This window comes from Paramormyrops kingsleyae, chromosome 2 (genome assembly GCF_048594095.1).
Source record: "Paramormyrops kingsleyae isolate MSU_618 chromosome 2, PKINGS_0.4, whole genome shotgun sequence".
Taxonomy (NCBI): domain Eukaryota; kingdom Metazoa; phylum Chordata; class Actinopteri; order Osteoglossiformes; family Mormyridae; genus Paramormyrops; species Paramormyrops kingsleyae.
The window spans coordinates 12,211,139-12,283,075 of NC_132798.1; the positions used below are offsets into that span (position 1 = coordinate 12,211,139).

General features: G+C 45.5%; 2 protein-coding genes across 5 annotated transcripts; both read left to right on the plus strand.

Moving 5' to 3' along the window:
- Positions 1–3,966: 3,966 nt before the first annotated feature.
- Positions 3,967–41,698, plus strand: LOC111851777 (leucine-rich repeat transmembrane neuronal protein 4-like). Of its 3 annotated transcripts, XM_072705738.1 has the most exons (4): positions 3,967–4,064; positions 4,314–4,579; positions 19,073–20,688; positions 39,364–41,698. In XM_072705738.1, exons 2-4 carry the CDS (start codon positions 4,576–4,578, stop codon positions 39,427–39,429), a joined length of 1,686 nt encoding a protein of 561 aa, XP_072561839.1. In that variant the 5' UTR covers positions 3,967–4,064; positions 4,314–4,575; the 3' UTR covers positions 39,430–41,698. The 3 variants fall into 3 exon arrangements, with proteins under 3 accessions (XP_072561839.1, XP_072561838.1, XP_072561836.1); XM_072705737.1 differs by lacking the exons at positions 3,967–4,064; positions 4,314–4,579 and adding an exon at positions 16,850–16,962; XM_072705735.1 differs by lacking the exons at positions 3,967–4,064; positions 4,314–4,579 and adding an exon at positions 18,602–18,656.
- Positions 41,699–60,255: 18,557 nt separating this feature from the next.
- Positions 60,256–70,615, plus strand: vsig8b (V-set and immunoglobulin domain containing 8b). Of its 2 annotated transcripts, none has more exons than XM_023826986.2 (9): positions 60,256–60,405; positions 61,182–61,244; positions 63,112–63,191; positions 64,310–64,479; positions 64,881–65,085; positions 66,051–66,203; positions 67,442–67,564; positions 68,065–68,203; positions 69,287–70,615. In XM_023826986.2, the coding sequence occupies exons 3-9, from the start codon at positions 63,134–63,136 to the stop codon at positions 69,483–69,485; spliced, it is 1,047 nt and encodes a 348-aa protein (XP_023682754.1). In that variant the 5' UTR covers positions 60,256–60,405; positions 61,182–61,244; positions 63,112–63,133; the 3' UTR covers positions 69,486–70,615. The 2 variants fall into 2 exon arrangements, with proteins under 2 accessions (XP_023682754.1, XP_023682753.1); XM_023826985.2 differs by having other exon boundaries at positions 60,265–60,405; positions 63,109–63,191.
- Positions 70,616–71,937: the final 1,322 nt, after the last annotated feature.

Sequence of the window (71,937 nt, forward strand, 5' to 3'; positions counted from 1 at the left end):
ATCATTCTGCCAAACGCAAAGCCTGAAGAGCCTGTGACAGACAGCACCTCTTCCAGCTTCCTTCATGCGCCAAGATGAACAAGAAGCTGGCCAGGAGAACTTTCATCCAAAATCACATTCTTGCACAATAGTTACTGTGAAGCCTACTACTTGACCATTAATGTGTATGTACTGAATGTATGCATGAGAATAGTATGCATGCATTTGGACACACTGTGGTAACCATCTTGCATATTACCTGACCTGAATGTTTACCAATAGGATAGCTTGACAAAATAGCATAGCCCCACAAAAGTGAAAAACTGTTTAAAACGATCAACAAAAAAAATCCTATTTTCAACTTATGTAAGTGGGTATTGTTTTCTACTGAATTTTTTACAAAGACGGCAATTCCTCCACCATTTTGATAAAAATTTGTGAGTGTGCGATGTTCATCATCTCTGCCTGCAGCTCCAGTGGTTTCGCAAATGTCAAAATCTAAACCGAGGATTTGGACATCCTGCTATGTCGCATACTATATTATGCATACTACATAGCCAATAAGTATGCAATTCTGGGGGCACCTATTGTATTACTAAATCAACGGCTTATTAACTTGAACTGTATAATCAATGTATAAGCCAGGACTCTAGGTCTTATCTGGCCCGTGATGAAGAGAAACACACATGGTCACTGCACGCCTTAATACTTAATGGAGGTTTAACAAGGCCATCTGTCTGGCTCTGATACGTGAGCGGCTGAGCGGTCTCACAGATCAGTCTGCTCCCGTCGTACTGCCCACAGATGATACCAGTCATGGGAGATCAGTACTGATGACCAGGCTGTTCCATCCCTGTTCATCCCAGCTCAAACGTTCTGTCGTGTTGTTCTGCGAAGCCCCTCAGCCACCTGAACAAGATCAGTAACAAGGACAGAGGGAAGTCAAAGAGACACTTTAATTCTACCTAGGTGTCCTTGGCTTTCCAATAATTAGCGCCTTGGACGTACACGCCAAGGTTTGCCCGTAAGGACACCATGACCATTCTGGAGCATGCCAAAACCCTCACGGATGTCCAGAGGGCTTTGGCCGAAGACTGAGGACGGGGGAAAAATATAACCCAAGACACGTCGGGAAGCCGATCAAAGGGAAGGCCGGATTCCACCTGAGCACTACCGGCTCCAGAGTAGCAGTCTGACTTCTCAGGCTTGACGTGGATCTGAAGTGAAATGCAAAATATTTCAGGGATGTTAACTTCAGAGCTCCGGCAGACAGTGGGGGGAAAAGCTGCCAGTGTTTGCTGTTCCCGCCTGACAGGAATCAGTCAGATCGCGTCCCCTCTCTGTGAAGGCTTATTTATTTATTTATTTGTTGATTTATTCATTTATTTTTAGCATAAACAAAAAAAAATGGTCTTCTGCCAAGGACAAACTCACCTCTTTATCACAGACATCCCCTGCACATCCACATTCTCTTTTTAACACCATTTTGAATCTTTGGTTAGATTTGTAGCTGTTTTTAAATGGCACCCTGGCATCTGTTATGGCTGGGGGTGAGGACTGGATCTCTAGGAGCAGACATTTCACCGCTTGATGGCAGCAGGTGGAATTAATCTTAACCTTGGTGGGATGAACCAATGGCTAAACATGCTCTGAGAAGAGTGCCCGCTCTGGGCCAGGTGAACAGAGTCATGTCCTCCAATTTTACCGACATCATTTTCTCTGCAACTTCCTCCAGTGGGTCCAGGGTCAATCCGGTGATGGAGCTGCCTTCCCTGATGAGATTCTATAGGTGTTTGGCATCGCTGGAACTTATCGTGCTTCTCCAGCAGATCACAGCACAGGGAAGTACTCTGGCCGCTGTGGTGAAATATCTCCAGCAGGTTGCTACATCAAAAGACCTGAGGTTCCTCAGTGGAGCAGGGTCTGCTCTGGCCTTTCTTGTGGACTCTCAGGTAACACTGCACCAATGAAGAACCCTGACATTACCACAGTATGTTTTTTAAGTAAAAAGATTACCTGTTTCCATAATACGTGCCACCTACATAAGGATGGAGAAACAAGTTCTGGGACTCTCCTGGGTTACGTCTCCATCTGTTTTCCATGCCCTCTTGTCCTCTGACTCTAGAGCCTATTCCAGAAGCAACAGGCACCAGGCAGGGAACAACTGAGAACAGGGTACCAACCCAGGGTTCGAATTACACAATGGGTATCGGAGGAGCCCTATTGTCCAGCGTGTGCCATGACTCCCCAAGTCACATGCACACCCATACATACAAGTGCGGCAGCACAGTCAATAACAGGGTTACTGTTAAAAAAAACATCCTACTATTACTAATGCCGGCAATTCATACCGTCAGTAACATTTCACATTGGCACAATATATTATTTTTTATTTCAGGAACCTTAATGTACACAAAATAAAATATATCCTATAACACAAAGGTGGACAGTTTTTAGACCCCCTCTAAAGGTCTCAGGGGCGGCTTTCAAGCTCCCCTGTAATTTGTACCAACCCATGCCAGGGCACCACAGAATGCTTTTGAAGAACCCAGGAGAAACTGCACAAGGATGCAGGGAGAACATTCGAACTCCACACTAACCACTGTGACACCCCACCACCCCTCCCTGCATCTTTAATGAAACAAAAATAACATCATGATACAGGCAATGATGTTACTGACTTTTTCTTTACATGAAAGACGTCACAAAACTACATGCAGACATTTTTCAATCATATACCATACATACAGACAATTCATTAACCCTTAAGCGAAGAAAAAGACAAGCGGAGATAGCTAATGAATGTCAATCCTGCCTGACTGATGCCATGTTTCTGCAGCAGAAGAATAACCCATTTCATTTTATTAATGGCAACATATCGCAAATAGCTCTACATTTCTCATCACAATTAAACTACCATGTATTTGCTTTGTGTGATTAAATTGGCGTATGGCCGGATCGCAGTGACATCGTCACGTGAACACCCACAGCAGTCATGACCTGGGTTGCGAACATCCAGCTAGAAGATCCCCCATGCCATAAAAAAGTTTCTTTAATGTCACCAACAACAGACCCAAATTTCTTCAGCTTACTGGCTTCTTCATCTCCCTCATGCCTCGAACCCAAACCCACCCATTTTAGAAATGATCTTTCCAAGTCCGGAAGTGTCCAGTCCAATCATGCTTTCAGAGTGTTTGACATAGGGGGTAGATCTGGGCATGATGCAGAACCTGCCAGCTTGCGCTCGCAAAGTTTGTCAGCAAACATGTTCCAGCTCAGAGCAAGGTAGACATTATTTCCATTTAAACCCCAAAGAGGGCAAAAAAATGGTTTTTAAAAAAGCCTTTAAAAACATATCTATGTCTTGGTTTTGGTTTGCTACCAGTCAGTATACATGGTGTCCTCTCAAGTCAATGCCTTGCTGTTGGTGGAGATATTTTTATCACATTCATAATTACCTGTCCCTCCAATAACATCAGGAGCCAATGAGCACAATTTGAAATCAGCAGCAACGAACATGGGATTTAAGATAATAATCTGCGTGTTTGGCGACTTGAACGACTGTCCGATTTCACTGAAACATGTCCAAATGAAAAAGGAGCACATAAAATTCAGTGTGCTTTAGGATTACTGCGGATGAAAAGCAGATGTAATGTGTACAGCCTCTTCACTCATTTGAGCACGTATAGAAGGCCTAGTAGTGGAAAGATTTGTTCCAAAGGCTATGTCGACCCCATAAAACAGAATAAATCATCAGCGATCGTTTTACCGTACCATAATTTTATTGATGGAGTGTCGGAGCGATTGCGATTATTAATTGGCCTGTATGATTTCATACAAGATCGTCTGCGTGTGAAATCAGATACGCTTTCGTATTAAGTTTGTCTGCGTGTGTTCCTGTGTACGTGTGCGTGTGTGATGGAGGGAGGGGGAGAGGGGTGTGAGTAAGGGAGAGAGGCAAGCCGTTCACACGGCGCTTCTGCTTCTCCGGCGAGCTGCGCTCCTGTTCCCTATCCGGCGTTCAGCGCTGCGCAGTCCATCCGCAGTCGTCTATCTGCGCTGGCCAAACCCCCGCATCATGCCGGGTCTTTATCTTTTCTTTCTCTCTCTCTCCCTTTTTTCCTCAAATCCGTTCATCAGTATCATCATAACTTAAATCCTGGATGGTTAACATTGCTTAAAGTGTCTTAGAACATTGTTTTATTTACTTGTGAAGCCATGTAGGTCAGTTTTTTCTTCTTCTGCTGAACAGCAATTAGGATGCACAGGGTTTCGTTTGCTTGTTTTCTTTTCTCTTTTTGACCTTAGTCGATTTTTGTGTCTCCGTGCCCCAGAACAGATGCAGAAATGAAGGCGTTTAAGGCACGTCCGAGGCGTGTTCCGGCAGCGGTCGTTAGGTGTGAAGCCGGCCAAGTGCGCGAGACGCGCTGCGTTGCATGTGCAGCGCATCCATAGTTTCACAATTTGTTTGCTGCGGGAGAACAAATCGCCGGGTCTGGTCCGATCCATCATTTCGGCTCGGGGATTTAAAGAGTCGCTAAATATTCAAGTTCTTCAAAGCTTTACCTCTACATAAGGATCAACAGGATTTCTGATATGGGTAAGTGTGTTTGCATAAATTCCTTACTGAAATAAATATTACGCAAAAAAATAATAAAAATCAAGCCCTACGCAACTGTGTTTACCGGGAGGGTATTGCATTTTACATTTTTCTTTACAAAATATTCAGTATTGTCTTTCGTATGAGTTATTTTAACCATAACTATTTTTAGAGTCGATGGGCATTATTTAATTGTATATTTATCACAAAAACAATCGCACCACTAATCAGTATCATTTACGTTCGCTTAATATTTTCTCGGCTTACAGCATCTAACTTATTTACATCAAACGAATCCTATATACAATACGGTGACTTTTGTGTGACAACGATTTTCCGTGTTTATGAATGTAGTATTGACTTCTGGCGACTGAGTTTTTATCCTTTAGTGAGTGGTTTATCCCCATTTTTGATGTAGCGACTCTCACATCTGCATATCAGCGAATCATTGAACATGATCGTCGTGTGCCAGGTGCAAATATTATAAAAACCAGACGTTTTATTTTGTTTTATGTTGCAAACTGGCAAATGCATGTATGTTCCTCCAGAGTCATGTATAAAGCAAATACAAAAAAATATCATGGAAATATCTGTGTGCACTAAGTTCTTTTGAAACTGTGCATCAGGGAAGTGTTTCCGCATGACAAAATTGATGTCCTCTCTAGTCCTTTTTCGCGGTATCCTATCACGCTGATATCTCCGGTGTCAAGGCGACTATTGTAATTGGGCATCTTCCGACAAGTTACTGACAAGCCGGTGTCGAGCCTTGACGGGCACCGTGTTTACATCGTGCCCAGGGGCAGGGTCTGCGTGCCTCACAGCCCGCCCCAGCTCCGGCAGCAGCGCCTTTTCTTTACCATGTTCCATATCAATGTCGCTGCTGAAAGGGGGCGTACCTTAGCCTAGATTAACTCCAGTAGTCATGTAGGGTTTATTATTTAGAACTATTTGTTGTGAGTTCAATGACATGGTCAGGTGTGAATGGAACAGTTATTCCCCATTGCTTTAGTGCCCGGAGTGGCTCTTAACTTTAAATGGGTAATGTGATTGGATGCCACATTTCAGGCGCAGAATTGGCTAAGCAGGCACCTCTGTGGTCTTAAACCTACAGCATTGTGGGCTTGATTCTCACCTCTGGCTCTTTGCTTGGGCGCTTGCATGTTTTTCCCGTGTTGGTGTGGGTCTCCTCCCACATATAAAAACATGTGGTTTAAGTGAGTTGGTAAGTGCATTGTTGCAGGGGCGTTGGAGAAGCGTGGATACCCTGGCAGGCTCCGGGGGGCGGGGGTATGGCAGGACTTGATAGGAGCCCTTGAATATGTAAAAATATGTATCACATTGGCTGGGGGGGGGATGCAAGGCAGGGTGACCAGATAATCCATGCAGCGTTGCCAACTATGGTCAGCTGGCTGGCGTGAGATTTTCAATTTCAGACAGGTCTACACACTCATTTACATGTATATGACAGTTTCATTAATTGTATATACACACGTAGCACACATATGTTGAAATGACATTGATTCCATATCAGACAAAAAGGTTGAAACAACGTTAATCTTCAATGTTTCACTTTATATCGACATTGAATCAAGGTTTTGCCACCATCAATTTTTCAATATTGAAAATATGACCAAAAATCAATTCAGTTTCAATGTTGGTAATATAACACTGACCATAATTCAACGCATTTAACTGTAATTCAACGTTGAAACAATAACATGGTGCTTTCTGGATAGTCTGTAGGGTTTGCGAACTACCGCAACGCAATTCATGTAGCTAATTTTAGGCTTATAATGTAATAATATAAATTTGCCGTAAGATTTCTTGCGTAACCATGAGAGTCAGAAAGTGCGAGTGTCACACCTGATGCTTAACAGCTGGCAGCCCCGTCCATGTCAGAGGGGACAGTATGAGCTACTTCAGGTTTTGTAAACTACCTTAAACCTGAAATGCTCCTGTGCTTCGCCAAATAGTTCAGTTCTTCTTATTCTTGGATTGGCTTGTTTATTTGATTGAATGACTCATCCAGCTGTTTCATATTAACAATAGTGACACAATAGTGATTAGTGGAGACTGACCAATCAGCACACACCAAGAATCCAGCAATTAAATGAAATCCTGGTCATTTTAACTGGAATGGTAGTTTACAAATCCTGTTGCAGCCCAAAGTGTCCTCCATGACATGGATTATCTGGTCATCCTAGGGCGAGGTGACAGTTTGTCAGGAGGGCCAGAAATTCTAGGCATTCCCCTGGCTCTGACGGTGTACCCTGCGCTGGACTGGCATCCCGTGCAGGGTACCTGCCGCCCTGTGCTTCCTGGGATGGATTACTGTGACTGTACTGAACAAGAGCTTATGGCATATGAATAGCTATCACTACACATTTCCATATCGACTCTGCACTGCATTCTGGGCTTTTCGCCTCAGCCTGTGCTATGTGGAACACTACACTGGACTGAGTTAGACTCTGCAAAACTTATCATGATGTGCATGTAACAATAAAAGTGACACTTTAAATTAGTCACTCATTACCAAAGAGAGGTGACCTGGCAGTTGGATGAAATCAAGGCCTAATGAGGATAAATGGTCTGTCTAACTGTATAAACAGCGCAGATGTATGCAAATTAATTATTATTCATGTATTTAACAACCACCACTATCCCCAGTGACATCCACAGACTGAGAAGGGGAGAAAAACAATGCACATGCCAGTTTAAGACAGCCACAAGATGCCAATTTAACAGCGTTACATTTAGAACTCAGCAAGCAGTTAGATGCACGTTAAATGTCATTAACACACTGTCATTTTCTGCTGCCTGACTGATTAAGCAGTAAAGCCGTTAAAAATGTGAACATTTGCATTTCAAGTCTTGAAAGCAGTTCATTACTGGAAGGAACTGGTGGTGAACCAGTGTAGCTGGTAGAAACAGCAAGACCACTGGAACATTGGTCCTTCAGTTGTGCCATTGAAATGTAATGCATTGTTTAGTTTTTAGCTTCTGTCAGAGGTGCAGGGCAGGCAAGGGCCAGGGGAGGGGGGCCGCCGAGGGCGGCCAATTACATAGTACATTGCAACGACAAATCTGCTTTATTTGTGTATTCTGTTTTTCGCAGAAGTGATAACAAAGGTCTTGTGCTTATTAAATTCTTTTTGTTGATGTTATTAATTTACACTTCACACTAAAATAAAGGTAATAAATTTTACCATGCCGGGGGAAGGGGAGTCGGGGGGCCCCATGGAATTTTTTGCCTAGGGCCCCCAGAGTCCATAGAATCGCCTCTGGTTTTAGTCTCAAAACGCGCCACACTCATTACCAAACATATTATATTTGCTACAGAAGATCTGAGGATCTGTAGGATGGCAGGTCAATCTGAGCTTTAGCCTCAGCAAGAGAACTCATTGTGGATTATGTTCCCCTTTAATAAACTGGCATATTACAGTGCAGTGATAAATTATGGCTTATACATAACAGGTGGTGGTTTTGAACCTAGATGTTTGATTAAAATCGGGGCGGGGGAGGGACTGAGGTAACCTTGAATGTGGCATTCGGCATCAGTTTCTACAGAAAAGCATCCAGCTTTATGAATCCATCAGCTGTACGATAGCTGTGCTGCTTTGCAAGAGTGCCTGCTTGGCACCTATTACATTGCCGTAATACACTGTCCATGGCTTATCCCTGTTTTTCTAGGGAACGATTTCAGCGTTGTAGTTAATCATGCATTTGGATTCAGGCCATGTGAGTTTCAGAAGTTCATTACTCTGACACTCCTCCCCCCCTGCATTGCATTCCAGGATAAATTAAAGTTACTAATCCTGTAGTAAAACAGAACAATTAGAAGCAGGATATACTGCAGAAAGTGCAAAACAAACAATTAGTAACGTATAGGCATTCATTTTTAGGATTTTTTTTTTTTGCTTAGATTTTATTACTAGTATATCTGGTTACTATTATATCTGGTCATGCAGGGGGATTTTTGAATTAAGTTTCAGAATTCGGCAACTGATGTGTGAATGTGAAAGTTCTGCAGGTTCTACGTGTGCATATCAGGGTGGTAATGCAAGTGTTTGGTGATCCTGGGCATTTACGGGGCCTGAGGATTTCCGGAGTAAGTTATGTAGGAAGAGTTGACTCATCTGCGGTAACTTCGGTGCCACAGAACTCTCCCAGGTACCACAATTGACTCACAGTATGGTCCCTGGGAGGGTCAACGGTTACTCTGAGCCGTTGAGGAGCTCTCTCTCTCTCTCTCGCTCTCTCTCTCAGCAAAAAAGCTGCCTGTTCATTCTTGAGAAGCAGCCCCATTGCTGTACTCTAGAAGGAAGTGCTTGACTGGAATTTCTTTAGTAAAATATCCATTGAATGGATAAATATGTTTAAAAAAAACCCCTGTAAACTCTGAGAGTCCCTTGGATGAAAGTATCTGCAACACAAATATATATTCCAGTATAACCTTTTGTATGCGACACTTTTCTTAGTACGGATGGAAGAAGAACGAATTTAAGTCACCCAGCTATCTGTAGACTCAGCTAATATTTTACAGGTGAGCAATTCTGGGTTGAGTGGCATGCAGGTGGAAGTCTATTACCTGGCTGAGACCTCGCTGAGGTCTTATAATTGTGTTTGTTCACGCATGAAACTTGGGGATTAGCCTGACCTGCAAAGCAATTTTGGACACAGTGTCTGTGGTTTTTGCTTCTGTGGTATCAGACATACATGACTGGTCTATTTGCTAATGATGTGTCAGTCACTCAAGGGACCATGAAAGACTGACCCCAGAAGAAGTTGGCTCCATACCTCCTCTGTTGCCTGGCTTTGATGTTATTGCCCTCTTGGGTTCCACTCTGTCATGAGGGATATCTGTATTTCTACTTCCCAGAGCCCTTATTGACAAAGTGCTGGAACCGCGCACTGGGAAATTACCGCCTTGGCAGTCTGTGTGGATCTAACCTTAGTCGGTGCAATACCTTCCTGAAGTTTGACATACATGATGGCAGTTTCAGTGGCAGTTCGGGCACAGGGCCCCACGCTCGGGGACGCTGTCAGGTCCTCCTTCCCAGTGGTATGATCTCGAGGGCGGCCGTCCATGTCGGCACTCCCGGTGGCCGTTTAGACACACATAGCATGAGTGCGAGGGAAGGATGAAGGGGACACAATCCTTCAGCAAAGTGAGTCACATTATTACAGGGAGGCATGACGCGGTAGCCCTTCGGGGACACTTCCCACGAGGAGCCACACCATCCACGCAAGCTTCCCGAAATTCCTGCCCCGAGCGCAGCGCCGAACAGCAACGACGGTTTGTCAGTCCGCTGACACGCGATGGACCATGCATCTGCAGAGCTGACCTGCTTTAATCATCAGATCCTCTTCAGCTCACCACTTCGATCTCTTCAGCTCAGTGTTATTGAGGTTTAATTAGCCAGATGTGTCCTTGTGACTCGAGTTTGCTACTTGTTTTCAGGTGAACTGAGTACCTGAAAATTTTAATAGATTTTTTGTTATTTTTTTTATAATAGATCCAGACTGGCATGATGATGAACTCCCTTTTTGTCTTATATTGATGCAATTAATATACCATTGCATTCATTTTAAAACCTGAATTTTATATTTGCACACCTTCAGTTGTGACTAACCGTCAATAATGTAGCATATTTGCTGCAGACAGATGGTCCTTTTGCATATTCACAGGCCTGAACCCCCTCTCAAAAAAAGCCCCCTCTCAGCCCATGCCGGTTATGTGTGAAGGACGCGTTCCCCATCGAGGGCGGCACATGGGGCTCGGCGGAGCCGTCACATCTTTTCCAGGGGTGGGGGAAACACGTTTAAGAAGCACGCATTTTGAAGGCGGACCCTTCTGTGTTGCGGAGCTAAATTTTCTGGTCTAGACTTTAAAAGCTTTTTTTTTTAGTGGAATGGATCAAATAACTGTGTTCTCAACAAGACGCCTTGTTTCCATGTTAGATTAATACGACTCCAGAGCCCCCAAAAACTAATCAGCAAACGAGATGTTTAGCACTAAATCATGACATTCATCAGCAGGATCAGCCCCCTCGCTGTTTTTGCCTAAATTTATACAGCCAGTGATGATTAGCAGAATGTACTAGAAACATGACCATTAATACCAGTCACATTAGCTGGACGTATTTTCTAGTATCACCTTGCCAAAGAGCAGCTCATGTGCTGACAGAGATGTTAATGCTTAGCATTCATAATTATACAAGGCTGGCCTTGACCTGTCCCTTTCATTTAATGGGACGTCACTGTTGGTCTGGGAAATGACATTCATCTCACCATTATTCTGAGGCCAGAGGGACTGTTTAATTTTTCCTTCATTTCTTTGCATTTAAAGAATTACACTGTGGGGAAGATGTGGGGCATTGGCTCACTGCCACAGGGTTGTGGGTTTAAATCCATCCTCCAATCTGTTTGTGTGTGTGTGGGCGACAAGGAAGTGTGGTCATGTATATATGTGATAAAAACCTGTTATTTTGACCCTGTGGGACATTTTTCTGATCCCATAAAGGAAAATTCAATTTCGTAAAATTCTGTGACTACATTAAAAAAACTCAGATAGCCAAAATATCAGATAGACAAAAAATTTTTTGGTTACTTATGCTTAAGGTTAGGACTGGGCAGAAATTAAGGCTGTCATTGTTGAGATCAGGGTTTTTACCCACAGAAATGAATGGAAGTTCCCCACAAAGATATGAATACAAATGTGTGTGTGTGTGTGTGTGTGTGTGTGTGTGTGTGTGTGTGTGTGGTTTATATGTTCTCTCCGTGTCACATGGGTTTCCTCCTGCAGTCCAAAGACAATCAGGCTAATTGTTATCTGTAAATTGCCCATTTGTGATGGACTGGCAGCCCATCCAGGATGTACTCTGTGAAGACTGGGATAGGATCCAGGCCCCGTCATGACCCTCATCAGGAGAAGTGTGTGAATGAGCACAGTCATCCCTGATTAATCTATTCATGAACAAACAATAAAAAAATACAAAATGGTACCTATAAAGGATGCTAATATTCGACACTATAATATTCAAGACATTCCTTACACTCACATAACTGTACAAAAAGTGCAAGTTTATCAGCTGCAAATGCACTGTATATATGAACTGGACCAGGCATGTGTAGAAAGGGGGTGGGGCAGTGTGGGGGCCTGATCACCTGCCTGTGTTGGTATCGATTGCCCCTTTTAAACATTTGACCACCTGCCCCTCAAGCACTCTCTGCAAAGTCCTAAACTGGATTACATGTAACCATTATCTTAGCTCCATATTCCTTTACTGTATCTTTGTTAAGCTCAACTACATTCACTGGAGAGCCAACAACTGGAGTCCAGTTCCCTATGTGTGAGCCAATAAACCTGATTCTTCTTAACAGTAATAATTGATACTTTATTGATCCCCGTGGGGAAACTCTCTTTATGCCTTTGCCCAACTTCCTCTCTGTAGGTGAGAACAGGCTGTGAAGGGCAGCCACCCATAGCAGCACACAGGGAGCTGGAGGCTAAGGGCCCTGCATGAGAACCTGCAGATTTGCCCAAGCCAGCCTCAAACTGGCCACCTTTGGATCACAGACAGAGGCTTAGCCCATTGAGCCACACGGTCATAGTGTAACTAGAACATATCCCAGGACGCATAAGGCATGAGGCATCCTGGATGCTAGCAGACGTGGAAAGTTCTGGTCCAGATATTAAAAAATCCAGATCGTGATTTTGCTTCTATCAACCAGTTGAGTACTCTGTGTTTGTAACTCTTTATACTCAACTGGTTTGCTGAAACAAAATCTAGGGCTGGATTTTTACTTTTTGGGCCTGAGATTTCCACCTCTGGATTCTAGCTGCTTTGACATGACATATACATCCTGTGGTGCCAATCAGAGGGCGTCATCTTCAAACAGAGCAGTGCAGTAAGCAGACCTTCTGTGGGGTTGCCTCGTGACTGTCTCATAAACCTCAGCGATCTCATGGGGTCATGGGACTTTACCGCCCTTGCAGTATTTGCCTTGTAAAAGTGCAACAGTAAATGCCGGTGGGTTTTGGCTTGCACTACGCTGTCTTTTTAAGTACTGATTACCACCCCTTGCTCAGCTCTCCTCCCACACGCCACTATGCAAATTGATGTGATGCCATTAAAACCCGTGAACAAAGACACAGGTGACAGGGTGATTAGCTAAATGATATGCGTGGTAGCCATTTTTGAGTCATAAATATGATCCCTGGGCAAATGCTTTTCAGTCATAACTGACGAGAATCGAAGCTTTTTAAACAGGTTGCGTACTGCATCCCTACCGTCAGAAGGCAGTTCTTAGTCAAAGGCAGGAAATTAAGCTAAAATCATTATGGCTTGAAAGGTCTGAAAAGGTACAAAATAAAATGAAGGGCTGAAAATAAAACAATTATGCCCTTAAATGCTGGCAGGGCAGCACAGCGCTCTAAGTACATGCGTGAATCAGACTTTTAGGGAAAATGCGGTTAAGTGCACCGTCCATGTTCATCTGGGAATGAATGCATCTTCTCTGCTCACGCAAATGAGTCAGCGGCGGCAATAAATAGTGGCTGGGATGCGGTGCCACTCACTCCGCCAGCAGTGGAAGCCTCCGGAAGGCAGGCAATGATGTCAGCCGGTGGCATTTTCGCGGCTGACAAAAGGCTGCCGAGCATCCGCGACAAATAAACACCAATTATCTCGCATCTCCTTCCATCAGTTTGACGGGAGACGTTCACCGTGTAGCACGATGAGTCGCGCTTTCAAGCTGCAGGCCAGATGCTCCCTGCCCTTGATCTCTCCCAAGTGTCAGCCGGCAGTGTACACTGTCGCGCATTAACCCCTTTTACCTATCCACTTAAAGCGCGCCCCTGCATTTTTTTTTGCTCGTGAACGCGCATTACGTAAGAGCTGCGATTTACATGCCTTCAGTTCAGACTTATATATGCGAAGAGTTGCTGCGCGGACAGTTATGTCTTCTGTTTTTTTCTGCGTGTAGTGGATCATTAGGTAACACAAAAGTAGAAAATGAATCCTTCACGCCCCAGGGGGAAATACACATGGCATTCAAAACACCTTGTTAACACTAATGACACGCCGACAGAGCGCTGCACCGTGTCAACCGTGCTATGGGTGTCGTGGTGGATTTGGACGAAAACGGTTGAGCGATTGAGAAATTACAATGTGCCCTCAATTACCCTGGATTACATTTAATGTCCAAAAGGACGCTGTACACAAAAATGCTTTTCTTGTATCAAAACCTTTGTGCAGCCCTTGATGAAGATGTTTGCGGACACCCGGCCGTCCGCTTGCAAGCACTCATCGCAAATATCTATTCTTTTCTGACCCCCCCTCCCCGGCCTCACATATTAAATTGCTTTTTTATAGGGCACGTTTATTTTTTGCCTTTATTTATTCGCCTTGTGAACCCTGGGAGACCTGTAACCGGAGAAATTGCCGTGCTTGCGCCCGGTGTTTGTTTTATTCAGTTCATCTTTCCCTTCCGAAACGTAATTTTGCTTATTCACAGCGGAGCGGCGGCCCGTCGCCAGGTGGCCCGTGATTGCCGCTCGGAGTGCCGCTCGCCTTAACGCGCTTTCCCGGCAGCCCGGCGGAGCGTCGCGGCGACATACCGCTCCGCCTGGCTTCTGTCGCTGTCGCCCAAGACTCCTGGCAAAGATTAATCATGCCTGTTGCAAAATGACTTTGCTAGGCATTCTCCCGGCTTTCCATTATGTTTCGGCCCGTTCATTCAGCTGGATGTTTTACTGTTACAGCCAGGGGAGTCGGGGCACGTCGCTAGTGAGTAATATGTAGGGGACCTTCCGGGCAGCTGAACCCCAAGCCTTTCGGGGCGCCAGTACGTACTACACTGTCTGTTAACTGCCACCACTAAGACATAAATATATTTTTTGCGGCTTCAATTCTTTGGCTGTGAAAGCAAAACATACTGCAATATAGATTTATTGGACCGGTACTGATATTATCAGCTGGCATAAGCCTCCCCTGCTTGTCACAGTAGAGTGTTGAGTCTGAAAGCTTCATCAAGCCGCATGATTTCTGGAACTGCGCTTAAGCGGAGAACACACCTCTTTGTAAATGGCAGCATTGTGAAGCTGATGTGCCGTGCATATGTTACATAAAACACTTATAATCCTCTTCACGTTGCTTACTCGGGTCCTTCAGTTCCAATCCCGAGGTACTAACGCACGTTGCAAGGTTATTGCTGAAGCCAGTGACTACTCCTGTATACGGAGGAACAAGTACACAAAGTATTTAAAAAAAAATCATAATCGTACAATAATTATGTTTGATTTGTGTTTCTGCAGTTCTAAGAACTACTAAGCTCACAATCGCGGCACATACGTTTGGGTAAACCTCTTAATATGATGTACATCACAGCCAATGGAAAGGGGGGCGCACTCAGATTCTTGGAGAGGGTGGTCAGCCGGTGTTCTGACGAGTTGAACTACAGTACCTATCGAGACGTACTATCGAGCCTTTTTGCGCATGTGCAATTCCACCGTTTTGGGATTAGGGTTAGGTTTTAGGGGTTTGGGTTAGGGTAAGGGTTTTAGGGGTTTGGGGGTTTAGGGTTAGGGTTCGGGTAAGAGTTAGGGTTAGGGCTATCGATTAGCACTACGGTAGGATAACTCGACAAAGTAGCTCATTTCTCACAAGAAGTAATTACGATGAGTAAACAGTACATTACATTTAAATCCCGTTTTTTACTCTTTGCTGTATTAGGAGTGGAATTTAGGCTGCAGGGAGGAGAGCCGCAAACACATAGGTTTTGCATTACGGAGCCCGAAAGTGGTCCTGGGGATGGGTATATGTCAATGCGCCAAGTCCATGCACATGTCGTGGGGAGCTTGTAAGGAACAGCGTTGCTGGGCATTGAAACAGCAAGCGCCGTTATAACGATCGGCGACTGCCGCTGGGATCGGTCCGAGGTGCGGGGGATGACGCTTCCCAGACCCGCACTTAAAAAAGCACTCAGGGAAATTGAAGTGACGTTTGAACGCCGCCATCCCCTTATACATTTTCCCCTGAGCCACAGCAATCGAGTAGGGAACACGACACAGCAGATGCATACAGCCGATTGTGTCTCATTAATGTATTAGTGTCGTTCCGATTTTCTCTACGGATTGGTCGCCGTCGTCCCCAATCCCCTCCTGGGCTCCATCTGCACGTTTAAAATGACCTCACTAATGTATACTGGGCAGTGGAATTTGTCGTTAAGCGCGTTAACCGTACCGATGGCATTATTATTAGCCAAAATGGTCTGCATAAATAGCTGTGCACGCTGCATTGGCCCCGACCTCACTTTTTGTGCTCTAAGGCACATCTTTGGAGCCTTCTAAATGTGCTTGTCCAGCAGGTAATGTGCTGAATAAGGAACGTTCGTCTTAATGGTGCCAGTTTCAATAAGCCGGGATTAAGTCGGAAAAATATGCGGAAATAATGAATACCTGGGTATATACTGATATAAAGTCCTCAGCACATATGCTGGTATAAATTGAGTTTAGTAAATATTGTATACTGTTGTTAAAGACCTCGTGTTGTCGTATATATCACTGATAGTCAGTGTCGTTATAAGACGTAATTAATTATTTAATATCATTATTATAAAATAACTCCCTCTATTTCAAGTGTACAGCACGCTAGTTAAAATATTCAGGAGATATTTAGCCATCCATCTTCCAGCTACTTATCGCAGTTCTGGTGGGACCTGGAGTCTTAGGCAGCACAGAGCATAAGACTGGGGTTACATCCTCGATAGGGTGTCAGTCCATCACAAGTTTGATACATGCACACACTCAAAATCTTAGGACAGTTTTGTGATGGCGATTAGCTTAAGCATCGCCTGCAGAATATAGGAGTAACATGCAAAGACAGAGGAGAGGTGGGATTCAAACACACAACCTGTGCTGTGAAGCAACAGTGCCGCTGTTTTTATGTGTGTGCGCGCGCGCGTGTTTTTATGTGTATATATGTATGTATTACCTGGAAAAGGTAACGATGTATCCCGAATGTTATTCTTCTTTAGCCTGTCAGAATATGACATTTCCATCAGTTTTTTTTAATTCCATGCATTTCAATCTTTCCATGTGTCATTTAAGCCCCCCCCCCCCCCCCCCCCCCCGCTTCAAAGGAAGCTTATCCCCTGTGACTTCTCTTTGCCAAAACATCGCCTCTTATGCGAAGCATTATTTTGTGCGTTGCGGTGATAGCAGTGCCCCCCCCCCCCAGTTCTCCCGGTAACCGTACCAACGCTTTGCTCGCTGTGAGGATGTGGGGACAATCTGTGTGGGAGAGGAGTGCGTCTTTTTCCACCGCAGGCACGCCGACGGGGGCGTGAACTGGGGAAGAGCTGCATGCTGCATGTGCAAGGTAAATCCTTGGGCTGGAGAGCCTCGCGCCTGCAGAGGTACGGGCTCGTAACTGAACGGAAGCTGGCTGAAGTTTACCCCCCAAAAATATCGCCCTGCCTTTGTGTCCCTTGAGCGAGGTAATTAACCTAGATGATCTCGCTGAAAGATTTAGTTGTGTGAAAGTGTTTTAAAAGGAAAACCAGTGTCTACGAAAAATCTGCCGAGCATCTGGATTAAATAAATGAATGTCTCTGCCGTAATGGCGTTTAGCTTCTGTAAGGGCTGCTTAGGGAGTAACACTGTGGCTTCACACAGCCGGGACTGTGGGTCTGTGTGTGAACAAGCTGCACACTTTCTCCACGATTGTGCACGGTTCCCCCTGGTGAAGCTTCCTTCTGCCATCTAAAAAACATAGCAGTAGTGTGGTCTTCAAATTGCTCATAGTATGTGAATATGAGCTTGTGTATCCTGCCCTGGGCAGCCATCCCATCCAGGGTGTCCCCTGCCTTTTGCCCTGCGCTTCCTGGGATGGGCTCCAGGCCCCCCCGCCACCCTACAGCAGTCACGGGCCATGGAGGATTTCCATAATGCTGAGGTGCTATTCACTGTTATCGCCACGTAACTGTGTAGCACCACTCATGTGGGACAGGAGCCTCGTTTTTGCACCAGAAGCCATTGCATACATCCGCGTTTAGATACAAGCGTTAATGTTCTTAGCGTTACTGCCTTACGTCACGTTATTTTACGGATCTGTAGCAGGACGGCTTAGAACAAGAATGCAGTTAGGAGACCCAGATCACTTGGAATGAGATTCTCTAAATTCTTATGTGTCTTCTAGAGGGATGCGTATTGCTTGCGAAATGCATGCAGTTTATGTATTATAAGACAGCACTGCAGGGCGCCAGAGCGTGAAACCGAGAAGCTGAAGGGGAGCCGCTTACGTTCCGGAAGCAGAGCAGCCAGATTATGTCATACAGTCATTGTTTGGAATTATTAGCAGTTCTTGGACTCACGTCTTACCCCCCACCCCCCCCCCGAAATCTTTTGTTTCAGGGTCAGGTATTTAGATTATTTTGGAACAAACTGTCCCAGCATGTAAACTCTGCTTTAGAGTGAAGAACAGCTGTGGAGTATGTTTGACTGTATGGGAAAGCGTAGTGCAATGTTTCTCAACCCAGTCCTTGGGGACCCCGAGACAGACCACATTTTCGCTCCCTTCCAGGCCCCGAAATACCTGTACCAGGTACAGGGTGTACTTGTTTGGTTCAGGCTTGCTGGGAGCTGGGAAGGAGCAAAAATGTGAACTGTCTGGGGTTCCCCAAGGACTGGGATGAGAAACACTGGTATAGTGAAATTAGTGTCTGACTGTCAGTTAAGCCAACAGAGGCAAATGGGGGCACTTCCATTCTCTTTCAGAATTGGATTTTCACCATGAACGGTCGGTTTTGTGTAAGATGCCGTTATGACCCAAATTAGTCAGCCGTTTCCCAGAGGCTCGTGTGTACCATTCCTGCGCCTTGATCCTGCAGCAACATTTAAAAACAACAGTGGTCTGTAAAAATGCATTTTCCTTTATGATGTTGCAGCTATATGCTTATATTTAAGTACACGGTGTCAGTTGAACATGTCACACAAGACAAAACAAAGGAACAAAATCGGGAGCTTTGAAGATGAGATGCTACGTGTGGAGGGAGCAAAAAGCCAGACATACAGGTGGATTTTAATTTGTAGAGCAAAGCACGCTGCCTTTTGCGTCAGCTACTCAACATTCGGGGAAATGGTAATTTTTTTTCGCCCTTCCCCTACACGAGTTTCACTCTGCTGTTCTTAAATTAAAGTACTTAAAACTCTTGCCTGTGCTTTGATAACATGACGCATTAAGCTCATATGCAGGCTGCACTCCAACAACAGCGACGTCCAAACCTTCATTACAGCAGTAAAACTCTAGAAAGAACAAAGACGCTTTTCCCCCGTGGGGGAGGGGGGGGGGGGGTACTTGAAAATTGTAAATGTTCTGAGAATGTAAAGCGCTTTTTTTGGGGTCAGTCGCATCATGCAGCTGGGGCCCGGAGGAAGCGTGGGTGATCTGCATTGCCGACGTAACTCGCGTATCCCGTCTTCTCCTGCAGGGTGGTCCCGTGGTGGCAGCCGGCTGGTATGTCTCCTTCTCCAAGTCTCGGTGCTGGCACTGCTTGCCGGCGCAGAAAAGATGTGCCCCCGGGGGTGTCGCTGCGAGGGGAAGATCGCTTACTGCGAGTCAGGATCCTTCCAGGACATCCCTGAGAACGTGTCCAGTGGCTGCCAGGGCTTGTCACTGCGCTACAACGGCCTGACGACCTTGCTGCCATACCAGTTTGCCCACCTCAGCCAGCTTGTCTGGCTCTACCTGGACCACAACGCCGTCGGTGTGGTGGACAGCCGGGCCTTCCAGGGCGTGCGGCGACTCAAGGAGCTGATCCTGAGCTCCAACAAGATCTCACAGCTCCACAACCAGACCTTTCATGGCGTGCCCAACCTGCGCAACCTGGACCTGTCCTACAACAAGCTGCAGGAGCTGCAGCCGGGCCAGTTCCAGGGTCTGCGCAAACTGCAGAGTCTGCACCTGCGCTCCAACGGGCTCACGGGTATCCCCATCCGCGCCTTCCTGGAGTGTCGCAGCCTGGAGTTCCTGGACCTGGGATACAACCGCCTGCGTGCTGTCACACGCACTACCTTCCTGGGGCTGCTCAAGCTCACTGAGCTGCACCTAGAGCACAACCAGTTCTCCCGGATAAACTTCTTCCTCTTCCCGCGACTCCTCAACCTGCGGGCGCTCTACCTGCAATGGAACCGCATTCGTTTCATCACCCAGGGCCTCCCCTGGACCTGGCACACTCTGCAGAAACTGGACCTCTCTGGCAACGAGATCCAAGCCCTCGACCCGGCCATATTCCAGTGCCTGCCCAACTTGCAGATACTCAACCTGGAGTCCAACAAGCTCAGCAACGTGTCACAAGAGGCAGTGGCCTCGTGGACCTCTTTGAACACCATCAGTTTGGCTGGCAACGTGTGGGACTGCGGTCCAGGCATCTGCCCCCTGGTGGCTTGGCTGAGGAACTTCAAGGGCAGCAAGGACACCACTATGATATGTAGCAGCCCCAAATCACTCCAGGGGGAGAAGGTTATAGAGGCCGTGAGGAATTACTCCGTCTGTGAGGATACGCCAACTTCGGCACCGACCTTAATGCCGACGGACCAGCTGACTATGGTCCCCGTGACGACCACTGTGAGACCTCCTCCCCCACCTACTCCTGCCCCCACCACACAAGCAGTCCCCACTTGGCTCAAACCCCAACTCCTCCCGCCTCTTGACTCTGGTCGTACTGACAGGGGGTTCTGGCCTCGTCCAAGTGGTGCCACATCCCCCGGAAACTCACCTGCCACCCCCGAGCCACCGTTTGAGCACATGTCCTTTCACAAGATCGTGGCGGGTGGTGTTGCCCTCTTCCTGTCTGTGTCGCTTATCCTTTTGGTCATCTACGTGTCATGGAAGCGGTATCCCAGAACCATGAGGCAGCTCCAGCAGCACTCGGCAGGCCGGAAGCGGAGGAAAAAGGCCCCAGAGGCCGAGCCGGAGTCTGGCCTGAGCCCCCAGCTCCAGGAGTACTACATGAGCTACAACCCAACGAGCTCGGACACCATGGACATGCTGGTTAACGGTACAGCCCCTTGCACCTGCACCATCTCCGGCTCCAGAGAATGTGAGGTATGATCCGTCAAAAGCTCCCTCAAAATGCTCTCCGCGTCTGGGAGTGAGAGGTAATTTATTTTTGTTGTTGTTGTTGTTGTTTTTTTTTTTTTTTCAACAGCAGAACATTGACTTCTGAGGGCTAAGCACCTTTGATTCTTCTGTCTGGGCCAACATGCTTTCAATTAATTTCAGGCAGCCTTAATTACAGAATTAGACCTGTTGTCATGAAAATTGTCTCCTAACAAATACAGGATTACTCAGAATTAAGAGTGCCTACCCCTGATTCAGTGTTTTTTTTTCACTAATAACACCATCATCAGTCGCTTTTACATGTGCCTCTTTTTTTGCTGTCTCGTTGTTACTCACCCTTGGCGTCATGCAGCCTCCAAGAAACAGAAATTAGACTGTATAAGTTTAAAAATTAAATGGTGTTGAAACACATTCCAGAGGTTGGCTTCTGGAAGCTTCCACATGCCGTCTTTTTACGTGGATCTAGGCTTCCCTTTGCCTTCTTTCATAGGCTGGGCCATTTCTCTGACTTGTTGATAAGAAGCTCTCCCGACCAAGTGTAAATATGGGAAGGTTCTGGACAGGGTTGGGTGGAGCACATCGTAGATGTCTCGGTGCTGCTCTGACAGACTGTTTTTAAACTGCGATGGCTAAGGTGAACCAGGGATTCAGGTTAGATTCATTTTGATAAAGCACGACACATGGAATCCCTTAAATTAGCACTTAGCATGTGGTTTGTGTGTGTGTGTGTGTGTGTGTGTGTGTGTGTGTGAGTGTGTGTACATGCTTATGAATGAGCCGTGACTGAGTAATGACTCGGGTGATCCCTCTGTTCTGTCTGCCCGCTGACCACTGATCACCGCGGGAGTTCAGTCACACAGATGGAGTTTGAAAAGCCGGCCGAAAGTGCAAAAAGGACGCGGTACGAGGCTGGGTCTTTCGTACATGTTGCCGGTGATAGAGAAGGCTGTGCTTCTTCAGGAAAACTTGGCTGGTTATTTCAGCTGCGTATGTTAGGCTACATGCCAAAAACACCATTTCACTGAAGGACAGAGATACCAGGCTCCATGTAGAGGTTGTGAAAGATACCTCTGTGCTTTAACCTAAGTGTGTTTTTCCCTCATCATAGAAACAAGATTATTTCATGCTTTAAATAGGGTGGCAGGGATATAAGGTCTTTCCTCAGAGTTAGATATTAAAGCAAAATATGGGGGTGAGAACAAGTCTAGCATAAAGGAAAACCCTGAAGTGGAAATACGTTGGCAGGAATAAGATCGCCCACCAAGGTCCATTAACCTCAGCATCGATATCCATCTCCTCAGCTAAAGAACCACCATGACACATTATAGTAATTTCCATGATGAGAGGAATATGAAATGTTGGTACACATTCACTTCTGGGTACCCCAGGTATATTACTCATCCTTTTAGCCATATAAAATGAGCACGGGTTTGTCGGGGGTGGGGGGTGGACAACGACAATTAAACACCATGCTGTTTGTGCAAACAAGACCTCGACAACTACATTGTAATGATATCTATGCCGCCGCAGATCAGTTTTACAACCTATTAGGCAGATGGCCATGTACCAGCCGCATAGCTAATTACACTGTGCCCGCTATGTGATGGCCAAGCATGGGTAGGCCTCGGGGGGTGGATGGGCACACGGAATCGCTCTCACGTGTAATGGCTGTCCTGGGGACGGCCTCTCGCTGCGGGCAGCATATGTACGCTACGGTGCGTATGCCTTATTCCCCACAGCCACGGTGGCCCTCTCTGGAATCTACGGGGGGATGTGATGTCAGTGCTCGCGGGAATATGTGAAACGAATGGATGTCGGGGAGGTAGGAAGGATCCGCACCGCCGGATATTGCTGCACGTAAACACTTCAGGTCATAAAAACACAGCCTTCATCTCCCCATCTGTCGTGCTGCAGGCGATTACTCATGACTGGTTTTTTATTAAAATATGCATATACTGTATATGCAGCATAGGCCTGTTCTGGATAAGTGGTTATGGAAGATGGATGGATGGAAGTATGTGCATATTTACATATTTATGTGCGTAGGTATGTTTTATTTTAAGCAAAGATTATGCATTTTTGCATTGACCGTCTTTGGAAAGGCATTAGTTTGTGCTGCGTCATTAGCAGGAGGCAGATTTAGCAGGCGGCTCTTTATTAACGTTGGAAATATATATATATATATATATAATTTAATATAATTTAAACAGCATGAGAGCAATGAATGAGGAGGGTCAGCTCCGATGACCCCTCCATGTTTAATGAGGTCATTAGGCCGGTCAGAGCGGCGCGGGAAATGAATAATTAATCGGGTAACAGTGTTTATAGTCGTCGCCAGCCGTAATCCCTGCCGTTTTGGATTGTTAATCGCACTCCGCGCATCAGCACGACGGCCAGCATGCGGAGGCCAGCGGAATGGCGCTCCGGCGATATCCCCGCCAGTCCACTTCCTGTTTTCCACACGCAACCTGCGTGCGGCGTTTTGGCGGCGGCGCTAATCGGAGGAGCGTCGCGGACGCCAGCTAGCAGGGGCCTGGTAAACAAGAGGATTTGCGCGCGTGCATATGCCAGCGTCACAACATCCCGCCGCCCCGACAGTCAGCGCGGAGCTTCGGAATCCACGCGCCAGGGGCTCGCGCTGGCCGCTTAAATAGAGAGGCGCGCTGGGACAATTAATGGTGGCGGGATGCAGCTTAAAATATTAAAAATTAGATAAATATTTATTCATTGCCTCACTCGTTATGATGCGAAGTAATATGACTCGTATTTCTTTGAAAATATTTTTTTTCAGGACCTTTGTTCCTAATTTAGGGGCGTTGAGAACCCTTTTTCATTACAGGTTCATATAAAGCGAGATATTTCAGTACCGTCATTTTTTATTACAGGTTCGCGTAACACGTTGTGGCCTACAGCAGAACTGTAGCCGTAACAGAATCAGTATGATTAAATGTCTTATAAACAAAGACCCCGTCCCCACCCCCGTCAGCTCGGTGGTAGGAGCAAGCAGGATGCAACACCGACAATTACGCTTTTATCCCGAAGCCCGTCCAGTAACCTATAAATAAATTGAACAAGATGAAAGGAAAATACCCAGGATGGCACTTGTGTGCATCGCCATAGTAACGCGAACTGGTTTGGCCGAAGTGCTGCGGGAAGCTTTAGGTGAGGTTTGCTTTATTTAAGTGTGTCTGTGATGTCCTTCTATGCACCGAAATAGCAATTATTCTAAATAGATTCACCTTGTCAGTTTACCTTATTGGCCAATAGCCTCAATGCTGGAGTGAACTGTAATTTAATTATCCGTGTGTACTGTTTGTGTAATTGTGGCAGAGAGCAGGACAAGGCTGTTACCGTGTGGTAACCTAGCGCTGGATTTCAGCATCAGACGCTGTAGTAACGAACGCAGAAACACTTTCCTGAGGCAGTTTGTAATCAAAACAACACGCTTGTAAGATTTGTACACGTTTTCATTTTAGGTTTGGGGAAGTAAGCAGCATAAAAACACATATATGACTGTTAATGGGGAGCTCAGTGGTAGTGATGTAGTCTTACAGCTCCAGGGATTGGGGTTCGGTGTGTGGGTGGGTGATCTAGGTATACCTTTCCTTGTATGGTATATTTTTAGGTTACTGGACCATTTTTTTTAGATTATCTCTACAAAGTTATGAATACAAACGTGTTTGTGAGTAGTTTGTGTGTTCATCTCGTGTTACCTGCATGTGTTTAAACTAGTGCTGTCAAACGATAAAATTTTTTAATCAGATTAATCACAGGGTTGCTGTGGCTTAATTTTGATTAATCACGATTAAATATAATTCATTTTTAATCTATATTAATCACATTTAATTTTGCATGAGCAAATATACTCAAGAAAAAAGGGAATATATGTGCAGTTAACATGTTTATTGAACATCTTGAACATGAGTCGGATGCATTCCATCTGCCACAGAAGTGCAATACCATGGACCCATATCAAAAAGCAAGATTTTTTGCTTAGTCGGACAACTTGTCGGATTTAAGGTACCTCAGTTTAAATGGTCTTTATCTTTGTTCGCTTACAATTAGCACAAACTACCGTAAATCCGACAAATAATTCAACTAATCATGAAGTCCAATTCTAGCCCGGTTAATTGCCATTGTTAGCAATATCAGTTGATAACACATTACGTGCCGTGCTTTACATATAAAACTCCGTAGCAACACATCCACAGATGCGACCGATTTAATGAGCCACAAATGAGAAGTAGTGCTTAAACAGTATAAAACTACAACTTTCCCTTCTGTTGATAAAGGGCGCAGCCATCTTGGATTCTGAACTCGGGATCCTCTGTGCTGCTCCGAGATATTTCTCGGATCTCCGAGAAACGGGAGCGTATGTCGTCACTTCCAGCTTCAAAACTCCGGAATATGTCTCGAAATACGAGTTCCGAGGGCAAATGGAACGCACTAAAACTGCCCGAAATGGGTTGACAGAGACATTTCAGGGATTTTGAATCATTCTGCGCTGCAGATGGGTTAATTGCGTTAAAAAATGTAATCAGACTAATCATGATGATGGATTAATCCGCGTTAACTCGTTAATTTTAACAGCCCTAGTTTAAACTGATTTTTTTTTCATGTGTTGCATCCAGGTAACTGGAATGGTCTGCCTAAAGCAGGTCCATATTCCTTTAGCGCACAAAGCCAAGGTCCACCACCCTCCCATAAAATTTTCCAGGGGGTTTCCCCCATTGGTAGATTTTACCATTGGGACAGGTGGGGGGGATTCCACTTAGGTAAATTTTGGGGCAGGGGGTTTGATTTGCGTGGTTTGGATTACATTGTGTTTCAGTCCAGATGAATACCCCTGGTTTAAAGTATGTGAGGAGGGTGTGACCCCCACCCCCCCAGGCTGTATCCTGTCCACTTAAGCTTCAGGCCCACTGTCGACATACGACATGTACTAGATAAGGCGGTGTTAATATTTTAGGCCCTTGGTTATAATGCAGATCAATATTTAGCATGGTATATTTTAACCTTGAATTATTTTATATTTTATGCGCGGCTTATAAATGTATATGACCTGTGAGCTGTGTCTACCGCATGCAAAGTCTTCTTTATCTATTAGGATTCTATGATAGACCAAAAGAAACTTAAATTTTTTTAAGCAGGTTAATCACATGAAGTACATTATATATACAGATCTCACGCAATGAGCTACATTTTCATGCAGATGTGGGGCTAAATGGAACTGAGTGGCTTGAAAACCTTAGCTGACGTCTGTCTGCCTTTTAATCTCCACGAGGCCATTTCTCTTCTCTTTTTTTAACCCAAATTGCCTTTTTTTTATCAATGCGTACCCACAAACACCTGGTGAAGTAGCAAATGGATTAGTTGCGGGAAGCAGGGCTGTCTTTCTGGAGCAAAAACATGGAGATTAAAGCCAATCTCTTGTTTTATTTAGTCGTCTCCCTCAAACCACGGACGTGCCTTTAATAATTCTGCAGCCATCCGCTCGATATTCATGCTATGAGGGCTGAAGCGGCGATTAGGATACAAACTAGCCAAAGTAGTCAGAGATAAAGCGCTAATAAAGAAAATAACACCAGTTTAACAAATAAGACAAGATGTCGGAAATGAATCATTCCTGGAATGATGTGAGGATTAGGGTTGGGTATTGAAAATCGGTACCGAATGGCTACCGTTTCAGGAATGGGCTATACCGATACTTCCAATAAGCACCTAGACAAATGGTGCCACTATGAGTATTTTTGCTGTTCATTCTAAGGGCGCTTTTCCACTGCACCAAGTGTTGTACTTTTGGTACTTAAATAATGTACCAAAAGTACTATACTTCAAGGTCTTAGTTTTCTACTGGCGTAAAAACTGGTACCGGTGCTGAATAACATCACAACACGAGACAGGGCATTTTGTACTCAATTCGAAAAAAGGCTATAGGCTATTAAATGGCTAGACGGTGTGTCATATTAATACCAACATCGCGTGTTATGCACATGCAATTCTTATGTGGCTAGTCATCCAGATTAAGATCAGCCTTTTTCTTTCTTTCAATTACGTACAGACATTATAGCGAGAGGGGTTTATTTCGTAAAAACATTTTTACTTTGTCGTAGGAAAAAAAGCTTAACAATTTTAATTATCATTCCTTTTATGGATTATCTAATGTACATATGTTTAAAAATCAGTTTAAAGTTTTTCTTCCGCTGCTTTTGTGTAAGTACTACATGCCTTCTCCGAAACAATCATAATCATTTTCATCCTCGATGTTTAAATCACTCCTATGTGGGTTTGTGAGAAATTGTGAGCAAAAACTCCTTTTTGCTTTATAAATACCCCAATATTTATTACAACCAAATAATACCATTCCACCCTAGTATATTATACAAAATGCTTTATTTCTTGTCCCTGCAATCCTGATTTTGTTGTATTTGTGCTTCCAACTAGATCACAATTAAAGCTGGGATCTCTTTATTTGTCCATGCATCCATTGTTATTTTTATTTTTTTTAGTTTATTGTTGTTCTCTGGCTTGCAACTTTTTTTTTATAGATGTCTGTTGTATTGTGTTTCAGAGGCAGGATATTTGCATAACCACTTGACAAAGAAAGTATTTCAAGTCCCACCCCAAAGTATTGAAGTACCGAAAAAGCACCCCGGTTTTGCACTTTCGGTACTGGAACTTTTGGTTCCAGTCACGTACCAGTAACGAAAGTAACGAAAGTACCGTACCATAAGACGTGTTGCAGTGACCGCGTTTTTAATTTCTTAACCATCCCCTAATGATGCTGATACTGCAGGTCAAATATTTTAGTTGCATAAGTGCATGTTTATATATTGTGCTCTCCAGTCATCATGACAGATGGGGTAAAGCGTTCAAAAATGTAGGCTCACTTTAGTAAATGTAATGCTTATGGAAGTAAATTGATGACAGAAGTCGCTGATGCAAAAAAGAACGCTGAGTTACTCTAATCGAATAAAAACACATTGCATTTAATAATGCTTGAATAAAAACAAATTCAATAATTCTTGAATATCTGGGGGCTGTAATTTAATGTGAATGTACATTTCAACATTGAATATTTCAGTAAAAAAATTTCAGTTGTAATTTAATTCGTAAAATAATCAGTGCAAAAGTGTTCATCTACCACAGTTCAGTTCCAAAATATACAGCTTATAAAGTTCAAAAGTTAATTCAGTCACCTGATTTCAGTTAATCTACTTTATTATTCTCAAAATAAATTTCAAAACGACAGATTCAGTTATAAACATTTGTTGTGTTTTAATGCCATCTTCATAATTCAAGAGGTGATATTCTGTCCTTTTGTTTTCCCTTTACAAATACACTGCCAAATTTTGAGTGGTTTAAAATACGAAATTCAGCCTTCTGTGTCTGGGACTAGCAGGATAATGAAGCAGCACTACAGAAACACAGGAAACAAACTTATTTTTGCAAAAAAGTTAAATTAAAATAACTGTTAAATCTCTTCACATCATGTCATGTCTATTTTTTGCACCACATTATGGAGATTAGTATCAATAAGAGTATCAGTACTTATCGATACCGCTACTTATCGGTATCAATATCAGTATCGATAAAACCCTAACGTTACCCATCCCTAGTGAGGATACACACGGTTTACCTGCCAGGGAACTGATGTGGGCTGGTGTCATGGTCTCCCGCTTCCTGGTGCCCCCTGATGGACGGGCACCCCATCCAGGGGGGGGCCCTGCCTGGTGCTCTGTGCCTCCTGGGACAGACTACCGACCTCCTATGATATTCTTACTCGATTATCGGTTATGGAAGATACATAAATGATGTTGTTGTAGTGTTATATTTGTGGTGTGATGGATGGTTGGCTGGATGGATGGTGACCGAGATGTGACTTTTGACAGTATGATGGTTAAATACAATCTGAATTCCTTTAGAGATAATTATCTGTATAACAGTTCACATACAAGTGAGGCAAATAGAACATGGCAAACATTTGTGCTGTCAAGGAGTCAACTAGGCATAAGAGCAGCTGGACTGAGCTTCCAATGAATGCCCAGGTACAAGTGTAAGTGGTATTGGAGCAGGAGATACATAACAACTAGACAGCAACGTGTAACAAAGTAAGAACCTGATAATCACCTGATAATTTACAGGCCAGAAGTGCAACATACGAGAATCTAAAGAACAAGGCATCAGGGAAAAGGCAAAAAAATAATTTTGGATTAGGAACGTCAGCTAGACAGCGTTGTATTTTCATCATGACTGAAAATGTTGTATTTATGTTATGTTATATTTCAGCATCGCTGCCCTTTTTGCTTTTAGCACTCCTGGGCTGATTTCCTGTTCTGCATGGCTGCCCCAGTCTCCCAAGGTGGGCAGGGCCACAGCACATCAGCCGGGCTGATCGCACGCTCATATGAGTGCAGCCTCCAGACAGTCTGGCTAAACACATTGGCTTCGAAGGCGTCGGTTTGCTAGTTACTCTTAGGCTGCAAACAGTGCCTGCTCAAGGAAGAAGGTGTTTTTTATGCTTAGTATTTGAGGAAGTCGTAAACTCGATAAAACTCAGTAAAACCCGATGTGAGGCCCACGTTTCATTCCACAGCGTGTATCGGAACCTTTGATTTGATGACTTTGATACATTCCCCATGGAAGTGTATGAATAAAAGAAAAAAGGAGGGCACACAATATCCACATACAGCGAGCGGGAATGGAACCCATAACATGGTGGCATGAGGCCATAGTGCTATCCACTTAGGCACTACGCTACCATTATAAAGTATAGTATTTATGAAATTTACTTGGTAGATGTTTTTGTTAGAGGTAGAAAATTCAGTAAATATCCAGACCAAGAATTTGTTCCAACCAACTAGATGAACCTAAAGAGTCACCATCAGTGAGTAGTCAGTTGATTGGTTGGAACAGATCTTGGCCTGGATTTTTACTTTCTGGACCTAAACTTTCCACCTCTGACTTTTGTCCAAAGCAATGTACAAGTGAGGACAGTCTGGGTTCAGATAGTAGGATCGGCAGGCGTCCCTGATGTATTTGTGATTAAGGTCCTTCCATTAGGACTAACCATAGGATTTGAACCCACGACCTTTTGGGCACAGAGGCCTAATTCAGTGAGCTATGCACTGGCCCATATTATGTTAGCACAGTGATGTCGCTTTGACATTAGGTTGTAAATCAGGGGTTCCCAACACTAGTCCTCACAGGGTAGTGAACATGCACGTTTAATTCTGCATAACCATGTGATTGAATGATTTATCTGCTGAACTCGTTCACCCTACTCTCGCACAGTCGAGGCTGCTCGTGGCTTAAAGAGAGTACTGGGCTCGCACGGACCGGCATACCCCGTGAGGTCACGGCTCCAAGACACGGTCAGAATATTTTATCCATGAAGTCAGCACCGGATTGCAGACATCTGGCTTGATGAAGAGATTAAAATCGAGTGCCGCTGGGAATCGGCCGCCATTCTGCATGTTTGTCTTTAGCAGTTTAATGATATTTAAATATTTGTTGTGGTCCACCAGCTCGGTTTGTATCCATAATAAGGCTTTGTTTAGTCCAGTGGAGCTAGAGTGAGATCTGCATCTACATCTTTCATATTGGCACTCTGGGAGGTTTCTGATCCGATCTGTCTTCTTGCGAGTTGTGTGAGAGCATTCCTCTTGGGGACAGTGATTGTTACCCTTTGGGATCCCACATGGGACTGGCATGTTTGTTTATTACATTTTCTCTATTATGAAGGGGTGTGGATATTAAAACTAATTCCAAGATGTTGTGGGAGTAAAAAAAGGAAGTATTGGAGTTCAAAATGGATTACCAGTGGTGAAATCAATCTGAGCTTGATTATATGTCAACCCCCCCCCCCCAAAAAAAAAAAAAAAAAAAGCTTTAACACTGTAAGCTTACCCTGGATTTCAGTCCCGGTAAAATCAAGGTGGATAATCTGTGGGCGGTGATGTTGTTCAACGGGTTAGGCTGGTGTGCCTCTGCATGGGTGGAGTGCCGTGGGCTCATTAACAAGGCCCTTAACCCCCCAAAATTCTCCAGGGGTGCCAGATAAATGGCTGACCCTTTTTGTGTCCTAAAACCTGTGTGTGTCTTAAAGGAGAACGAGATGGGATAAATGAAAATTCCGATGTAGTCATACAAACGACCCACTGCTTCAGCAGAAACCCCAGAATGAAGAGGGCAGTACTGAATCAATAAAAGTGAGCCTCGCACATCGTCACAGAGACCACCTCTGTCACCCGGCCTGTCCTTTCTGCTCCAATCGCTGAGCTTCTTCCGCAAGCACAACGAGGAGCTTGTTCAGTGAAAGCCTGCATCCAATTATCTCGCTCAGTTCCCGGGAAGGCCAACGACACTTACAATGTCTTCATTACCGTCCCTGCGAGGGATTTGTAGAGGGGGGGCAGGTATTAATAGACCTGGTCGCGGTGGGTTCCGGTCACTGTAGCGAAAGGGTAGGAGTGGACCGGTCTTTGCGGATTAGCCGATGGTACGAGAGAAGTGTCTGTCCAGTTTGGAGGCGGGGATCCCGGGGTCTGGGGGTGGAGGTGGGCCAAAAACTGAACAAGGCATGCTGGGTAGCCCGTTAGCCATCCAATCACGTGCGGTCACACAATCAAAGCCGTCTGTCGGGTGTATTCCGCTCACCTTTCCCCCTGGGAACCTTGCCATGCCCCCCAACACCCACACCACATTCTCAGAGCATGGTCCTCGGAGGGGGAAGGCAACAGAAGTCACGACAGCTACTCGTGTAAGGGATTCTGATCCCCCCTGGAGGTCAGGCCATTACACTTATTAGAATCCCACCCCACCCCCTCCCGTCAGCATCCCTGTGTCTAGGAGGGAAATTAAAACAGGCAGCATGGTGTTTGCACATTCCAAGCGGATTAGATGTGTCGATTGAACAGGATTGCCCTGTTGGTACTCGTGGGCCACTAATTTTTATACAGGCCCTTCTGTTCTTATTAAATAATTCAGCAACATACAAGCCACACAGCTATCAGCTTATGGGTCAATACACTCATATAGATTAAACAAGAATACCTTGGAAAAGTGTCATCAGCCTAATGCCATTTTATAAATGTTTTCAGTGCATTTGTGCATGTGCATTTCTCCCAGACGGCCATGTCAGCATTTAGCCCCACTCCATAAAAGTACCTTCAGAGAAGGTCCAGAAGGATCCCGGGGATGGGATGGACGCGCCAACCTGCAGTGTCGCTTCCCATGTCTGCCGTTCTTCTGTCCAATCAAAGCATCTAGACGGAGTGGGCCTTGACCTCACCAGCGTCTCTATGCCGGCGAACATTTGTCTCGCTGTGGGAGCGGTGCAGAGCAAACTGCAAATGAGTCGCACCTCTGTGCCCCTGCTTTCAGAAGTTGTTACATTACCGCCTCGTACTGAGTCCTAAAAGTCCGTAATCAGCCATGGTACTGGAAGGGTGGGCACCTGAAACTACCTATAAATGCTCTAATTTTATGCAGGCACTGTTGAAGAATGAGGAACTCTGTAAAGTAGCTGCCCCCCCCCCCCCATGTTTTCCAGACCTGCTTACCTAGTCTAGGATTGAGGTGGGCAAGTAGCCATTTGTAGGACGCACAAGACGCACTGTCACATTCACGCAGTGCCGAAACGCCAGGCCAGCTCAGCTCTCAGCGTGCTCTTGGATCACAGGAGGGAAGCCGTCGTAAGCATGGAGAGAGTGCCGAGCAGACCCGAATCGTACCCACAGCCCTGAGGCGTGAGGTCAGCCAAGAACTCACATCATTCTGCCTTTGCTTGTTTGTTTTGGTACAATAATAATAATATTAAAGCAAAACTCTTCTGCTGTTCCCAGATAGCCCACTACATGTACATAGCATTAAAAAATAACAAATGTTAAAGCCAAGAGAAGCTTATGGCACCATATGTGTCTGGTCATCTAAACACTGCCATACGGAAAATAAAAATCATCACTTACCAAAAATACCTATAACTATAGCAATGAGTACAATCAAAGCTTACACACGTGTATATATACACAATTCATACTTAATTTGATTGTAGTACAATACATAAACTATCGATAAATATTAAATACTATACTATTTATATCATTCCTATATATATAATACACAGAACTGAATGTTCTCAGCAAGATCTAGAACAAGATGTCGGGGACATTTTAATAAGAAAAGCACATTTGTGCAGGTAGTGCACCTCCTGTGAAGATGCGTAGTGCCCAAGGAGGAGTTGCTCAGTGGCTTCTCACAGCAAAGCTGTTACACGGGGTGTGTTCCAAAAGTTATACATGCCCCCAGCTAAGAGCTCGGGTTACCGCCAACTGTGGTAAGAGGGAATTAAAAAGCTCCCAGTGCAAACACTAACTAGAGGCTCCCTCTGAGGCTGCAGTCCGCACACACGAGGCAGGAAGGAAGTCTTTGATATTCTCCCAGAATTCACTGGGGGATAAGCAATTTAAAGTGTCCAATGTGGATGTGGCATTTACTAAGCATTGTTTTTATTTATTTAGTGCCCTGTTTTGGGTTGGCGCCCCATCCTGGGTTGTTCCTGCCTTGTGCCCATAGTCTCCAGGATAGGCTCCAGACCCCCCCCCGCTTCCCTGAATAGGATAAGCGGTGGCAGAAAATGGATGGAATTTATTTAGCACATTTTAAAACTGATGTTTTAAAAAGGATGCAAAATTGAACATGTAGTATTTCTGAATAAACTGATCAACTGTTAGCAGTTTACTGTTAAGTGTTTTAGTGGCCGGGCAGACAAATTCTTAAATTAGGTTAAAAGATATGACAGTATAAAACCCACTTGTGAGTAATCATCTTTTTTGCAGTGGTTGCACTATTTAATTTCACAGGGCATCTATCTAATCGCTTCCATTAGAGCATTGCAGAGAGTTGAGAAAAAAACAACTGCATGAATTATAGAAGAGAAGCTGTTTTAATTATATAAATTATTGTATTGGGCCTTGATACTCTAGTCCATAGCCTGCTCTGAGTAATTGCTCAGAGAATTTCACGGGAATAAAAAGATGACGTTCTTGTGTAGAGCCACCTGAATTAAAAATTAAAGTGGAACTTTATTACACAGTCTTTTAACAAAACTTGGCATGTTTAGATGCAGGTACAATTTTTCATCAGGCCACAAAGATCAGTGTATATATTTTTTTTATTCCCCCGGGGTAGTGGGTGGGGGCAAGCTGTCATTTTAAATCAATGATGTTTTTTCTTTTCATTTTAATGATTTCAGGTTGTTTTCTCTGCTATTCTCTGTTAGCCTGTTAGCCTCTCGGGTAAAGCATTGAACTGTCCCTCTGTAAGACAGAAATTACATCCAGGGGAATATGATCATGAGTTGATATCCCAGCATCCTTAGCGAGGCTCGAGCAGCTATGGACAGGGGCCGTAAATATCTGTAAAATTCAGAACACCAGCATCTTTAAAAATATATCATTATATTTTCTGTAGCTTGGGTCAGCTGTGAAACTTGGATTATTATTATTAGGTGCCATCAAGTTTGTATCACCTCCTGGTGACCGTATAGACAGCATTTCTCCTGAATGTCCTGTCTTCTGTGGAACTTATACACAGGAAATGGTAAAAAAATATTGAGCAAATTTCCAATCCAGGCGGGTTGGTCTATTACTGTGACATTCGTTCTCAGTGGCTGACAGATTCTGTGGCTTTGCGTGAAGGCATGTAATATCGGGCCTAAATCTGGCGATAGATTTTAAACGCAGAAGGAAGGGGAGAACTCCGAACGAGCGTGTGCCTTTCAGAATGGCTGCCAGGGAACATGGCGCTCTCATAGAGGGAAGTGCGGCCTTGTCGCGGCATTTGACCGCACACACTAGCAACTGAAGGAAGTGTCCGTTTTCATGGCCAGATTCTCTGCTCCGTCAGCCTTCAGTCAGAAACGTGTGTCTTTCTGAGATTCTCAGGGTTTTTTATGTTTTCATTTATTTTTTTTTTGGCTTTTTTCGGTGCCTTGATTACAATCACGAATCCCCACAGGACACAGAACCGGGTATGTCTAAATGGAGGTGTATCCATGGCAACACACAGCCGTAGATGCACGTGTTTGTTTTATGCTGCGTGTATGTGCCATGGGTGGTCCACTTTATAAAGCATGTACTGACGTTATAGTCCAACAAAGCTTTTTTCAGCTGAAACAAAATCGTTAGGGGAATTTATGCTAAAGCTTATCACTCACCTTGTATAACCATTTATCCAGTATGGGCCCAAAGTGGGCTTAAAGCCCATTCCAGGGCACCAGGCAGGGGTGCACACTGAGCAGGATGCCAGTCCACAAGGTGCAGCACACATTCTGGGCAATTTACCGTCCCCAGTTCACCTAACTGCACGTTTTGAGAGAGCCCAGAGGAATATGGGGACTCCGCACAGTCAGAGGCATGACGTCCACCCATGCAGAGTGACATGAAAACAGGCATTGAAATGGCTTTCGCATGTGATATGACTGAGAGCTGAACTAGTACACAGGTAATACCTTATTTTAGGATAAACACCCCCCCCCCCCCACTGCCAGTGTCCCCTCTGAAAGTATGAACAGGTGGTTTCCAGAACAATCTTGTCAGAGAGACAAAAACAGAGTTTTTAATTATGGATAAATCTTCAAGACCCTACAGCTGTGTAATTTTTGCATCAGTAAATGTCAAAGAAATGTAATAATGAATAAGTAAATTATTAGAATCCATGTTCACCTTTAGTCCAACTGTTAATGGCTTAAACCTGTTCGTGGGTGTTTTACTTAGACAAAATTTGGTGGGTCTAAGCTACTAGAGGCAGGAACAAGACATCTGATTGGTTGGTCCTGCCTTCTCTAGTTGCTTGGACCTACTTCATTTACAGTCTGGTTATCTCTCTGAACCAATCATTTTTCCTTCTGCTCTTTTTGTGTATGTAAACCTCCCACTAGCCATAAACCAAACAACATTGTGCAGGGATGCTGTTCTGTCCCATAATGCCCGGCACATGTCCTACTGGTGCTTCAGTAAACATAAATGGCTAAAGTGTGAAGCTGTATCACTTTTTTTTAGCTAAAAGGCTCCTTGAATTGTAACGTAATAATTCACCCTTTAGCATGAACATGCTAAACGGTCTCTTCCCCAAGGAAAGCTGGCTGTCCGTTCATGCGCCTGCCGTCTTTCTCTTTCAAGTTACTTCCTCACAAAATTTCCGTCACGTCGAAAGACTTAAATCTGGAGTCCAGCCTCCTGCCAGCGACCTCAGTTCAGGCCGCCTGCCTGTACTCTGATCATCCCTAGTCTCAAAAAAAAAAGATGAACAAATATTCAAATAAGCAACCCGGCATATGAGTGACGGCTAATCGTATGCGGATGTGGCACATCTGTGCATGACTGGATCCGCCCACTCGGTCCTGCTGTCCCATGGGTCAAAATTTTAGTCTGTGGCGGCAGGATGGTGGAAAAGGAAATGGTTTAACAGGCAGAACACGTTGTCCACCTTCAGAGTCGCCTGTCATCCTGTCTTAATCCCGGGCAACCAGCACAACATTCTGCTCAGTCCCAAGGGCCCACAGACTCTGGCTCCAATGCACGTATATATAATAATCTATAAAAAAATATATATATATATTTCCCCATGTCAGCGTGAAATTTATCCTTAAGGAATTCCCACCTGTCCTCTCGATTTCCCGCTTTCAGAAGTAATACCACAGATTCTATTTTCGCTGAAGCCTGAAAATGATTTAAATCTATTTTTTTCATGTGCACGATAGAGGCTAACCTGCCTAAAAGCACTCTGTGATGCCAGTTGAATATGACAGTTAATTAATTTTAATATAAAGTCCAGTAATTTGTCATGAATAGCTGTTAGTTGTACTTATACATCCATCTCCCAGCAAAAGGTCAAGGGTCGGGGGGGGTGGTCAAGGCAGGAGGCAGCCTGGACAGGATACAAGTCCATTGCAGGATTTGAACCCCCAAACCCAGTAGTGTGAAGCCACAATGCGGCCTTTGAGCCATCTTTGGTGTCAGCTGTACATTTGTGTGTGGTCAGTTTGACCTCCTCATGCACTCTGTGCTGTGTGTTAAACACCATGCGTGATCTTTCCATGCTGTGCGTCATCTGATTAACTCCTCCCCCCGTATTATCACCCTGCATGTGGATCATGTGACTACTGCATCTGCCTGCCTATTGGGCACTTTGGCCCAACGGCATGTAGTGTAGCTTCCCTCCCATCCTCAGATTATATTGTGTGTTAAAAAACAATCCGTGCACTATGCCAGCTCCCCTCCCTCACACAGAAAATACTCTGAGTTTGTCTGGAAGACCTTTACAGAGTCGTTAGGCAGTGTTTAGCCTATGAGCCATTGCTCTCAGAGAGACACAGTGCAATGACCTCAGCGAACTGCATTAAGATAAAAGGATCTTGTTCGCTGCACGTGTGACTGTGTGCACATACAGTATCAGCTCTGAAGTGACAGCATTAAACTCTTGATGAACAAAAATGCCAGGTGCTGTGTGCCCGCTCCCCGGCTGCCTGATCTTCACGTTATAATCATTCTGAGTGGCCAGGCATTAAAAAGGTTTTGTGTTTTTAACCTCCTGCCATCCCCCGCCACCCGCCACTTTTAATCCTCAAGCTGACTTTTGAATCTTTGCTTTTTACACTCACACACCGACACAAACGCCGGAAAAGTGTAATGGGAGAAATGAGTGTAAGCGGAGGAGTGGAAAGGGGAGAATCCATGCGGAAAGCAGGACAGTAGGGGGGGGATATCAGAGCAGTGGGTGTGCAGTTGTTCTTTCTCGATGTCAGAACAGCTGGAATGTGATACTCGGGTTCCTCAGGAAGGTGTGGGGGCACATCCCACTGGGCATGCCCGCATGTCGCTCCAGTGCAGCTTGACACTGCTGTTCAGGGCAATGCCTGCAAATTGGGCAGCTGGCCCCATCCGGCGAGAGCCGTCTGCCAGCAGAGGAAGGGCAGTGCGAATCAGTGCCGCCGTGGTGGGATGGGGGGGGCGGGCACACCTGCGTGGTCTCTTCTTCACAGCACCCAACTGACTGCCTCCTGCATTTGTTTGTTAGGGTGTGTTAATTAGCGAATCCAACAGACGTCCGTAATAAAGAGAAGATGAAATATGATGCAGTCTGTCATCTGATGAGCCTCTCCATTTGGAGAGGCTTGGGGACTTATGTTTTAATTAGTTCTATTAATTATAAATATTTATCACAGGTAAATGTCAGGTAAGCCATTCTAACTCAAAGACTCACATCCTCATTTTTACAGGATTTTAGGACAGAAATCCAAATCACGTTCATTGTTCAAAGTGAGAGCCACCCTCAGCGCCAATGTTTTGTCTGGGCGCCCAGAATTTCTAGCTGCACCCCTGAAGACAGGACTAAACTTCATTTGAAATATGCATCCTGCTGTCATAAAACACACATGTAGGGTAATATATAGACACCATTCTCCAAGCTGCATGCTTTTTGATCATAGTAGTACACCAACATACACACTCCCCTGTTGGGGGGATTCAAACCCCAACCCTGCAGGTGTGAAACAATAGTGCACCCCACTGAGCCACCATGTTCCTTTTTTAGCATTGCAAAGGAAGGCAATTTGTGTGAGAGACAGTCACAATTGTTAAAGCCTAATAATGCGCACATTTGTGTTATCAAGCCCGGATTTCCTACAGGCTGCTATGGAAAAGAGCAGCTGAGGCCAGATTTGCGTGTAGTTTGCCAAGCGTTACACAATTTTGAATATTTTAGATATGTAATTTTCTCTCTCCTTTTCTCCTAAGTTGAATTGAGAGTTGCCTGATTATAATGCTCCTTTGCATCGCCATGCCAACGCCGTTGCGCTTTGGTTTTCATAGAAAAAAAATGTCTTAGTCCATGGCAACAGAGTCAAAGAAACTTTTGAGGCACGGTGACGTAACCTGGGTGCTGGCGGTGAACGAGGGTCCCGGCTGCAGTAATTGGAGGGAAGCTATTTTGTACCAATATCGTGTGTGTTTCTTTATGTATTGGCTCTGTCACTAGGGACTGTGGCATTCAAGAGTACCCCCCCCCATTTTGTATGTGAGTCGATCGTTAATGAAGGCATTAAGGTGGTGAGGCAGTCAGATGCTTTTGGAATACTTCAAAATGCTAAAAAAAAAACATTAAAAAACATAATATTTTTTTATTTGTCACATGAGAGTCACTCCCTGCCTGTCATTGCACACAGTGCTAATTAGTATTCATGGGGACGGTCTTAATTCGTTTAAGATAAAATGCAGAGGATACGAGGTTGATGCACCAGAACGGAACTTATTTAATTTGATCTGCCCAAGTTTAATTAATATTTAGAAAATGGATGCAAAATGCCAGTCGATGCAGAGCAGAGTTTCGTTGGAGGGCTCGCCGTGCCCGGCAGTAAATCCTTAGATGGCATTCGCTTCAGATGTCAAAAAAAAAATCATAATTATAAAAATAAGATTTTGAAGGAGTTTGACATTGCGCTGCATTTAATTTCATTCCTAATTGGGATTTATGTGTGTGTTTTATTTTTGTTTGTGAAATGGAAAACACATTGTTTATTTTCATGGGGAAGGGGCAAGACACTGGGGGGGGAGGGCTCTCATTTATTCATTGTTTGTTCTTTTGCTCTCTTCCCCTCAGAATGAATACACTTGTCTCAGGCCACTGCCGGGCGTGTGGCTTGGGGATCTGTCTGCGATTCACTGAACGGTGCGAGCGACGAGAGAACGGGACGGACAGAACCCAAACTGAAGCCTGAGGAGCCAGCCGGCTCATTCACCCGTACATGTGACACATGCGGCATTTTTGTTTCGCTTAAATTTTTTGCTTAGTCTTTCTATATCCGGCTCAGCCCACCTCTTTCTCCGACGCTTCGTTTTGTGTCAGGCCATCGCGGGTCTCCGGGGACCGTGAAATCCCTGTGGCCCCCAAACATGCATGTGCCCCGTATTCAGACATTGGGGGGGGGGGGCGCACTTCTCACCCAAAATCATTGGGTCATCAAGACTGAGGGCCCTCAGGATAGCAGTGTGATGCCAGGTGGCGAAGGATAGGTGGAATATCCAGACACTGCTGGGCACAGCGCCCCCTCCTGGCTGCGAACTGCCAGTGAGGACAGGACCTTGGGCAGGGGCACTCACAAGTTCCCCAGAGGGTCTGTGCCAGCCATTAAGGAGCAGCGCTTTTGGAGGCACAGGACTCCGTCGGCCTACCCCGCGGTGGCCCCACTACCCGCAGTTGGCCCTCATACCCGCGCGTCGGCCCTTCGGAAAGGGCCAGACCTCCAACTCATGCCCTTCAGACTAAACATCTTTTGTGTCGTCCTTCCAGTTGAATGCCCCCCCACGCTCGTCGCCTTCTTTCATCTGCAGCTTCTAAGTCTTTGTTGTGGAAGAGAGTTTTATCTTCAATGAAGAGACCACTCAAGGATCTTCGCCACTTCCTCCCCCGTTTCCTGTCACTGGCCGTTAATTGACCTGCCCGCACGTGCTGTACATGACAGAGGGACTCTGTACAAATGAGGACCCCCACACTGCATGTACACGTGACGCTCCCTTGCCCCCCCCCCCCCCCCGGGGACACACACATGCACACACTTCCTGCTGCAGAGGACACAGACTCCAGCAGGGTCTTCTGTAGATGTGCTGGGGAAGATCAATTGGCAAAGTCCCCCCCATCCCACCCCTTCTGCGATGATGGATCGCTGCTCTACACTTATGGACCCCCCCCATCAATAATAAATCACACTAAAATGGGCCCTCTCCTCTCACTGAGCCTGGGCTATCAATAACGGGCTCTTTCCTGAGCCCCTTGGCTAGGTCCCCACGGTGACCTGTTTCCGAGCACACTCCTCATTCCGGTGCATCCTTTGCGCAGAGGGTCCGTGTTCTGGTGCACACCTCTGGGGACAGCTTACACCATCGGACAGGCCGTGGGGGCTCGGTTCTGTGCCTGGCAAGTCCAGAGGAGTTCAATCGAAGGGCAGGAGGGAGTGAGGCACCGTCACTGCGTAATTTTGCTAAGGGAAAAAAGGTGATTCACAGTGTGCTGCCAATTACAGCCGCCCCTCGCCACCAACAATCCCGACGGCAGCCTCGGGTCCGGCTGGTAGCCAGGATCCAGTGGTGGCGTCTGTTTTTTTGGCAGGTCCGCCATTAATGAAAAAAGACACTTGGGTTGATTTATATTTATAAGCTAAACCCTGGGATCTCAAAATGTGTCATGTGAGGAATAGTCTGAATGACGAGTAGAATGGATCATAGGATATAAATGTGGAAGGTTCTAAAATAAGCTGGATGTTTTTTTTTATTCTTTATTTTATTCTTTTAATTTCAAGCTCAGTGCAGTCAGTATTACAGGTTTAACGTGAATGTTCCGCATCCCATCGATCTGGACCTCTGTAGATCTACTCTGAAGAACATGCATTCATGTTCACCGGTGAGACTGGAGGAGGCTGAGTGTGATTTTTTTTAAATTGGAATATGACCCATTTGAAAAGAACAAACTCATTAGGTTAGATAAGAACATCGAGGAGTGAGGTGTGACATTAATGTGTTCCCCTGTTAGGACAAGGGAACGTTCTCACTGCTCCCTCATGAGGAACATCATGTAGCTAGTCTCCACCAGCCCAGCCCGGGTGCTTTAAAACAGACCTCAGGCAATTCTGGAATTAAATACATGTTGAGGGTATAACCCCTTATGCTCTGTACCTATAGGCCTGCTGTATACAGGAAGCACTCTGTCACGTGGTACATTCCCAGTGATTCCTCTGAACCCAAAGTCCAGAACCATGAAGAGAGGAAGACCTGAAAAGAAAAACCCACTGTTGTAACCCCCCCCCCCCCCATCTTTGAAAGTTATGGATTTTTTTTAAGAAATTATATCGAATTGTCACAAAACGGCGTTTGTCATGTTTTTATAATGATGTTGTTGTAAAAATCAATATGAAAATATAAACTGGTTTTTTGGAACATTATCACTAAGCTGTTTTTATTTAAAGAAACAAGGTTTTTGTCTCCAGTATCACATCCATCCATCCTTCAACCATTTATCCAGGTCAGGGTTTGGTGGGGGTGGGGGCTCAAGCCTGTCCCAGGCAGGGCAGGGCATAAGATTGGGGTACACCCTAGATCGGATGCCAGTTATGCATGAAGCCGTACACTGCAGGCAGTTTCGGGGCAGCCGTTAGCCTGAGCCCATGTATTTGAATTGCGGCCGGAAAACCTCATGACACAGGGAGAGACCAGCTTCACACACGCTGAGCAGAGGTGACATCCAGCCACCTGGAGGACTGAGGTGACAGTGCTGCTCTCTGAGGCCCCCCATGGGTGTGCATGTTCATTTAAATGCCGGCTTAATTAAGGTCAGGCAGAAGCTTACAATGAATCATAATTATCCTGTTGAATTATACGCATTGCATCTCATCTGATGTTTTAAAAGTCTTTCCTTCCGTGGTCATTCCTAATTGGGATTCTTTTGGTTAGAGTATATTTTGTCTGTTGCTGTACAAATCAGACGGATAATTCTCACAAATATTTTGAAGAAATGAAACCATTCTAAAGCTTAGAGTTATCCTTGCAGAGGGTAATATGTTTTAAATTCCATTCTTGATGTGACCTAGGATTATGAGTACAAGAGTAATCAGTTGTCTAAGCGAATAAATTAATTAATCCCAATTAACCTGGACAGCGATGTAGACTGAGGTGCAACCCAGTTCTGAAGCATCTCTGCTTGTCTCTTTTAAAGAATTATGAATATTTTGGTCCAGTCCCTATCATTAATTACAGTACATGTGGTGTGTAATTATCATGATAGGTCAAATCGGGAGTTCAGATTTTGCGCTGCGTGTGCCGTAATTAGAGGAGGGTTGTGATGAAGGAAGGACTGACAATGGGTCGTAAAGACCATACCCGGAAACCTTGCCCTAATTAAAAAAGAAAAAAAAAGGTAGACAAATCTGTCAAGGAAGGCTAACACCTCGAAAGTCTCAGCGATGGAGTGGGATATGCCCCATCGCCCTTCACACTACTTTTTGATGTGTCCTGGCTTCCAGTACTGCTGTAATCTGGTAATTGTCTTTGATGTTCAACAAGCCATGAGTGAACCTACCACCTACTTATCCAGTACAGACCTGGAGTCTAATCCTAGGCTGTGTAGATCACAAGGCTGGGGACATGCTGGATGGGATTTTGTCCATCACAGGGCTCACACACACACATACTCAAATGCTATGGGTAACTTAGAGATGTCTATTACCCTAACCATATGTCTTGTAGAGAGGAAATCAATGAACAATCATTATTCCTCTACCGTACTTACAACATTAGAATGTGGGGGACATTTAAAGCAAGAGAAGTAGTGGTTATATCCTGGCTGCTGTTATCTTCAGAAGGATTAGACCGTGGGGTCATGCTTTCGAAGGTCAGCAAAGGTTAGCTTGAAACTACAATACTAGTTCGCTGGGGGTGTCAGCTTGCAAAAAGTAGCTATACTTGATTCCAGCACTTTTTGCCTTTAGCTACAGGCAGAGAGAGCTGCTTTAGCACGCCTCATGAGCCCTCTAACCACCCTCAGTTCACCACCCCCCAGTCCCAACTCATTTGTTCTGGTCCCTGGACACGCCTTGCTGTTACATCTTCATGGACACACTTACTCTGAATGACCACAGTCATATTAATGAGTTAAAGAAAAACATTAGCTAAGATATATCCTCCCTCCCCCAGGACCGTGCTGACTTCAAATTAATATGTCTGTTGTTTGCATTTTTAAAGCCAAGTGTGACAGAAGTGTGAACTTATGTATTAATCTTACAAGTCAGTGAAGTCCAGCAAAATCACAGCCTCTCTCACTCTCTGTCTTTGTCTGTTTAAATAGAGCCGCGTGAGAAAGTGCAGGCCTCAGAGGAGAGTGCTGACTGGCCCCCACCCCCGCCATGGCAGCCGTGACCCCATACAGTACGGCGAATAAATATGCTTATCCATGCAGAAAGCCATTCACACACACACACACACACACAAACTCATTCACACACATAGACTCAGACACACACAAACCCATTCATACACACAGAGATACACTGAAAGCTAATTTATTTAGCTACACTCATACAGGCGGTGTAATGTATGAAAGGTGTGCATGTTCTCTTCATGTTGGACGGATTCCCTCCCACAGCCCAAAAACACACAGTTAGGTACCTCTAAAATGTGCACATGTTCTTGGTAAAACACTCATTCACACACACACACACACACACATAGAATCAAGCACTCAATCACTCAAAAACAGCCTGTGAAAGTTCACAAATCTTCACAAGAGTGTATATGCGTGTATAGGGCAGTTTGCATGTGTCCTTGGGGGCCTTTGTGCCCTTATATACACATACAATGTCTTCTCAGCAGAAGCCGGAAGCTGGAAGCCCAGAGCCACGACTGTGAGGAAACAAACCAAAGTGCTGCTCTTGCATTTCTAAAAGGCCTTTTGACCGCAACCTCCTAACTCAGGGTAAGCTGGGACAGGAGGCAGCAATCTGCCCAGATTCTCTGTTTTAGGTTGCATCCAGGAGCCTGATGGGGAGAATCTCTGGTTGAAAGGCAGAAGAAAGGCAAGAGTGGAGAGAAAAAGAGAGAGAGCGAGGGGAAGAGAGGGACCTTTAACGGGTGCTGACAGAATGAATAGGAGACCTGAGTGTAAGAAGAAATGAAGATCTGGAGGTGATGTTGGGAGTTAGAGATGAAGAAAAACAAGGAGAGGGAAGAGTTCTGAAAACTTTCCTTTTCCATAGCCAGGGTCTGGCGATGAGCAGAGTGTGGGGGAGGCTCGAACCTTTTGCCGGGACCTGTGGGGACACTAATAGGTGACACACTGTGCCCACCTTTGCAGGAAATCACATTTCTGGGAGGCACTTAAAGGAGCTGAATTAAAAACCGTGACCAAAACGCTTTCAAGTAACACTCGAGAAAGCCTGCCACGAGAAGTGAAAAGGGAGAATGCTTCTTTTTTCATTTCAGTCATCAGGTGAAAAAAATAGCACTCATGTTTCTTTCACAGCTCTGCCATACAGAGGTACAACACTGGCTGCTCCGCATGAAACCGTGCTGCTTCAGAGCACTGCCAGGCCAGAGCTCCTTCCATTAAGACAGTCAGCGGGAAAAACCGCGTACATACACGTATGGTGGGAGGGGAAAACCGCGTACATACACGTATGGTGGGAGGGGAAAACCGCGTACATACACGTATGGTGGGAGGGGAAAACCGCGTACATACACGTATGGTCGGAGGGGAAAACCGCGTACATACACGTATGGTCGGAGGGGAAAACCGCTTACATACACGTATGGTCGGAGGGGAAAACCGCGTACATACACGTATGGTCGGAGGGGAAACCCGCGTACATACACGTATGGTCGGAGGGGAAAACCGCGTACATACACGTATGGTCGGAGGGGAAACCCGCGTATATGGAGAGTTACCAGGAAAAAACAGATACACAGTGTGACTCTTAACTTAGTTCCCCAATCTGAAAGAGCCAATGAAAAGAAAAAGTCCTTTTGTCTTTGTGTGCCTGTCAGGGGTATAAGAGCGGAAGCAATCTATTCAGATGGAGCTCTGCTGATTACACAATGGTCGTTTTCGATCTCCCTACCCTGGCTAATTAGAAACCCAGCCATCTCGAAAGGAGCAGAGACTGCATGAGTGTATTAGGCTAAGGAGTGAATAATTTAGACATTTGCCACTGAACGTGAATTAATTAATTTGAGTGTGCCCCCCCATTTGTGTTTAATGTTTATTTAATCAGATGACAAGGCTTCTGAAAATGCCATGGATGCTCTTTCGGTTGTTGGGGATGCAGGTGAGGTGTTCTGGTGCTTCCACCCCTTTTCCGGCCGGTGCAGGTCTCTCAAAAATGCACAGATGAGGCACTTCGGTGAAGAGCCCCCAGCAGAGAAACGGGAACGCGGTCTCGAGGGATCCAGGGGGTTGAGTGCATTGAGCATTTTAAAAATAGAGACAGAAAGAGGGGTGTGGGGGTGCCATTTGTCTGCCGTTATGGGCCGGTGGGAGGCCAGGTCACATGGAACACCTGGCACAGTCCATCAAGTGTCAGCAGGACTGGAGCAGGAGCTACACAGCAACCTGTAACAAAGCAGGAAGCTCATAATGCCTTTCAAGGACCAGAAGTACAACATTACGGACATTCAGGGAACAAAGAGAGACATCAGGCTGAAAGAGAAATTTGTGGCAAAGAAATGCATGGAAATTCACTTGGCCAAGCATGTTCACACCCACAGGGAGTTTGTCTGCAGTTGTCAGTGGCTTACATATGTACTGTAGATACATATTTAAGACAAAGCAATGGTCAGATACAGTCCGGTTGCTATAGAATGTGCATGAATGGCTGGTGTATAAAAAGAGCCAGAATGCATGTTAGTGCAGGGAATGCTGAGGCACACACAACATATGTAATATGTATGGAGTTGTGCAGGCCGTATACAACAGAACAATAAGTACAGAGAGTTGTTTACATCAGTGTGTAGTTGGGGGATTGAAAAACAGTGTATGAACTTGTACATATCAGTGAGTGAGACAACAGTAACAGTGACTGTTCCAGAAAATTCTGTGTGTACAAGTGGCCTTGGGATGGACTTTACATCATTTAGTCTGAAGTACTTTTGAGTAATATAAAGAACATGTCTGATAGCTGAAGGTAATGGAGACAGAATGCTGGACAGCAAAACAAAACTGGATGGATGGATGGATGGATAGACAATCAGCCCAGGCAATTACATGAAAGACAATAACATATAAATATAAATCAGTGGGAAGAACTGGAAAGGTAAAAAAGAGTGATAGAAAATTGCTATGGAAGGGATGAATAGAGCAGGGTGAAGATAGGGAATCTGCCAAAATCTGCTGACTGTCATTCATGTCACGTAGCATCCTGATGACTGCACTAAACACATATTCCAGTTGACCAATCAGAAGTGCCCAAAGTCCTTCTTTGAGCAGCACAGTTCTCTGGATTGGTGCAGCATGTCTCTGCTGATTCAATTGGACAGATGTCAACTGACCCCCACATCATCGTCTGCTCACACCTAAATACTGCTTGGGGTCATCTGTTGGCCCAGCAGCCGCAGGATGAAGGTTTGGGGGGGGGGGGGTCCCAGCCCTTATAACAGGCCATACTTGGCCCTGCTCTTGCAGACAGGATTCTATGTGAGATTGTCCTTTACAACAGAAATGAAAATCCCTGGTGTTTAATAATCAAAAATCTGACAGGTGTGGCATATGCTGAATCCTATAAGGAGAATAAAATATAAAGTGTAATAAAATAAAAACCCCTCAGCAAATATGTGGTGTTGGACTACATCGGAATTCTTGTCCCTCCTTGAAAGGCTTGGTAGAGTAACGGCAGAGGAAGTCACCCCGGAATACGCTGAGTAACGTTTTTAGGGTCCTTCACCTCTCTGATCTGCCTGCCTGCAGCTTCAGCGTCAGCCTCTTCAGCCACCCTTCCCATCCCCTCCGGAAATATCCACAAGTTATTCATGGAGTCAACACGATTACGTTTGTGAAATACTGGAGAAGTGATGGCCGTTTCAGCAGTCTTTCCACAGTATGCAAACATTTCCTGATACACGTGCGAATGAAGCTTGGCCTTCCTTCTTCAGAATGACACTTTTCCAGGGTGTATCTGCACCGTCTGGTAAGAAAACTTCTCATTCACACATTTGTTTTGCTTATATAACCATGAGGACAGGCATCCGGGGTCCAGGGCGTTCATTTGCCTTGTGCCCTAAGCTTCATCATGACTTTTTACTGGTTAATCCAATTGGAAGATGCATGGATGGATGAAAGTTGTGTTTATATAGCACTTTTCAAGAGCTTCACAGAACCAGTAGGAAGCCAGTTCAACCACCACCACTGTGTAGCACCCATGTGGATGATGGGATGGCAGCCATTCTGCACCAGTACGGTCAACACAGCAGCTAAGGTGGTGAAGGGGCAGGAGAGAAAGAGAATCATTAAGGTATGGGGGATGATTAGAAGGCCAGATCTGAGAGGGCCAGGACATCAGGGTACCACCCCTTGTGAGGGATCTGGGCGGATTTGGTGTGTGAGCGTGGCATGGTGCAGGCTGGGAAGGAGGTGAACGACCCACTTATCAATTGAACTAAAAAATACACAAGAAACACTTACAAAACAAAGGACCACGATGGGTCAAAAGTAAATGGGGATAAACAAAGACTAATTACAAAATGGGGCAGGTAGGCAGGTAAACTGGTAGACAGGTAAACAGGTCACATCAAGCAATATCCAACATACAACAATGAACCACTGGGGAACTAAACTTAAATACAAAAACTAAACAGGGTAATGACAAGCAGGAGTGAGACAGACAATTAACTAGTTGGGGAGGGTGCAGGACAACGAGCAATCAGGAAAACACACAAGGGCAGGCAACAGGTGGAACTAATTAACTCAGGGACTGGGAGGGGAAAACTGACAGAAGACACTGACAGAAACAAGGAAACTGGATCTACAGCAGGGGAATTACAGATGGGTAAAAACACAAGCATGGGCACAAAGCATGAAACCAAAATCAAGTACAAATGACAAGACACAGGAACTAGAAAACTCATACAAATGAAACACTAGGGAACAAAATACAAAAACAGAGGAAGTAGGATTCAAACATACAACAGTAGCGCTAACAGATAACCACATGCTCAGCTCATTGAGCCATACGGGGAGCAGGGGAAACACTACAGACTAGGACAACAGGGAAAAGGACAGACTGGGCCAATAGGAGCTGACCCCGACTCTTTTGAAGGATACCCAGGGATCTATTATGACTTTTCTCATGCAATTTTTACAGTATAGTGTCCCTATCACTACCCTGGGATCCACACAGACCACAGGATTGGCTAAACTGTTCATCACAGTGTCCACACAGACCACAGGATGGACTAACCTGGTGGTCATACCAACACCTCTTCCAGCAGCAGCCCAGCTTTCCAAGATGGCCTCCCATCCATGTACTGGCCAGGACCAAACCTGCTTAGCCTCACATGAATTACTTAGTCTGAACTTCAGGTGGTATGGCTGCTGGATGGATAGATAGATCGACAGACCGATGGACAGAGAGATAGATAGATAGACAGACCCCAGAAACAATCACCCAAAGATGCTAAAAAAGGATGGTTGACAATTTTTACAGTTGCCACCCCTGCTCCCAGTTGACTACTACCATCACCAACCCCCCCTCGGCTGACAGCATAAGCATCACCCCCACCCATGCCCCTTATGGAGGTCTTGGGCCTGGCCGGCAGACACTGCCCTTGTTCATTTCCATCTTTCGTGAGTATGAAAAGAGGGACACTCCCGGAACACAGAAGCCAGTATTTCTGTATTTATAAATTCCACACCAATCGTCCCACACTAGTGATTACTCGCTAGTAACTCTCCGTTCCGAATACCAAACGTGGGACTGACGGTCACCCCCCTGCTCCAGACGGGCGAGCAGGAGGCCGTGGAAAACTGTGCCACACTCTACTCCTACACAGACAGGAAAACGAGGAACGAAACGTGTCATGGCCAGTCATTATGGTCCTGAGGAGAGTCGCCTCACCAAAAAAGAAACGCAATAACAGCCCCCGTGCTCTCCACTGCAGCGAGCCATGCACTTTGGGGTCAAAGGTCGCAATGAGATTTTCCTTTGTTCTCTTTCAGTGCTCTTTGTCAGGTGGCAAAGCTGGGGAAGAAGACAAAAAAAAACTGCATCTCCAAGCATGACTCACGCCGATCGATATTTGGCCACATTTCTGCGAAAGGGTGGGGGCAGCGGTGGGGCCGGTGGCAAAGGACTGGAGTAGCAGGCAAATTACTCCTCATGTCAGCTGACAGAAGCCAAAAATAATATTAACCTTCATGGAGTCCATTAAAATGAAGAGGACCGTAGAGCAGACATTAAAAGTTGCCTGATTTAGCACTGAGTTGCTTGTTAGCGTTGTGACAGTACAGTTTCAGGGTAATGAGTGATGGAGAGCAAGAGGAGCCAGAATCTGCCCTTGTGTTCCGTCCACTTTGATTATCCAGCCTGCCTGCTTTCCTGCTAATCACAGAACAAATGTGGTCTTTTGTATTACCGGGGACCTTATCTGATTATCGCTGCTGATCCTGAGTCATCTGTCGCGGAATGGCCAGCGGGAGCGTGCCGTGTTTCAGATCGCAGCTTTGCCATCTTGTTATGCCACCGTGGGGAGCTTCTGCCCAGCTGGTACCAGGAATCTCCCCGAGAGGTTGGAGGAAAGACGAACAACTGGGATTAACCTGAGGGTGACAAGTGAGCGGAATTTCGGAGATGCCAAAATTCCTTGTCATGTGATCGCCGTGCCTTCGGAGCTCCCTGTCCTCCGTAGTATCACTCAGTGCAAGTCTTCCTTCCTTTTTTGGTTATGAACTGAGAATCCTTCTAAACTTCTGGTCATGTGACTTACAGGTGGCTGTCAGCAGTTTCCACACTAATCCCCGTTAGCGTTTTGTGATCTGGATTAGACGCAAAAGTTGAGCCCCTCGCAATTAATGCAAATATCAGGAGAATGTCGACTGGCAGAAGGCAATCGGGAAACAGAGGGCACAGCAGCTTTCGGGCAGCTTGCAGATTTGCAGAGTACATAAATTCCGTGTTTTGTTGATACATATATCATTTTTTTTGGCACAGGCCGGAACACAGGCGACTCAGGTGTGAAGTTAGAGTGCACTTTTTCAACAAAGTACAACAAATTCCAGGCCCCAGCTCAATGCAGTGTAAGTAATGCAATTTGTATATGTGAAACAAGGAGTCTAAACGGGAGCTTCTGTTTGGTACGTATTCTTCAGCTGGTGGCTGAGCTCTTGCAGTTTGGGGTCCGTCTGGATCGCAGAGTGCTGGTGCATGATATGATTGAATAATAAACTGAATAATCTAATGACACACTGCCACCACTGAGGCTGCACGGAACACATTTCCTAGCGATCGAGTTATTCTTAAAAATCATCCCTAATGTATTTTGGGCTCCCTAAACTTGTTCCAACCAGGAGGCTGTGTTTTTAATTTTATACACCGTGGATCCAAACATTTTATAGAGATAAAGATGCAGGTTCTCAGGGGGAAGTGAAATGGTGTAATGCTCAGAAACCAAAGGCAAAGAAGAAGGACTCCCATGCTTCCACGGAGGTAGTGAGATGGACCAGCTACCCAAGTGGCATCCCTACTTTTCTGGCTCCAGTCCCAGGAGTGGGACCGACAAACAAGCCGCCACATCTTGTGGGCGGACGGTACCCATGGCTGGTTCATGATGTTACTAAAACCTCTTGGCATAACCACAGCGTCGACTTCAATCAAATTTATGTGCTGTGGTGGTGGGTAAATGAAGATGGATTAACTTTATGTTTCAATGTTTCAAAGGGTATTACTGTTTGCTAACAACAATAAAATCACATAGTATTTTTGTATATTAAATTTCAGGCCCCAGAATCCTGTCCAAGGTGTCTCCTGCCTTGTGCCCTGTGCATTCTGGGATAGGCTCCAGATTCACAGCAACCCTGTACTGAATGAGCATTTAAGGAAGATAGATGGAGTGGATGTGTCCAGCCCAAGAAATCGGCTATATATAGGGCATGTGTAATTGCAGATGGCAGATTCTTCCCCTGCTGTTAAAGGTACTCAACTTGAAAGGTTTTAGTAAAATGCCCAGCTGCCTGAACAGCAGAACTTCAAGTTGTGCACAAAAGTTTCTCCAAAGGAGCTACAGTCGTACGAGTTTTGAGTGAAGGACCACGGAGCTTGTGGCACCGACAAGGGGTGTAGCTCCAGAAGTGATTGACAGCTCTGAGCTCTCATCCTATTAGCTGACCTTCTCAGGATTTGCCGATAATGCTGCCGGTCGGGGGGGGGGAGAGCGCGTGGTGTGGGAAGGCGAACGGACCTCGCATCACCCCCGCTGTTCCTCCTGCTGTGCCCCCCCACCCCCCCACAGAGGTTTCGATGGACGCGGAGTTGCCGTGGCGAGCGCGAGCGAGCAAGCAATGTGGCCTTTGTTGGCGCTTTAAGTAGAGAAGGTCAGCCTCTTCCTCTCTCCTGCCATTGTACAAACCCTGCCCCCCCCCCCTCCTTGTTAGGCTGGTGGCTAGCCCACTGACCCCCCCCCCCCCTCCCATCCCAAAATGAGACTGCAGCCAATATGCAACACCTCCACGCTCCACAAGCAGCACTTTTAGCATTTTTAGATCCACTCCCAGACAGTGAAAACTAGGAGCGTAGGTACCAGATAGGATGCGGATATGCGCACGTGCAACATTTCATTTGGCTTCATTTGTCCTCCCCTACCCAAAAAAACAGACATTTAAATTATGTACACCTTTGGTGAAAACAATGACCTCTGCCCTACCCAACCCCTTAAGGAAGTCAACTTGAATTCCAACCATCACCATGGCATCAAATATAAATGCCTCCGGCCCTCCCTCTCTTTAATCCCCCTGAATTATTAAACTCACAGGCCTCTAAGTCACTCCCAATTACTACATGATGACTCAAATTAGAGAAAACAAAGGTGGCGATGAACCCAGCGAATGAGGTGTCAGCGGGACATAACATTTCCCTTTTAAAATCATGACAATGACCCGAGAGCCAAAGCACTCCAAGATGTTTCAGATTCAGGTCATTAAATGAAGCAGAAGAACGAATTATACAAAATAAGAAGGCAAGAACCTGAGCTGTTACAAATAACCCGTCCAAGAATTCATCATCAGAAGTCCTTTTTTCCTGAAGAACGCATATTTCAATGAATTAACTCAACAGACCATGAGTGAGCTGGTCAGAAATGGTAACATTAACGCATATGCATGCAACCATCATTTCCTCCATATTCCTTTATCTTATACTGACTATAAGTTACCATGCTGGATCTTTTACATGCCATGGAGATGCAGCTAAAGGCAGTGGAGTATAGACGAGTTTCCACTGCTGAATGATATCTGAAGTTATGTTATTTGTTATTTACTCTGTTATTTGTAGACTATGGGATCTGAAATGTAGTAGATTCCCCGTAGGCTGGTCTCAAGGCCGTCTACAACACCAGCTTAGAATAAATATGTTTTTATTTGATACATGCATAGGTGACAGGTAATAGGATGAACTCCTTGCACTTGCAGGGTCAGGGGGATTGGAACCTGTCAGATGGTTGTGGGTGAGACCTTCATAGACATCTTCGTATTGGAGACCACTGTAGAATATTACACTTGGCTTTCAGGACGAAATCATACATCTTCCCTTTAGGGTGTCATAAAACAGAGGCAGAGCAGGGATGAGGTGGAGATGGGATGCCAAGGGCAGTTATCTCCAGATACTTATGGCCTGAAACTTTTTATACTGCTGGGTTTACCTGATCACTTAGGGAACGCCTTAAATTTCCTACACCTTAATAAATAATCTGTATGAGTTTACTGTTGAAATATTCCAGGAAAACAGTGGTTGAACAGAATCTTTGTAGAATAATTAACTAAAAGAAATGCGCAAAAAGACAAAATTCCACCGTTCGTCACTGATCTACCTGTAAACAGGACATTAAGAAACAGGATATACACACCACGTTTAAAATAGTGCGCTAGAATCTTCTGACAGTTTCAGGGGCAGGTTCAAAACAAAAAAAATAAATAAAACAAACTTTAAACAAAAAATCAATGTGCCGTGAATTGTGTTTCTATGTTTTCGTGTGTCTGAATGCCCTAAGGCGGAATGGCTCAAATTCTGTTCCCGTAGGCTGCAGCACACAATGCCAGATACTAATCAGCCAATTTCGCTGCTAACAACGGTGCCGCTTTGCTGTAATATGGTGGAGACGTATGTCGGTACACAAAATGACACTACTGTGTCTTCCACACTCTCCTATGGAGTAGTAAAGGGCCTATCAAGGGCCACGTGTTTCTCGGGGAGGGCTGGCATAAAACCACCATGGGTGTGGCCTACTGGAATCAGAATCAAGGCCAATAAGTGCATGCTTACCAGCTTCCCATGAAAGCATAGGAGCCTTTCATTAACAGTGACCAGCCTCCTGTTGATAATAAGCAGCGCATTATTACCTATCTACAATAAATGGTTACCAGCCCCCAATGACCAGTTAGTAACCTCACTGCATGGTTACCTACCTCCCGTGACTGGTTAGTAACCTCATTACACGTTTACCAGTCTCCTGTGACTGGTTAGCAACCTCACTCCATGGTTACGAGCCCCCAATGACTGATTAGTAAGCTCACTGCAAGGTTACCAGCCCCCAGTGACTGGATATTAACCACATTACATGGTTACCAGCCTCTGGTGACTGGTCAGTAACCTCACTGCATGGGAACCAGCTCCCACTGACTGATAATATGATTACCAGCCTCCAGTGACTGGATATTAACCTCATTACATGGTTACCGGTCTCTGGTGACAGGTTACCAGTTACCACTGAGTGGTTACATGATTACCAGACTCCAATGCATGGGTACCAGCTTCTGATTACTAGTAAGTAGCATCCAGGGCACGGTTACCCATCTCCAATAAGTGGTCACTATCCTCCAACAGTTGCTCAGCTAGCACTCAACTACAGGCACCCCGTATCCTTTTGCCTGGTTGGGTCCCCGAAGCTCTGCTGTTTCCCAGCTCTCTGGACGTGGTCCACAGTCATTTGCTTGCCCCCACCCATCTGCCATTGTTGGAGAGGCTCTTTCGGCCAAAACAACAAAGACAGACAGTGCTATCAGCGAACTGGCCCCCTTGGCCACCGTTCAATACAATCGAGTCCGACAGCATCTCCGGTCCATATCCAGGTAGGACAATAAGAGACTGGGCAGGACTGACGGACAATGACCCAGGGGAGCCCCAAGAATTACGGTTGAATTACAAGTGTGCCCAGTTTGCAGCTGAGTGATTCCTCTAAAAGGGCCATGATTAACTAAGAAAGGGCAGGGAGAGGCAAGAAAGGTGCATTTGTCCAAGTTAGAAGTAGTAGGGCACTGTAACTATGCTCTTCCCATACTCTTCACAGCATTGCGAATCAAATCAAATCAAATCAAAATTTTATTTGTCACATGCACACTTATACTCAGTACAATGTGTCGTGAAAGGCTTAGTTGCCAAACTACAAGACTGTGGTCTTTATTTATTTATTGGGGAGTGTAGGAGTATATCCCCCCCCCCGCCGCCGCCACATAAATAATAAAAATAGGATCGAAAGCGAGGAGACAAGTCTGCTGTGATTAGGACTGACACGTAGGTCGACGAGACAATGCAGCCCTGGTTTAGGATCAGCGTGCTCAGCGTGACGGAAGCACCTCCTTATTACAAGCATGTGCTGTGCACCAGTGCCACTGCAGACTCTCTGTGTGCCAGTGTAAGTAGAATCTCTCGTGGGGTGGGGGGGGGGGGGGGGTCACAGATCATGGCCCACACCCTGTAAATAATCAAGAGCAGCCCTTATTTACGCCCTTATTAATTTCAGTGGTCATGCATTAAGAAGACTCCCTACACTGCACCCCCCATTGTCCCACGCCCTTGATTTAATGCCCGGCACTGATCCACTGCACTCCTGGTTGATCGATGCTGCATAATTCAGCATCTGGCCCGGTGCTGAATAATTAAGTGTCCCAGTTTTTGGCTTCCTCCCCCATCTCCCCCTGCAATCCCCCTCCTGTCACCTTCATCCCTGGCCGTCCACGGTGATCCATCAGCCACACCATCCCGACCAGAACCGCAACTGCGCATGGCAGAATCACAGGGGTGGGATATTTCACCAAACCATCTCCATAATGATAGCAACTCCCGAAACGGGGAAAAACAACACACTGTGAGAGTGTTCAAATTTCATATATTTTGGATTTCTTGTAGCAAGTAACACATGCATGCGGAGGAGGGTGCATGATGCTTTTCCTTATCATTGTGACAGAAATGATCAGATGACCAAATATTTCAATCCACAGACATTCCAGACAGTGTGAGATGTTTGATTGACAACACTGAGACCCAATGGGCAGCCACTTGCCACAGCTCGATGTGAAACTCCAACAGGTGTCAAAAGTGTGACCTGCATACATGTATTTTATCTGTGACCTGCAAACGTTCTCATTACCTCTATGCTTATATTTGGTTTGTCAATGCTCTATTGCACTCAATATTCATGTTATCCAAGCTCTGCTGCTCTCGGAAGTGTCAACACCATTGTTTTTGTTTCTGACATTGTTCTTTTAGGATATTGCCACCGTCAAAGGGAACTCTCGTTATCTTGTCAGTTATCAGGGTTGATCTGACCATCTGGCATACTGGACATTTTCCTGGTAGGTCAATGAGTTTGTCAGCCCATAAATTTATTATACCCGCCGCCCACACACCCCTGCATGGCAAAAATATATCGTGGGGGACCTCAAACCTTAGAGGGGAATTTTAATCCCAGTTCAGACCCACCAGCTAGTGCTCTTGAGCTGAACTGGTGCTGTGGAGATGCTGGCAGGGTGGCGTTAGGGGGGACGAAGTCATGTGACTCTAGCCATGAGTGCAGGTTTTTAACATACACCTTAAACAGCTTACTAAAGACATACTATAGTGTATTATAGTGTCTTTTGCTTGGTCTCAGCCTGAATAAACAGACAGGTGACCGTGCATGAGATCATGCACGATATGGAGAGTCTGTATGGCTCTGTGGATTAGGCCTCTGCACCTGAGGTCAGTGGGTCACAGGTTCTAACCTCATGGCTTGCAGAGCGGTGTCACCATTGGGCGCTTGAGTAAGGTCCTTTAGCCCAATAACTCCCGGGACCCTGCCTGACCCCGATCTGTGATCCTCACCCGCATGTCGCACTTTAAAAAGTCCCAGCTAAATAAATGAATTACAATCTTGCAATGTTTCCTTTACGAAAAGGCTCATGACCACTTATAGTGAAGCAACACCAACCTCATATCCGGATTAGTTTTTTGTTGCCTCTAGAGATGTTGGCTTGGTGACCAGCGTACGGCATGTTCACCATTCAGGAGCATACAGTTAAGTAGCTCGTCTGGCCCGGGGTCATGTCGCCTACTTCAGCCTGACGCTCTCTCACGTTGCTGTTAATGTCTCGCCTTCCTGCGTTACTCACTCAGCGGCCTACCGGCATGTCACAGTGTGTTTCACAGAGACCGGTGATTGTGGCGGTTTAAGGACAAAGGGCATTGATTTCCGATCCAGACCTAATTACTCCACTCAACCATTTTCTAATAACTGTTTCCACAAGGCGTAACAAGTGGAGATGCACAGGAGTAGGTTAAATTGGAGCCACCAGGTAACCTGAGCTGCATATAGCTTTGGGCAGAGGAAACGCCACACACAAGCGCAGATGTGCACACAATCAGGGCAGGTATCAAAGCATGCAAACCCGCAGGCATGAGGAAACACTTAAGTGCTCCAGCACTTTAAACCTGGCCAGCTTTCACAGGGCCAACTTTACAGAGTGCTACTGGCACAGTGATTGCGAGTAGGGGAGGTCTATTAATATTATTATTAATCGTCCCTCAAGATGAACGTCTTCCTTTTTCGAAATAATAAACATTAGATCGTAATTAAATCATTACACAGAGATTATGTACCGCACTTATATACATGCTGTACAAATACATTATTTCTATGGCAAATAATGAACCAGCCCAGTGGTCTGAAAATCATCAATTACCATTTTAATTTCCAGCTAAAAGCCCTTGGTGAGAAGAGAGGAACAGACAGGCTAAACGTAATGTTAGGGGCGCAGCAATCTAGTGGGCGTGTCTGGCTGCACACAGGGCCAGAACAGAGGAACTCAACGCCAAGCGTCTGATTGGTGTTTACATATGTTACACTTATTTTACCTCGCTTTCATTCCAGTCTGGCTGGTTTTTCATATATAGACATAAGAACAACACATTCTGCAGCAAAATGTGTGTGTGTGTCACATGGGAATTATTTCACACACCCATGCCTTTGTGCAGGTCTTCTTTGTTAATGAATAGAACATTTTACCACACTGGTTCTAAGCCAGTGTTTCTCGACCTGTTCCTTGGAGACAGCCAGAAAGTCCACGTTTTTGCTCCCTCCCAGCTCCCGGTAGCAAAAACATGAACCTGCTGAACATCCAGGCCAAAGGAAGGCAGATCGGTGGAGTTCTGGCCCATTGGAGGTGCACTGAGCGCAGCGGAGGGATCTTTGCCCTGTTCAGCTTTAACGCTGGGATGTAATACTCCCTCTCACTTTTCATTTCTTCCTGACTAAAATGGCAGTGCTTTGGTGTCCACCTTCTTCTGCCCCGCTGGGTTTTTTTTTCTTGTTCTGTATGTTCTGTTTCTCTAAACTGTTTTGATGTCCTCTTCACCCCACCAAACCTTCCCTTCAAAACCCTCCCCTGTCCACCCTTAAAATAGTGGCCATTATTTTTAACAGCTCTACACGACGCCAAGGCAACCGATGGGAGTGTGGAGAATGATGTACGACCACAAACAGAAACAGTACCGACGGCGTGGAGCGCCTCTCATAGATAGAAACCCCAGGTTTAAACAGAAGCTGCTATAACCAGAAGTTTCACTTCATCTTTTTTTTGCACTGCTGATCTCACCTGCATTACACACCCTGTAGACCTCAACCACACAACGGCTCACCTGGCGAGTTTTGCTCTCCGGTCCAAGAGGATATTTGAAAACAGTTAGATTTCACTGGAATGTTCCGCTGATATTTCCATCGAGGGCGATTCTCGGCTTGTCCGCCAGCCAGCCCCCTGCCTACTGAACAGCCGGCATTCGCTGCAGAGGCACGACGGACGCTGTGTCCGTGTCATCTGATCCGATCCTGTCATCTGTACACCCCGCTGTGGTCAAACAGGAGTGTTACACCCCAGGAAAGGTTGTGATCCAGGGCTCGGCAGACATGCGGTCCAACAGACCAAGCTGACATGGGGGGGGGGTCCTCTCCCTCCATTTGTATAACAGTGTTTCCTAACCCGGTCCTCTAAGACCCCCAGCAGGTCCTGTTTTCGCTCCTTTTCAGTTCTCTGCCACACAGTCCACATTTTTTTCTCCCTACCAGGAGTTGGAAGGCAGCAAAAACTTGGACTGTCTGGCGGACTCCAAGGACCGGGTTGGGAAACACTGTTCTATAACCGCTTATCCAGTATGAGGTTCAGGGGAGCCTGGATTCCATCCCAGGACGCACAGGAAAGGAGGTCAGGACACCCTGGATGGGACGCCAGTACTTCACAAGACACACAGATCTAGAGATTTTCGCCCCCACAATAGCATATCATATTGGGCGCCCAAACCACACCAATCCAATCATGTTCCTAATTTTTTGTCACTCAGGGGGCCCTGGAATCATCCTGACCCCCCAACTTTATGTAGCCCCTGCACACAGCAACAGACAATTTAGAAACACCAGTTCAACTAACTGTCTTTGGACTACAGAAAAAATGCAGAGTACTCACTGAAAAACCCACACAAAGCCAGGGAGACGATGTAAAGCCCACAAAAACAGAGTGTGGGTGCCAATCGAGACCCCAACCCTACAGGTGTGGGCTAGAGTGCCACACCCCCCCAGTAAGCATAACTTCACATTAAGGTCAAGTGAACAGTCCGTTGTGCACCTCATTTCAGTTAACCCTTTAAATGAATTCATACAAGATTTCTGCCTACCTACAGCTAACGGGAAAATAAACTTTAAGTTAGTGCATTACGTCACATTTTTTTGTGCAGTTGAACCCGAAACATACTGCACAAGGCTCTTACTCAAGTGAACAGGGTGTTGTAGACACTTTATACCCAGTGAGAGGAAATGGCAGGCGATGGAGCGCGCTACTCTGGGAGTCATTAAGGCGCCTTCCCCCAAGAAAGCGGTGAATGCGGAACACCTGTGCCCGGGAGCTCCCCCTGCGCGGCTGCCAGACCCGCGGTTCCTGCCGGCTTGAGCAGGTAGGACAGGTAGGCAGTTGGCGGGGGGGGGCAGGCGCTTTGTTTGAAAAATGAATCAGGTGCAGTGCGATAAGCGCAGGCGCGGTGCCCCGTTTACTTCCTTTTGACTGTCAAATGAACGGCGTCTTCGCCGCTCCCATCTCCCAGCCCAGTGCCCTGCTTTTCCCGCAGACCTCCCCCAAGCCTAAACGTGCTGTTATGGAACAGCCAGAATAATGAATAATAAATGACGTCCCATCCATGCATTTTTCAAGCCGCTTATCCTCTTCCAGCGTCACGGTATAATAAACGATATTAAGCTCATTTACATGTTTTAAGTTTAGTGAAGAACTTCCTATTCACGACGGACTCCTACCATCTAATTGTCTCGTGTAAATTAATACGTAAAAAAAACAAACTAGTAAACACATTTTTCGTTCTTGATGCTGACAAATGAGTATTTTCCCATTCCCTAACCGTACAGGAAAACACGTCCCTCCTCATATAACCAGTTTGTTTAGTCTTCAGGCGCCCCCTCGCTCCCGCCCCCCCGGGCCACCGCCCCTGTGCGCGGACCCGGGAGCGGGTTGCCATGGAGACCCCGTCATCGCCAAGGCGGCGCGCCGTCTCAGGTGCTGCTGCTGCTTTACGCCCCGGAATTAGTGCGGTGGGACCGGCGTGCTCGTCCGGGAGAATTACCGGCATCCATACCTCCGTGGGAAAAAAAAGAGGTAGGTGGGGATGAGACCTTCGCGGCACGTGTGAGAAGGAAAAAAGTCATTTTGTTTTCCATGGAAAAACGACGGGAATATAAAGCGCAGCACTGATTGTTAGTGAACCGCGGCCGGTGTGACAGGCGTCCGGGCATGATCTGCTACGGACTTTACACCGGAGGGCTGTCGCTGACTGCAGGCGTTAGGTTCAACAGACTAGTACGGGTTTACCTTAATCACCACACATCAACAAGTTTAACGTGCGTTTTACCAAAGTACAGAGACGTGTCACAAATGTCGTAGGGAATATTTACCAGTCCCGTCAGAATAAACGGGCAGCCTCAGCAAAGACAGACACATGGGAATTTTAGTCAAGTGGTCTTTTTTTAATTGTGCATCGAGCCTAAACTTGTGCGCGATTATAGTGAGGTGTAAATTGAAAATGATCGAGTGAGACTTTTGATCACTTAATTGCTGGAGCGTTTGTGTGTAAGAAAGAAAGAAAGAAAGAAAGTAAGGACGAGAGAAGCAGGGCGTGACTAGTACTGACACACCTGTTCCAGGCCTCAGCAGTGCGGGAGGGAGTCAGGAGAAAGAGAAACACGGAGGGACAGAGAGAGAGAGATTGTAGCTGTTGGCGGAGTGGGCCGGGCATGCACACACACGGAGTGACGAAAAAGAGTGCGTGAAGCCTAACAGCAATCATACTTTAGTGTTTCACCCATCCCCCCCCCCCCCGCCCCCGCCTTGTCAGCTGTCATCTAAGTTTCAGGTAAACTGTTTTTCCTCCTCAGGCTGGCATTGGAGTCAGGTTTCTGTGAGCTCTGAACAGCCGAAAGGCCATACAGGACATATAGGTAAGACTGTAATGTTGGTTCCTAAAGTTTACCTGTTTGAGGCATTTCTGTTCACATATGAATGGCTGATTTGTTGTTTGTTTGTCTTTGGTTTTTACGCTTGCTTTCATTATTTTATTAGTTAGTGGCATGTTTTGTGTTCAGTGAGTTTTTGACTGATCACGGATATTGATATAACTAATAGGCGTATTTTCATGACCATATTCCTGGGACATTTAGGTCATATTTTGTAATTGTGTGTATATCTACACACAGTACCTAGAGTATACTGCAGATGAATGTTTACACACTGCTCCAGTAGGTACAAAGGGCAGTGCTATTTTTGGGGAGATAGTGGTGTAAACCTCTTGCTTGGTGTGTGTAAGTCTCATGTGGTCCTACATGGTCTGCCTGCCTGCCTTTACTTTACTTGTCCTTCCAAAGGTTACACTGTTCGTTTGCCTCAAGCACGACTGTGACGGCACAAATATTTTTTTCCTTCAGACACTTTTGTTTGATCTGTCATCAATGTTTACTTTTCGGAAGCCATACAATGCAACCTCTAACAGCGCGGGAGCAAACAAGGAGCTTCTGTTGTCCTGCAAGGTGTTTTTCTCTCTCACACCAGTTGTTTTGCATGCTCACATCGTTTGCATCGTTACTGGCTCACAGTGGCACAGGGTGTTTGTAACCTTCCCTCCTGTTCTGTGCCAGGAGTAACCGACATACAAACGTCTCAATTCGTAATAAGTTTGGGCAGGTAAAGACTGAAAATTGGCTCAGGTTAGATCTAATAATTCGTTTTTTTTTTTTTGAGTGTTTTGTTTTGATACAAAATAAAGACACAAACAGTTTCCAGTCATTATCTTTAATTTGTTTTTGAGATATGGTTATTGGGGTACCCCATGACCTATTGAGTGGGGATCTCATTTTCATATTCGTGAAAAATTTAGTCTTTCAAGCTCTTTTGGTACCTAGTTTAGTGGGGTTTTTCTTAGGCTTCTATGTGAAAATCGCGGGCGAAATTGACAGATACTTCTGGTCAAACCGCTGACTTTAATTCCAGCGTGTTTTTGAATGAAATGAAATGATGATAAATTGAATCTGAACCTTGTTGGGCCCCCTTGTACACTTTCCTCCAGTCAATGCGCATACCTGCCGGTACCCATTACTAGCCGTAATAATGCCACAGTTACAGCAGTTGGAGCTTGTAGCGCATCAGAAGCCAGTTGGCACACAGTGCAGGGAGTGGAGCTGTGCCATTGAGCACTTAGCGTGCTGATTTGTCCTGCCCTGAGCCGAATAGCTGAAACGGCCGTGTGGAGCCGAAACCCGGCGCCACCATCGTGTGCTGATCGATATCAGAAGTCGTCGTCCCAGCTGGAGCTGAACGTTTGGTATGGCCTCTGATTTCAGATGCTGGAGTAGAAGTATGGGGAATGTGTGGTTTCGCAGGTTAGGATTCCTTGCATGTATCTCGAAGGTCACAGCGGTCAAATCCCTGACGCAGTAATCATATCATCATTGGGCCCCTCAGGACCCTCAGGACTGTCCCACAGCAGTAGGTACTGGCTTGATTTCAGTGAGGTTTTTAAATGAAGTGATACTAAGGCATACGTTGGCAAAAAGAAAAAGACATATCCTTTCTTTTTGTGAGAAAAATATTCAAATGTGACATTTCTGGGTAGAGCAATGAGAAGTTGAATCTGAAGCAATTTGGGCCTGTTTTTTACACGCAATGCTCCAGCCAGTGCGCTTCCCTGCCAGTGCCGAACAGCACAGCATGATGGGAAATGCGAAGACTGAAATTTCATTGTGCTTGTTGCCTGTAACCTGGCTTTCTGTTCTGTGCGGATTGTTAATGTCTGTCTGCTGTTCTCCCCAGAAGCCGGACCATAGGGGCGTACAGCATGTGGCGGCTGACGCACTTGACGCTGTTGTGCGCTGTCACAGCATTCTTGTATACAGGTAAGCGTCGCATCATGCAGCGTGGCAGAAAGTTAACTCTCTTCCTCTTTCTTTTAAAAAATATTTTGCACACGTGTCATCGCTGGCGTCACTGTGCCGTCAGTGGTACCTGCGTGTGACTCATCCCATAATACGTGCTCTCCATTTCCTCGCGCGGCCGCAATATGGAAGCGTTCGATAAGTCTGTTAGACTCCGAGGTCCGACTCGTCCGGGGGGGGGATCACCTGCCGATGCCCTGCCGGGTCCTTCTGTCTGCTCAGAAGCCGGGAAAGTACAGTATGTGCTTTTGGGTGGGGGGTACAAAAAATGCATCCAAAATATGAGCGATTTTGAATGAGTTTAACTTTAAATCCTATTTCCGTCTGCGGTCCCCCAGAATGCGCTGGCCCGTGCTGTTCGGTGATTATCTCTGGGGGAGAGCGGGCAGGGCGGGGCTGGACAGGAGCTGGGAGCCGCTCTGGTTTCACAGCCGGGGTTTGCCTGCCGGGCATTTCTGTGTCCTATTAGCATTCCTTTGTGTCACGAGTGCTGGAGCATGGCCCATGCCGTTGTCTGCACTCACACCAGCACCACACCCCTCTAGCAGCTGGCTGTTTTTATATTTTTTTTTCCCCCCTTCTCTTTTTCCTCAGTTGCACCCAGTGCAAATATGTAGCAGAGAGAGCAGGCAGGGTGAGAAATTTCCTCAGTTTGCTTCACCTAGGGACTGGGTTAGGCTTTCTGACCGGCGATCAAGATTCCTGCCCTCACCACACACATAAATATTCCTATTCTCTCTTGAGATGTGCAGGGCAGGGCGGGGAGGGGTGTGGGGGGTGGCTTATGGGTATCACAGAGGCCTGATGGGAAAGTATTGTGATGTCAGAAGCACATAGGTAGGTCCACCTTTCTGCCATTGTGTTCTCGCAATTAAGCGTGGAGCCGGCTCTCTCAGCAGGGTGTTGTAAATTCCGTGCGTGTTTATCTGCATTAGCTCGCCGATCGCCTCCCACATTCTCAAAACATTTGCCGTCGGATCTTCACGTTAAAATGTCTGCTTTTTTTTTTTCTCACATCCAGTCGGCTGCGTGTAAGAGTTGACTCGATGGTGCTGTCCTTCTTCCCTTCCACACGGCAGGGATGGCGGCGGCGATGCAGATAACATCCACGGGCCCCCAGACAATCCAGAAAGCCCTGGGGGAGGCAGTCACTCTGGGCTGCACCTATTCGCCTGGAGTCTCTGACACAGGGGAGCTGGACATCGAGTGGTCCATCATTAGCCCGGACATGACGCAGAAGGACCGACTGGTGAGGACAGTGCACTTTAAGAGGAACCTCCTATTTTCCACAGGGTTCCTTTTCCATCCTTGTATTACAATGATGATGGTGGTGGTGGAGGTAATGATGATGACCTTCATCCTCAATGAATTGCTACATAGCTTGTGTCAAATTGTGCTGCGTATTGTATCTCCACAGACAAACTATTGACTTCTTTTCACTTCTGAAATTGCTCACCAAAACTCCCCAGTGTTCCCTAATTATTCCATCCAAGCCAGCATAAAGGCTGTAATTTGTCAATCTAAACCTTCAGCCCATCTCAACGTATGGCTGACCAGCCTCTCATACTCTGCTAACAGAGCTTCACCGGCCTTGTGGGGACAATGGGTTCTCGGCTTTTAATTCCCCTTTGCGCCCCCTAACCCCCACAGGTCCTGTCATTCACGGGCGGGCAGGTGTTTGGATACGGGCCCTCCGGCAGGATGCAGCAGATGAACTTCAGCTCCCCGAATCCAGCCAATGGCGACGCCTCGGTCACCCTCACGAACCTGAAGCCCTCGGACACGAGCACCTACCAGTGTAAAGTGAAGAAGGCCCCTGGTGTGGACATGCGCAAGCAGACGCTGGTGGTGCTGGGTGAGGCGGCGTCCAAACCGGCCTGGGTCCCGTTCCGGTTCAGCTTGCTCCTCCCCATCTCTGTCTTTTATTTCCTTGCTTGTTCTTCTGGAATAACGCGTCTCATGAGTCAGTGTGTTTTCTTATGATGTGAAAGCGTGTAATTGTGATTGAGAGCTCTCCCACTACGAATGCTGGATCCCGATCCACCGAAACGGTGATAAGCCAAAGGCTTTCTGAGCCCAGTTTGTGTCAGCAAGAAAGTGCTAAAGTGTTGGGATGTGTGTGTGTGTGTGTGTGTTCTTGAGACTATATATCTTGAATGTGAATGTAGTCACGGTTGCAGGAGAGAGTTTGATATAAAGCAAAGGTCTATTTATAGGGGGGGTGAATTAATCCACATTAAATATTGGGGGTAACCCCCCTTCCCCCAGTTCCTATGCCCCTGTCTGCAAGGATAGTAAAATAAGATCTTGCAGGGTTAGCTGCAGAGGGTTAAAAACATAAACATTTTTAAAGTTGGCTCTTTAAAAAGTGCTATTTTTGGTATGAGGTTTAATTGCATGTTTCATTACAGTTGACCGTTTGTTACTGTATTATTTAATATGCATGTGTATATTATTTAACAGTGCATGTTTAATTATAGGCTCAGTAATAGAAGAAGGTTTGGATTTCCTGGAAGGTTCCTTAGTGAGATGATCAGCTTGCCCATTCGGGGTCACAGCGTGGCCCATTCGGGGTCACAGCGTGGCCCTGCGCCCTTTGGAAAGCGGAGTCCTTGCCCTGGCATTTACCGCTTCACTGACTCCGTAACGGATAGTTGGTTCTCACCTTGGCTGGTTCATAACGGCTAGTTCTTCGGACCGTCACGCTCAAACTCCTCACGCTTGCCGGCACATTTATCCGTGAAACGTTGTTACGGGGTGGGTATCGGGAACACTAGGGGGGCGCTCGCGTTTATCCGGCTCCTGTCCCTGCCTCTCCAGTGCCGCCATCGATGCCAAAGTGCTGGGTGAATGGTGATGAGGAGATCGGCTCTCCGGTGTCGCTCCGCTGCACATCCTCGCAGGGCTCCATGCCGCTCACCTACCAGTGGACGAGAGAGGACGGGGGTACCCTCCCCAGCATGGCCACCCAGAGTGAGTGGGATATCCCGACCTCCTCTTCATCTGCCGTCCTTCCTGTATTTAACTACCCGAGGACATTTTTATTAAGGTCTGAGGAACCACTATCATGTCAACATTGTAGGACCCCTCTAACAATAAAGCATATTTTATTAGACTGCTCTGCCTATCGTACCATTAGACAACAATTCCTCTCCGTGCTATATTGCATGGTGTTTTTAATAATGTGTCACCTAGGAGGGTTTTAGAATTTATATAACAAACACATTTTATCCACATCTTGTAGTAATAAGCTTGGTATGTATTTTATTTGTAAGCAATTTTATTTTATTTTATGCCTTCAGTTTTAATAGACATATTGATATTTACCCATTTATATATCAATCTATCTAGTTATTTAATGTATATTTAAGTATATATACAATTTTATCTTATGCCTTTCTCTATATGAATATATTTAGACTGAACTTTGTTCTTGTCATGAGATTAAACTTTCAACGACCCGTCTACCCGTATTTGAGTACTGGATCTGCAGTGGTCTCACCATTAAGATTACCCGTAAACCATTCCCACAAAGCAGTATGTTTTACTATAAACTTGGGTTATTGTCTTGATCTGATATAATGTCTATAATCCTCATCAGGGTTAAAGGTAACATTCCATATAAAACATGGGAAGAATGTGAACCTACAAGACCTCCGCTATTTGAGGAAGCACTTCTTTACACAGCGTGTAGTTAGAGTATGGAATAGTCTTCCTGCTAGTGTAGCGCAAGCTAAAACCATGGGTTCCTTTAAATCAGAGCTAGATAAGATTTTAACAACTCTGAGCTATTAGTTAAGTTCTCCCCAAACGAGCTTGATGGGCGGAATAGCCTCCTCTCGTTTGTAAATTTCTTATGTTCTTATGTAGTCCTCTGCTGAGACTTGTTTGGTTAAGAGGATCCCTGAGTCTGAAGGCAACCTGCTGGTCTTGTTATGATCATGATGATAAGTAAACATAGATCAGAGGTAGAAGCGGGCTGGGTCAGTGAGTGATGTAATGGGTAAGGATCCACCCTGCTAATGCGCATGGCTCGGGTTCAAAGGAGAGGCCTCGCTGGTGTCTAGTCGAGAACAGCGTTCAAGGTGAAAGAAGCTGTAGGCTGAGTTCTTCGGTTCACATGAAACTTCCTGCAGAGTCACTTGTACATATCAGCTAAGGGTGCCATCTGATCCCAACGTCGGGTTACCGGTGGCTGTTGTCACTTTCAGACCCCGGGACAGGAGAGCTGCTGATTCGGAACCATTCGGAGAGCTTCACCGGGAGCTACATGTGTGAGGTGAAGAACAACGTGGGCCAGGCGCAGTGCAGATACAACCTACGAGCTTACCAGCGTGAGTCGCCCCTCCCCCCAGCTGCAAACACTCCCCACAACTATCACCCTGCTTCCAGGACTGGACGTGGCATCCCCTTGCCTTCTGGGCGTGGCATCCCCTTGCCTTCTGAGCGTGGCATCCCCTTGCCTTCCAGCTCCCCGTCTGAGCAGATGTTTTGGTCTCTATGCTGGAGCGCCATCCATCATGAATACTGGCAGGAATCCAAAGGGGCTGCTTTCTTAAAGCAACAAAATATGTGGACACCGTTATGCTGTTTACATTTGTCTACTCAAGCCAGAGATTAAAATCAGTGGGGGAAAAACTAATAAAGATCTGAAGCAAAATGCATGCTTGCTTTACACCCAACAGCTGACTGGAATCAGTCTTATTTCAGCTCTAAAATTCACAGACCAACTTACCTTTTGTGTCTCTGCCATGAAAGCAGAGGGTTGATCTACCTGATCTTTCAGGTTATGTTAACTCAGGTGTGTGCTTATTGCTTATGTTTCTCTTCCTAGCTACCAATAAAACCGCAGTGATAGTGGGCGCTGTGATTGGTGCCCTGCTTCTGCTCCTCCTCCTCCTCCTGCTCATCTGGCTTCTGATTTGCTGCTGCAATAAGCGTCGCTACGAGAAAGAAGTGGCTAATGAGATCAGGTATGCTGTGGACTAAATAGGCCAACCTAAGCTAAGCACTTACTATCATATTCACCATTTTTTGTCTTATTGTATTACAAACACATACATATTCCCATAATGTATTACATGAATTAACACTAACAAGGATAATCTTTTGATCCGCAGAAATCACGTTCATTTTAATGTCTTTTAAATTTATACCTGACCCTTTTAAAATGTTATCAAATGGTTAGCATAAAGTTCTTTTTTCTTTTTCCCGAAAAAATATTATCTATCTTTCCTGCCATTATGTGCAAAGCAAAGGGTTGTATTTACTGGAAAGGCTGAGAGTCGAGCAAAGACCCCGGGCGCGATATCACTCTGTCAGACTCCCCGCTTTCAGCCGTCTTTAAAAGACGAGCCAGCCCTGCAGGATTAGCCGCGTTCTTCCTTTTTCAGCAATCGCTTACAATCAGGGTTGCTGTTACCCAGAGCGTATCCCAGGAGGCCCGGGGAAAGGGGGCGGGGCCCCGTAGCACAGCAGCATGTGGAAGGATTCATGTGGATGTACGCAGTCCTGCATTACGGGGAGAGAATGGCAGTGACTGGGACTGGGACTGGGACTGACCTGTGTTATTATGCGCTCGATTATCATATTATTTTCAATTTTCATTTGAAATCGAGTTTAGTTTTAAGTTCAGTTTGATTGTATTGGATTTTATTAGTTTTCATTTAAAAGATATATTTCTGTTTAGTTTTTATATATTTAAATTTCAATGTAAGTGTTAGTAATTTTATTTCTATGAATAAACTAAAAGTTGTAGACCTATTTTATGCCTGATGTTTCGAAAATCCTAAATAAGTACCCCACGTACGTTGTTGAAATGTCCTCGGAATGGGAAAAACATGTTCCAGGTATTAATAATGGTAGTTAAAGATAAATAGATAATTACTTTAGCAAAATAGTATTGAAAGAAGGAACAGAAAGTATTTTATGTTTATTTTAATTTTATTTCAAGTAGTTTCAGGAGCAACATTTATTGTTTTATTTAGTTCAGTTCGCGACAATATTTTCTTATTTTTAGTTTTCATTTATGTTAATTCCCCCTCCCCCGCACACAGGGAGGATGCCGCAGCCCCCCCCCCCAGCCGCCCCTCCAGCCGGAACTCCAGCTTCCGCTCCGTCATGGGTTACCGCTCGCACCCGGGGGTGATCTACAGTTCTGTGAAGATGGGGCCAGAGCACGGCCATGGACGCCACACGCCCCTGCCCAGCGGCCACGGGCTGAGCTACGACAACCAATACGGGTACCCGGTGTGACCAGGCGTGTCATGTGACCAGGCAGAGCAGGGGGCGGGGCACTGAGGTTACCCACAAGACCCTTCCCACCCTGGGCGTGGCCTCAGCAAAGCACTCTTATTCTGAAGATCCTAGGACGCCACCTACCTGCAAAGTCAAGGACACAATTGGACTAACTTTTTTTTAAAGGTGAACTGGTTCGTCTCTGTACCATGTGATAAAGGGACATCTTTCGAAGAACATATTTTTTTAACCTTGTATATATTATTACTGGCTGTATATATGTAAACTTGTAACTTGTACTGATGTAGCAGTTTGTTTTTATATTTACTACTGTGGAGAACAAACTTGAAACGATTACATGACATATTGCTGAATGTCAATTTTTTTCACCAAATTCATGAGAAGTTACTTTCCAAAATTGAGAATGTAAGGGTGTTATGTGGTACTGCGTAGGACCTGTAAGGGTGTTATGTGGTACTGCGTAGGACCTGTAAGGGTGTTATGTGGTACTGCGTAGGACCTGTAAGGGTGTTATGTGGTACTGCGTAGGACCTGTAAGGGTGTTATGTGGTACTGCGTAGGACCTGTAAGGGTCTTATGTGGTACTGCGTAGGACCTGTAAGGGTCTTATGTGGTACTGCGTAGGACCTGTAAGGGTCTTATGTGGTACTGCGTAGGACCTGCGAGCAATAGGGTGACCACCTAATCCATGTCAGGGAGGACACTGAGCTAGGACAGGGTTTGCAAACTACCGTTACAATTAAAAAGACCTGGATTCTGGATTCCACTTTAGCACTGAGTTCTTGCTGTGTGCTGATTGGTCAGTCTCCTATTATCACGCATGTGTCTTTCAATCAAGGAAAGAAACCAGTCGAAGCACAAGAAGAGCTGAACTATTTAGCCAAGCATATGAGCCTTTCAGTTTTGAAGTAGATCATAGTAAACCCCCCCCGACATCGATTAGGTGGTCACCCTAGCGAGCAGGTGTTCAGCACTGATGGTATTTATGCTCTGTTACTGCTCATGATAAAATGATCACTGTGTAACAACCATTCCTGTGTACTAATTACAGAAATGTCTGAAATTGCTGCCACTGCCAGGCATATACAGCCTTTAATCCAGCATATAATAATAAAATGTAGAGCAAAGGCACGTTTGCTGGTGTTTTTATGAAGTGCATTTCCTGGGGTCATTATCGGCTGTAGATTTCTTTCTTCACTGGTGCTGCAGTGATTGTGGAGTCTGATGGGGGGTTTTATTTCCTGTTTGGTGGGGGCGGGGGTTTGAATCAGCAGCTTTTTTATTGACTGGCCGTATTTGATTACGTACCCCCCCCCCCCCCGCCCCATTTCATTTCTCCTGTTGGAACAACTTTGTCAAAACAGACAAAGGAGGACGTGTGTGTGTGTGTGTGTGTGTGTGTGTGTGTGTGTGTGTGTGTGTTTCTCTGTGTCTGTGTGTTTGTGTGTTTTGTCAGATCGTTTCTTCAAAGCCAGCTACCATGTGGCTTCTCAAGATAAAAAAAAATCACTCCAAGACATCAGGCTGGTGTGGGAATATGGTTTGGGTGCTTCTCTCTCTCTCGGTCTCTCTCTCACACACACAATGCACAATATTTTTATAGAAGAAATTATGTACCTGTTTACCAGCTAGATTATGGCGAGATGATAAAAGGTTTCCTGCAGACAAATCGCTTGGTGGGAATCTTTGTAATCGATTGTTTGGTGACGCTCTGCTGGGCCAGTAATGGGCTGTAAGCAGTAGGCAGCCAAATCGGAATTTCCCTGCTCCACAGAAGGACCCTGTGCCATTTATAGCTGTACGAAGAGGTAGTGGGCCGGTACCATACCCATCATCCCTCTATCAACAGCTACTTTGTTTAACTGGCAAACGTAAATAAAGGAAAGTATTCATATGAAATTTACTGTTAAAAAAATCAGGTGTTTTTTTCCTAAAAGGCATGAAGTTGAAATAAACTACTTAGGGCATTGAAAAGCTTGTACTAAAAGTAGCTTGTCACACGTCGTATAATGTTGGCTTTTCTTTTTCCTTCTTTAAAACAAACATGGAGTTGGGTGCAATGATGATGCCAGCCAGACTTTAATAGGGTTGCCCAAACCACAGGGGGAAAAAGTCACTCGGCGATATGTATACGAATGTAATTCTTTCATCTAATACTCAAGCATCTAATCATTTTCAGTTCCAGTGGAAAATGTCCGATATAGGCTCTGAGCTCCCTATTTTCAGATATCACCAAAGCAAATTATATTGCTCGTGAAAAACACTTATCAGATGTTACAATAATTACTTGCAACTGAAGATAAGAAAGCTTTAGGAGAAATATTTGGAGATCTAAAATTAGATATTCCTGCCATATACAATATTTATCTAGGATGCGTTCTATTTATTAATGCCTTCACTTAAATTCTTAGATTAACTTAGGCAAAACATATTGGAATGTTTTAATTAA

What these genes read in the sequence shown, in the direction of transcription:
- vsig8b (XM_023826986.2), top strand. Translation starts at nt 63,134, where the DNA reads ATGTGGCGGCTGACGCACTTGACGCTGTTGTGCGCTGTCACAGCATTC. An exon ending in CACAGCATTCTTGTATACAG is followed by an intron (nt 63,192 to 64,309) that starts GTAAGCGTCGCA and finishes TCCACACGGCAG; the next exon opens with GGATGGCGGCGGCGATGCAG. An exon ending in GCAGACGCTGGTGGTGCTGG is followed by an intron (nt 65,086 to 66,050) that starts GTGAGGCGGCGT and finishes CTGCCTCTCCAG; the next exon opens with TGCCGCCATCGATGCCAAAG.
- LOC111851777 (XM_072705735.1), top strand. Translation starts at nt 18,614, where the DNA reads ATGAGATGCTACGTGTGGAGGGAGCAAAAAGCCAGACATACAG. An exon ending in GCAAAAAGCCAGACATACAG is followed by an intron (nt 18,657 to 19,072) that starts GTGGATTTTAAT and finishes CTTCTCCTGCAG; the next exon opens with GGTGGTCCCGTGGTGGCAGC. An exon ending in CCGGCTCCAGAGAATGTGAG is followed by an intron (nt 20,689 to 39,363) that starts GTATGATCCGTC and finishes TCTTCCCCTCAG; the next exon opens with AATGAATACACTTGTCTCAG.